This window comes from Electrophorus electricus, chromosome 12, assembly GCF_041902795.1.
Source record: "Electrophorus electricus isolate QZ-2024a chromosome 12, ASM4190279v1, whole genome shotgun sequence".
NCBI lineage: Eukaryota > Metazoa > Chordata > Actinopteri > Gymnotiformes > Gymnotidae > Electrophorus > Electrophorus electricus.
This window is the reverse complement of record NC_137508.1, coordinates 10,405,917-10,470,000: the sequence shown is the minus strand read 5'-3', so window position 1 is coordinate 10,470,000 and position 64,084 is coordinate 10,405,917. Positions and strand designations below refer to the sequence as shown.

General features: G+C 39.1%; 6 protein-coding genes across 26 annotated transcripts in view; 3 read left to right on the top strand and 3 right to left on the bottom strand.

The window, feature by feature from the left end:
• rab11fip5a (RAB11 family interacting protein 5a (class I)) overlaps positions 1 to 11,885 on the bottom strand; it is a 26,297-nt gene extending 14,412 nt beyond the window's left edge. Inside the window, exons 1-2 of one of the 5 annotated variants that reach the window (XM_081724929.1) lie at positions 10,570 to 10,705; positions 8,355 to 9,748 (exon numbers count right to left, since the gene is read on the bottom strand). Coding sequence is in view for 3 of the 5 variants with exons in the window: in XM_081724928.1 (XP_081581054.1) it covers positions 10,570 to 10,946 (377 nt within the window). In the remaining 2 variants the exon portion in view is untranslated. Of the gene's footprint in view, positions 1 to 8,354; positions 9,749 to 10,565 lie in introns of all 5 variants that reach the window. The other 4 variants (XM_081724928.1, XM_027013068.3, XM_027013070.3 and 1 more) reach the window with 4 other exon arrangements.
• Positions 11,886 to 30,630: 18,745 nt separating this feature from the next.
• On the top strand, positions 30,631 to 36,746 carry mavs (mitochondrial antiviral signaling protein). 9 transcript variants are annotated; one of them, XM_081725052.1, is made up of 6 exons: positions 30,631 to 30,904; positions 32,905 to 32,991; positions 33,083 to 33,212; positions 33,366 to 33,546; positions 33,740 to 34,419; positions 34,536 to 36,746. In XM_081725052.1, exons 3-6 carry the CDS (start codon positions 33,090 to 33,092, stop codon positions 35,415 to 35,417), a joined length of 1,866 nt encoding a protein of 621 aa, XP_081581178.1. In that variant the 5' UTR covers positions 30,631 to 30,904; positions 32,905 to 32,991; positions 33,083 to 33,089; the 3' UTR covers positions 35,418 to 36,746. The 9 variants fall into 9 exon arrangements, with proteins under 9 accessions (XP_081581178.1, XP_081581174.1, XP_026879336.2 ...); XM_081725048.1 differs by lacking the exon at positions 32,905 to 32,991 and adding an exon at positions 31,168 to 31,249; XM_081725051.1 differs by lacking the exon at positions 30,631 to 30,904 and adding an exon at positions 30,911 to 31,249.
• A 694-nt stretch (positions 36,747 to 37,440) lies between these two features.
• Positions 37,441 to 42,835, top strand: pank2 (pantothenate kinase 2). Of its 2 annotated transcripts, XM_027023495.3 has the most exons (7): positions 37,449 to 38,262; positions 38,868 to 39,220; positions 39,321 to 39,574; positions 39,758 to 39,934; positions 40,237 to 40,360; positions 41,200 to 41,325; positions 41,419 to 42,835. In XM_027023495.3, the coding sequence occupies exons 1-7, from the start codon at positions 38,040 to 38,042 to the stop codon at positions 41,467 to 41,469; spliced, it is 1,308 nt and encodes a 435-aa protein (XP_026879296.2). In that variant the 5' UTR covers positions 37,449 to 38,039; the 3' UTR covers positions 41,470 to 42,835. The 2 variants fall into 2 exon arrangements, with proteins under 2 accessions (XP_081580485.1, XP_026879296.2); XM_081724359.1 differs by lacking the exon at positions 39,758 to 39,934 and having other exon boundaries at positions 37,441 to 38,262.
• On the top strand, positions 41,203 to 55,653 carry loxl3b (lysyl oxidase-like 3b). Of its 7 annotated transcripts, XM_027023493.3 has the most exons (17): positions 42,984 to 43,229; positions 45,373 to 45,693; positions 45,854 to 46,017; positions 46,616 to 46,833; positions 48,380 to 48,436; positions 49,959 to 50,033; positions 50,354 to 50,561; positions 50,714 to 50,894; positions 51,027 to 51,181; positions 51,939 to 52,109; positions 52,362 to 52,517; positions 52,971 to 53,130; positions 53,702 to 53,945; positions 54,117 to 54,232; positions 54,329 to 54,465; positions 54,562 to 54,673; positions 54,828 to 55,653. In XM_027023493.3, the coding sequence occupies exons 2-17, from the start codon at positions 45,375 to 45,377 to the stop codon at positions 54,899 to 54,901; spliced, it is 2,547 nt and encodes an 848-aa protein (XP_026879294.2). In that variant the 5' UTR covers positions 42,984 to 43,229; positions 45,373 to 45,374; the 3' UTR covers positions 54,902 to 55,653. The 7 variants fall into 7 exon arrangements, with proteins under 7 accessions (XP_081580481.1, XP_026879294.2, XP_081580480.1 ...); XM_081724355.1 differs by lacking the exons at positions 42,984 to 43,229; positions 52,362 to 52,517 and adding an exon at positions 41,203 to 41,325; XM_081724354.1 differs by lacking the exon at positions 52,362 to 52,517.
• A 188-nt stretch (positions 55,654 to 55,841) lies between these two features.
• Positions 55,842 to 59,330, bottom strand: LOC113585783 (serine protease HTRA2, mitochondrial). 2 transcript variants are annotated; one of them, XM_081724358.1, is made up of 9 exons: positions 58,670 to 58,808; positions 58,550 to 58,567; positions 58,111 to 58,315; positions 57,782 to 57,976; positions 57,525 to 57,557; positions 57,286 to 57,394; positions 57,128 to 57,197; positions 56,929 to 57,024; positions 55,842 to 56,547 (listed from the first exon to the last, which is right to left on the bottom strand). In XM_081724358.1, the coding sequence occupies exons 4-9, from the start codon at positions 57,908 to 57,910 to the stop codon at positions 56,382 to 56,384; spliced, it is 603 nt and encodes a 200-aa protein (XP_081580484.1). In that variant the 5' UTR covers positions 57,911 to 57,976; positions 58,111 to 58,315; positions 58,550 to 58,567; positions 58,670 to 58,808; the 3' UTR covers positions 55,842 to 56,381. The 2 variants fall into 2 exon arrangements, with proteins under 2 accessions (XP_081580484.1, XP_026879295.2); XM_027023494.3 differs by lacking the exon at positions 58,550 to 58,567 and having other exon boundaries at positions 58,670 to 59,330.
• A 2,271-nt stretch (positions 59,331 to 61,601) lies between these two features.
• mrps26 (mitochondrial ribosomal protein S26) lies at positions 61,602 to 63,651 on the bottom strand. The gene is made up of 4 exons (XM_027023524.3): positions 63,284 to 63,651; positions 62,579 to 62,725; positions 62,359 to 62,482; positions 61,602 to 61,885 (listed from the first exon to the last, which is right to left on the bottom strand). Exons 1-4 carry the CDS (start codon positions 63,499 to 63,501, stop codon positions 61,754 to 61,756), a joined length of 621 nt encoding a protein of 206 aa, XP_026879325.1. The 5' UTR covers positions 63,502 to 63,651; the 3' UTR covers positions 61,602 to 61,753.
• Positions 63,652 to 64,084: the final 433 nt, after the last annotated feature.

Below are 64,084 nucleotides of genomic sequence, written 5' to 3'. Positions count from 1 at the left end.
AATAACATCTCTAAATACACAAATGTTCATTAAAACACTGACAGATGAATTTACACTTCTACTTAGAAGTGTGAACTTTGGTTCACATGCATGCGTTTCACACCAGTGTAGTGCTAGTGTTGCTTCTATGGGTCATTATGGGTCATTATGGAAAGTAAAACCTACCTGAAAGAAAACAGGTATTTCGGCATAACTTTTAAGTAAATACACAATATTGGAAATGGCCCATTGAAAAAAGTTGTTTTTGAATTTCGATAGCATGTGTTTGTGTTTGATTATTGCTTTTTTGGCTATATTACTCACCTTTGTAGGGTAAAAGTTAAACCTGCTCTAAACTTGGGCACATGGCAAACTCAACAAGACTGCATCAAGGAAAGCTGGTTACCAAAGGTGTTAATGTCTATGAGCCCAGTAACAATGAGCTCTACAGTGATGGCCAGATGTATTGCAGATTTAACAAGGTAATGAGTGGAGATGGTGGATTGAATTCAACTGGTTGAGTGCACACCCAAATAGTTGAGGTAGTTAATTTCACCTGGACTCCTCTCTAATTCTTGGATGTGCTCAACATCTCATTTTTCAAAATTTCACTGCCAACTAAGCAATTCTGGATTTAGCTTTAGTCAGTCAAGTCCTACAAATACAACATCAATAACTGACCCAAAGCTTCAAACCTGTGTAAATACAAAAATTGAATATCCCCGATGTGCTTTCTAGTAAATGATGATATCGGTATGCAGGTGAATGTGATTTCTTCAAGTAGAACATGCTCTTGAATTAACATTCTTTTTGTTGTTCCTGGATCAACATTTTTTACCAAATCACTGCCATGTGACATCATGAAACTGTGCAACTCCTACTCCTCCAACTCCCTAGCGAGATGAAAACCCTCCAAAAATCAAAAGTTGATTTAATTTCAAAAAAGTTTTTTTTAAATACTTTTATTTATTGTAGTTGAGTATTTATATAATTCATCCAATTAAGTACTCTTGATCCCAAAGTAGTTTACTTAGTAGCTACTTTTATGTATAGCTAACTAACCTTTTCCAGAGTCAAAGCAATGTGGCTTCACTAGTCACTAAAAGCATATTAAGCAAAATACAATTTCACTGAAAATATTGAATCTATTTATCATTTATTTAATTTAACTCCCAGTGGTGGCATATCTTTCTAGCCTGCTTAGCTAAATAATTTAGCTAACTAGCTAGAGCAATTCCTATTTAAGATAGCATTAGCTAGCTAATGTCATCAAGTTGGCTGGGGATCATTAGACCAATGAATTAGTTTTATAACAGTATACACACTACTTGGTAGTTTTTAAGATATATAGTTGGCTGAGCTGGGTAGTGTAGTGCCTGTTTTCGGTAATGTTAATTTGCTGGCTAAAGACCATATATTTCTGCTAGTTAGCTTGCTCATATCACTTGCTAAACTAGAGCAGGACAGGTTGTTATGAATAGGTCCCTCTACAGTTCTGGACAGGGCCAGAGTCCACAGTCTACAGTCCTGTTATTCCAGAATCATTGTAACTAGACTCATAAATGGAACATTCCCACCCCTGTTCCTTGTTATTTTGTTTCTTCAACCACTGAATAATAAAAAATGTTGGAACTTAAATTGGTAGAGGCAGTTTTGCAGGTATGTACCTGCAAAACATCATTGCTGAATTTTGAAAATGTATTACCAAGAAGAGGTAAATACTAATCATACATCTTGCATATCCTGACAATGACTTCAAGCATTGTGGTATTATACTTCTGCTACATCTCCCTCCTGGATTACTTCCTGTATCACTTTGTTTTAGTGATGTGGCCAGGCAGATGATCTTTTAACCAATCTCACAACATCATGCTCCTTCCATCTTTTACAAAACATTTATTTGTTAGTTACTGGACAAACATCTAGACATACACACTCCATCCATTTTTCTCAGGCAACTTCTTTACCAATATTTCTTGTATAAAATTTCACGGTGAAAGTACAGGATTGTCTTTTTTCAGCTATGTACATATATGCACATATGTATGCATGAGCATGCAGAACACACAGGCACACAAACTCAAATACATACAAACTATTAAAGCTTTCTGTCCATCAGTAATATCAATATACAATCATGCATGTGTCATCTTAAGTTTTATATATATATATATATATATATATATATATATATATATATATATATATATATATATATTATATATTATATATATATATATATATATATATATATATATATATATATATATATATATTCTATAACAACAAAAAATGTTTGTGTGTCACCTTTTTATATAAACTCTTACACACAGCCACAGGGGTGTGTGTGTAGGACGAATGTCCTAGATCTTTATTCCCACATTGTCATATTGCTATGGTAACAGAGCTGTTGCACCAAATGAAGAGCACACTGGGAATTGTAGTTTAACTACATATGAATTCATGTTTGCTCATGTCTAACAGTTACAATGGGGGGGGGGATGCAACTGAATCTATGAGTATTCATAAACCCTTTGGAAATATTAATTTAATTTATCTAAAAATGGCTACTAAAATGTGATCATCATTTGTCACAGTCACAAATAAAACCAATCTTATTTAACAAAAATCACACATTTTACAGTGCCTTATCTATAATGACTATTGTTAAAGTTTTCCCTATTGTGTTCAAATCTGACCTATTTCTAATGCCATCAACTATTTGGAGCCCATTAGCACCTGTAGCTCCTTGTCCTAGATGCAGTTCACACCTTCTGTCACAGTTTAGTCTATCAAAGTTGGATGTCAGTGGTTAGTGAGGAGAAGATAGATGACCTCATGCCTAACATATATGAGCTGTGCTCTTCATTGGGTTGTCACATCAGCAAATAAAATATTTAATGCATGAATCTGTTTATGTTTACTGTGATGTTCCTATGCAACCTATGAGAGTTGTGTTTTAATAGGTTGGCAAGCCAGCAGCAGTAAGAATATCACTCTTTGGAACAAGGAGTGAAGTCAGATTAAAGATTGAGTACATTCTGAGTTTGCACCACCCATCTTTCGAGGTAAGGGTTAGACATAGACTTCACATCAATTTTTAAAAACTTTTTTTTTTTTGGATAAATATTTGAATTTTGAAGTCAGACATTTTCCAGCCAAAACTGACCAATAGCTAGTTAGACAAAGTGACACAGGTGGTTTTGACTCCCTTGTAAATGCAGTAATAGCTCATCTTGGATTACCAGTTATGCTGGGGTTTTTGCTGTATGAATGACAGAGAAGTTTGGTTAATTTTAAAGGTTTGCAATTTCTGCAGTGACTATTCTGCGGTTAAATTATTAACAGTGTAGTTAGAATTAACTTCCAACTACAGTTGTATTTGGTCACATGGGTTGTCTATGAGAGTACAGCCATGGTTGCAATGTGGTAAGACCTTTAAAAGTATGTGAGGTCAGGGCCTCGAGTGCAGGACTTTGTGAGGTCAAGAATTATAGTACCAGATTTGCAGAATAGAAAGGATAGCAGAACAAACTGCAGGTTGGGTAATACCTGTAGATATGGGTTGTTATAATGTCTTTGCTTATGGCCCATGTATAGTGAGAATCTGTGGTGGAGGATGACTTTATACAGAGTAATGATGTGAAATAATAATATACATTAATATACATATACAATATGACAATATACAATGCATTGCATAAACCTTCAAATAACTGTGACAACACTTTGGTTCACTTCCCAAGTGTATCCTAGAGTGGTTATGGCTGAATAGACTGAAGTTGGTGCCTGTTGAGGACAGGATACCATTTTGCAAATTTATAGCTTCAGCTCTAAAGTTCACAGTTCTGATCCACTGGATTGTAGTGTTGAACATGTCTTACATTTAAATTCTAGTTAATACATAAATACTTCAGTTGTATGCCAATTTGTTACAAGTCTATTGCATTAAATACAGACTTAGAAAACACATGGCATGACATAGCTACATACAAGCCTACATCTAGACTACTGAAGTTGCAGCTGTCATATCAATAAATGACACACAGACTCACAAAGAGGGAGCATGTTACCGTTTCATTTTTTTTTGTAAATGGGAGCAGATTCGCAAGTTGTGTGATGGAAACACAAGACGGTGAGCTTGCTAGAGGTGGCCATTTAGTTGGTCACTAAAGGCTCATGCATATAATCCAAACCAGTTGGATTATATGCAATAGCTCAGTCTTGAAAAATTAGGGCAGACTATGGTACCAATAGTTACACTGACTCATTATACCTCTTGAGTGGTGTTTCACACTGTCTAAATTTATAGGCAAGCAGAGGTTTCCTGTCTACAATACAAAAGGAATGGTGCACAATTCACACCACGCAATTCATCTACTAAAATAAATGGTATAAAGTCCATAACAAAGGCATGGACCCCCTCACAGTAGATACAAGGTGGGTGACTCAGGGAATGTTAATTTGGAGAGACAGTAATTATGTGGAGCCAGGAGAGACAGTAATACTGTAAACAGACAGTAATACTGTAAAGTTTATTAATGGGTACTATGTATAACTCTATGTATAACTCTATAGATCATGATGGACCAAGATAAATGGTCGGACAGACATGGTAACGATGGTAAGGGAAATTCTATTTATATGGCACACTTGGAACCAATATGCTTTACAATTGATGGTAAGAAAAAATTCCAACGATGAAGTCATGAGACTCCATGAAATCAGTCTCATTTACACATAAAACTGCATACCATACCAATTAATTCAACATTTAATAAAAGCCAATTGGGAAAAATGTGCTTTGAGCTTGGATTTAAAAATTCACTAAGGATGCCTGTCGGACATCTATTGGCTATTGGCTGTTCTAGTTGGCTGTTTCAAAACCTTGGCCTAGCAAGAGCAAAAGCATGATCTCATTTTAGTCTAAGCACAGACCACGAGAGTCATGCATAATTGAGAAGACGACCTTAACAATCTTGAAGAAGAGCATACCAAGAGAGCATGTCCATATGCTCTCTTGTCCATTCAGGAGCAAGGCCATGTACTGCTTTAAAAACAAAAATCACTTTTATACTTAAGTCTGTAATGAACCGAGAGCCAATTAAAATATGCTTCAACTGGAGTAATGTGATCTCTTTTTACTGTATTTAGTTAATAATCAGGATGCAGCATTTGGACCTAGCTGTAAATGAACAAGAGATATTTAATTGACCGCAAGATATAGCAAATTACAGCAATCCAGTCAAGATGCAACAAATGCATTAATTATTTTTTCCATATAAGAACCTACCTCCTCAATGCCTAACTGATGAGCAGAAGTTATACTGAGATTTGGAAAGCATTTCTATAAACAGCTGCAAACTGGGTGGATGAAGAGGTGCTAAGAGACTGAGTGAAGTGTTCTGACATTTTAATAGGCACATATTGCGTAGCTAGAAATAAACTAAAGATAACAGATTGATCTAGAAATGTTGTTTATTTGATTTCAGCATTGTTTACTATAAATCCAACCAAAAAGAGACTCCAATAATTGGTTAAACTCACTGACCACAGGCTTATCAAGACTACAAATGTGAATATTAAAAATCAGATAGAATCGAAATTCTATCAACAATTACAGATATAGATTACAAAGTCAGAAATTTCTTTAATAATATGGTTTGATTTATGCGTAGATAAGGACACAGGACCAAATACACAGATTCCAGTTTTAAAATAATCCAAAGCCAAAAAACCTTTCAACAGCAAGAGCAAAGCATTTGTATTAATTCCAAAAATGACTGCAACCCCTCAACCTTGTCTGGGAGTCTGCTGAGAGTAAAGAAGCTACAGCGAATAGAACATAATCCTGAGATTGTACTTGTACTATCAACATGCAACCACGTTTCTGTTAGAAATACAAAATCCAGCTTGTGAGCCATAAAGTGTCATTTAAAAGAAAAGACTTCATATAGATTGATGTCACATTAGAGAGGACCAAAAAACTGAAACTCCAGCACTGTGTTCTAGTATCCAAAGAATACACTGTAAGAGCAAACTAGCAAAAACACAAATACACGAGACAGGTAACCTAACCCTAAAATACCCACAAATCCACAAGACAGGGAGCAGTTGAGCAGATAAGACCCAACGGCATGCCAACAAACACACTGGCACCATCTTGGCGGCACCTGAAGCTAAAGACTAACGACTGATTATGCTTACAGTGGAGTTCTCTAGGTAACAGGAGTCAGCACCGAGGTTCCAAATAGAATGCAATTGCTTACAGAATGAAAAAGCTTATATTTGGTAATTAGTGTTACATAATACTTTCTGCAGAAGCTAGTCTGTCCTGCCTAATGCTTGGGAGGTATTTTGGCCCATTGTTCTACACAAAACTGTTTCTGATCATGCTTGTTTTTGTGATGATTTGCATGAATATCATGGAATTATCTGCTTCAGCTCACACCATAACATTGTAATGTGACCGCAGTCGGGAAATACCCATTCTAAAATACATCTGAGCCAATTTATTGTTGTCTTAGCCCCATATTCTGTTGCAAACAGGGTAAGTCTTTTATCCTGACATGTCCCTCTCCTGAGGCAGAAATGTTTTTCTTGTAGTAAACTCATACAGATGTTATTAAGTACAAGTGAGGGTTGCAGATCCTCCCCTACATTCTCTGTCATTTGTTTAAGGGTTCTAAGGTATGCCCTTGTGCTGATCTTTGTAGAAATCCCACTTTTAAGAATAGTATTTAGCCAGATTTCCTTCATTTGTAAACTATCTGCCTGGGGCCCCAATTCTTTTAATAAATCATTTTATCCCAGAGATTATTATCATAGACGTTCACACACAATGACTGTTTACATAATTTTTTCAGTAATGATATAGCAATATAAAATCTGTGATGTTTCTTAAGCCTGTCATTATTATGACTTGAAGGAAGCCCATGACTGTACATAAAAAGTAATTAGCAAGTGTATTATTACCTACTAGTGTACCTTCTACTTCCTGAAGAATAGTGTGGCTTTTTCTCTTTGCTCTTCAGTTGTCCTCACTGACTCATTTATCTCATGTCAGATTTAGCAGTCAAGTGATGTTACTCCAGCTTTTTTTCTGTAATTTCCTTCACTGACACAATGTGCACACACAAAGGACAAAGGTTTTGGTCGTCAAAGGTAAAGACTTAAAATACACACCCATTCACCCCACCACACCTGTGAGGATATCAAAGACCTCCAAACATTACCCACCCAAAGACCTATAGGCATAAATAGGGTTGGGGGTACATATTTGGCAGATATACATGTTCTCCGTTCGGTATTAAAACAGGCTCAGAATAGAGGAAAAATTCCATTGTAACACGTCAACAGAAGCTAACAAAACAAAGCAAGATATCATGGTTTTCTTTTCAGCCTTAAAGGCAAAATATAAGCCCATGAAAAGACAAATATAGTTACTTGCTTGACGGGATTGTGCACCCTTTGTCCTATATATGTTTAAAACATGCTAAGATTTTGTAAGGGTAATACATAAGATTTTAATGTTATTTTTAATGATGGTCCTTGAAGGCATCAATACAATTTCTCAGCCAGTGGATGAGATATCCTTTACCCCTGAGAAGTGAGCTGAAACACCAAAGCAAGCCGAATCATTGCAAAGGCAACGATGAGTGTCACTGCACAAAATATTTATGTTGTCTTGTCTATAGGGATTAAACTTAAATATGAACTTATAGAGATAAGTATTAGGATAACATGAGTGGGGTCAGCATATGCATTTTTTTCTGGTTAATTATGATGAGGGAAAGAAGTCCAAATTTTACATACAGATAAAAATGTGCTGCAGACAATTCATAGCACAAGAACATTAGCAGCCAATGCAAGGAAAGGCCCAACAAGCATTGAAGAACGGCAATCTTAGTGATGCACAGGACTGGCAGGATTTCACATATACTTGAAGTAAATGCTGAACAACACACAGAGTAGCAGATAAAAATGAAAGGGTGAGACAGGGGCTCTCACTGTGATTGCCTCTCCATCCCCCATGTCTGTTTCTGATTTACTGTGTGCTGCTGTGTGTTTAATAATATTCACTTTATTTCCACTTCAAAGTTAAGCCACACCATTCCATGCAGTGTGGTTAGACCTTTTGACCTTTTTTCTAAGAAACAACATGGCTATGACTCACTAAAATAGGCCTGCCTTCTGAAACAAGTGTGAACGCGAGAAAGACGACAAATACTGTCCTCCACCCCCACAACAGCCTGGACAACAACAAAAAAATAATAAAAAAAAAAAAAACAAACAATCCAAGATATTCATATTAGTGCAAATAGTTAGTTGCTACTCTACCTATTTAAGATGCCAGAATAAAATGTCTTGCATACCGTCAGAAATAGTCATCTGTGGCCTCTGGACCCCATCTACATCTTCACAAGAAGAAGAAATGCCAATACAATTCAAAAATTAAGCAATCTCTAACAGTGAGTCATGCAGAGTGAAAACAGGGCAACAAAAATAAATAACATGATAAAACAAATTACCATATACAGCTGACAAGTGAGCAGACCTGCTCCCACCTTCATCTGCTCCAATCACGGAGCTATTGTGACTAAAAGGTTGACCATGACCTATTGTATTTTCTCCTTGGCTACTGCATAAATCCAGACTGAGAAGCATTCAACTCTAGAACATTGCAACATCACATTTCTGAGTCCTGATGTTCTACAAGGTTGTATTTTTGCCCTTTCAAAAGTAATAAGGTCAGCAATTAGGTTTTAAAAGTCAGCATCAATACAAAAATATGTTTACACAGCTGTGACAGTCACCAACCAAACTGATTTCCTGTTTCCTGGATATACAAAGGAAGTGGGCAGGATGAACATTTGTCTCAGTAATTATACTCATCCCTGCCACATAGGCAGTCATATTCATGCACAAACGCACACACATTTAATGTGTGTATTTAATTCAGCTCTGTACAACTCACTAACTGAAAATTATTTTTAACTGGGATGTAAATGCCAAGGAGAATTTACCTGATCTATTCTGAGCTAGCAAGACACTCACCAAACACACCTGTGTTTGACCACTGGCTGCAAACACATCTGCTCACACAATATGACAGTAGCCAACAGGTACCAAATATTACACGAACATAAAATATTACATTGCAATATCACATTTCCATATTCTGTGTTTGTGAAAACATTGTTATTACATAATGCTTATGCTGTGAGTGTTAAAGAATGGTTACATGATTTTAGTCTATTTGACAAGTTTATGATTCATCAGAACATTTGAGAACATCTGTAATGGACAGTTTGTTCACAGAGCAAACAATGGAAACATCTGTCATTTGATATAAAGTTGATCTGGTGGATATAGTTCACTGCTAACCAGGTTTTTAAAAAAAAATTACAGTTTACTGTTTTAGCACATGTTGTGGTCTAAAGTGTTACAGGTTCAATTCAATGGAAATCAAACAAAGAAACCATAACACCCTTTGCTCTTATGCTGCTAAAATAAAGCTTATAGCAAAACTATTCATCATAACATAAGAAAAAACTTTGAGAACTCTTGTTAGAGATATTGTTCTTTTCCAGGCTAGATACAACAAAAGCAGGCTTTCACTGGAGATGTTCACATACAAACATTCATTATTAGCTAAATGACAGGCTGAAACAGTTGAACAAGAACAAATATGACTCAGAAGCACCAGATTCAAGCATTCTGTCAACCAAGTTGCTGCCATCTTTTGCAAAAGCCAACACTGCAGTATCTATATAAAAAAATAAAAAATAAAAAAACAAGATGTATATGAAATGTTCAGTACAACCAATCAGCAAATTAGCCAAACCCTGTACGTGTTCTCGGTAGGTTGTTAACACTGCACATCATGCAGGTCAGTGAATATGAAGAGACATCAAAAATGTTAAAAGGGTCAAACTTAATCACACACAGAACTAAATTAGGATTTATAAGCAGCCCAACACTACTTATTTAAAGCTGTTTATCAACAGAGCTGAAGGCCTGTGATTTAGAAAGCAAGTATGATTGTGGACTGAGCTGAATACAGCAGCATTATGAAGATTATGAAGAAGCCAGATGAGAATTGTTTTATCCCTGCATATACATTATTATATAATCCAAAATCAGAACCCGTGGAAAATAAGATCTGGAAAAATAGGTTGCCTGTCATCTTCACAGCTGCAACGAGAAATTTTGGCGTCACTCCACACTCTGCTATTTACGCTATGACCTTGAGGCAGATTTGTATTCACTTGAAAGCAAATGGTTATATACATATATACACCACGCACTCAGTGTCAGTGTCCTCCTTTAACAATTCTCTATAGCAAGCTGAAACGAGGAGGGCGTGACTGCGGAAGAGTGGATTGCAGCACTCCCAGCAAGCGCTAAGAGATCCCACACGAAGAGTGCTCACAGATCAGAAACCCAGCGAACGCGATGGCTAGATTGCTAATCATGACTTGCTCTTACGACAACCCTTCACGATTCCTGTGATTCTGTGCAAGAGCTCGGGGCATTGACACTACCGTTAATAAGCAAAGCAAATAACTAATGAAATGACAAACCTACTCGTTTTTCATGCATGTCCTGTCGTTGAATGCCTTATCCAACGGTATAACGGCCTGGCCCAGGAACACATCTAGCCCGATAAGAGCTCGATGCATCACGGTGAGGGTCAAATCACAGTTCCCTGGAGGACATACATCGCGGCCTCCTTCCTCCAGGATTCCCGGCAACAGCTCGAACGAGCATTCCTCTCCCCATTCCGGCTCTGTGGTTTTCTCCATAACGCACGTGGAGTATTTCTCCTTGCCCACTTGGATAAGGGTGTATACATCGCTCGTGCCATGTTTGCCTTTGGCGCGTAACCCACGAGCCCGTACTACTAATACCTGCACGTGAGTTGGCACCCATCTCTGCTCCTCATTCTTGTTCACCGAGGACATGGCCACGCACGCTTGAAACTCGGAGACATAGACGGCGAATGGACAGCGGCGGGGATAGTCTGTCGGAGCTATGTGAACCCCCTAGTGCGGCGCTGCAGAGTTTATCACCAGCCTAAACCTGTGATTCCTAGCAAAGCATTTTCATCAATCGTCACTGGCTGTTGTCGCTATTTTAGCCTGCTACAACGCAGTATCAAGTGAATGAACTGTGCTCTCCCGGCGTCTCCGCGTTCGTTCTTCAGGTCGGTCGAAGGTTTCCTTCGTGGCGCTGTTACCACCAAACCAATCCGCCGACGTCACGATTTCATCCTCTCCACAGGACAAGGAAGTGCCTAAAAGCGTGTTGCATCGGATTGTAGTTTTCTAGCGATAATCTAAAATATTTAGAATACTTTAAATCACTTGTCTACAGTTCAACTCAAACCTTTTCCTTATCACGGAGCATTAAAACTTTTATTTTGTTGTCCTTTTATCCTTATTATACCTGGCATTTCCTAAATTCTTAGAAGACCCGTAACTAGTGGCGACGTCTTATACGAGAATTCTTCTGCCGGGTGATGACATAATGTTGCAGACGCGTTCACTGCCTCTAAATACATACATTAATATTTTACATAGATGATTTTTCCAGTCTGCAGCTCAGCTGAAACATATGACAAGGCAATATCACGTACAATAACTTAATTACTTAGAAGTAAATAAACTATAATTCACTCTAAATAATTCTAGAAAATTTCTTCTTTATCTCGAGCAGAGTATATCATGTATTGAATATGCATCATTATCATACAGATGTTGAGTTTGCCCTTATCTTCATCAATATCAGTAAAAGATATAGAGCCCTTTAAGTGATAATAGGATTTCTTTCTTACTTACATAGCGTGTTTTGGATACAAAGCTTTTGAAGTGTTCATGGAAGAAGTGACAGAGAAATTACTGGAACTCACAGACGAAACTGAAATTTTACAAGAGTGTTTTTTTTTTTAGCATACAGCCGAATTTGCATGGAAGAAAAATAAAAATGTAACAATTTTGAAAATAAAGAAATTTATTTTAAAGTTTTGATATGGCACATCCTGCAGTATTATAGCAAGTAGAAGGGTCAGAAAATATATACAGAGGCAACAGCAATGTCCTTAGGTTAATCTCAGTCACTCTTTTTGACTCTATAATGGTCTTAAATTAAGAAAAAGAAAATGAATTGGGTCCCCAATGAATCTCCAATGAGTCCCCTTAATTTCATCCCAATTAACAGAAGCTATTCTTAGAGAGTAGATGTCTGTCTTTTCTCATCAGCCACTCATTATCTCTGATCCATATCAGGAGCTGAGGACAATGGCTACAGCTGATACATAATCATCTCTATTTAAATCCTGAGTGAAGCACATACTCTCTCTCTCTCTCTCTCTCTCTCTCTTACTTACTTACTTACTTATCCATCCGTCATTCAATAACCCATGCAGTCACATGTCCATTACTTGTTTTATACTCATGTTTCATCAGGAAATATACTTGCAGTGCAGTCCTTCATGTGCATTCTACTCAAAACCATCCAATGTACTCTGTAAATTCCAAAGGACAGGCAGCAGGTGGAAGCTGTCATTTATAAGCACATTATTTGAACTAAGAGAAATATAGACAACCCGGGCAGATTGCACTACACAGAACATTCATTCACTCATATACATACTCTAATCCAGGCAGGATTCAGTTCCAGCATCAAAGTGGAACTAGACCACTTACAGTCTAAACTGGGTAATTAGATCCCTAATCAGGGATCAGAACCATAGTGCAGCACTACTTAATGAAATTTCACACTCTTGCTCTTGCACAAAAACTCATACACATAACCTGACCTAATCAGTTCTTATTCACTCATCTTTGAACAGCTGTCACTAATATGATTCCTGTCATTCAAGCACACACACATAAAGGGATAGGACAAAATAAGGGAAGCATTGAATACATTTCAAATAAAGAATATATTCAGCTTCATAACAGCTTCAATGATTCTTGAAATGCTTTTCATACAAGTCCCAAACTGTGCAGTATGATACTGGACCATTCTTTAAGGAAAATGTGTTCTTGTTTTGGTTTGTTTGTTTATTTGTTTGTTTTGGTTTGTTTGGGGGTTGTGTGTGCCCCAAAATGTTAAATATAGGTTTTCTGGATCTGATTACTGAAGAGGCCATGTATGTCATTCCTCCTGGTGTTCATGAAACCACTCTTGGATTTGCTTAGCACTGTGTACATCATCAGCATTGTCCTGGGATATGGGAAGAGTGTTTGTCATATGATGCCCCTGGTTCTGTATAATGGCTATTATACAGCCATGCAGCACATTGAGTCCTACAAGATGGCTGACCATACCATTATGGATCCACCACTGTGTTTAAGAGCTAGCAAAAGATATAGGTTGAAGGCCTCCTTTGGCATAAACATGGATTGCACACAAACACAGACATATCTGTACACAGATACAGACACGTCTGTACACAAACACGTTTGTACACAAACATGCCTGTTCACAAACACGTCTGTACACAAACATGCCTGTGCACAAACATGCCTGTACACAAACATGCCTGTATACAAACATGTCTGTACACAAACATGCCTGTACACAGCCATTCCTGTACACAAACACGTCTGTACACAAACACGTCTGTACACAGACACGCCTGTACACAAACATGCCTGTACACAGACACGCCTGTACACAAACATGCCTGTACACAACACGCCTGTACACAAACATGCCTGTGCACAGACACAGACGTGTTTGGATGAAAGAAGAAAAGAAAATGACCAAATCATGCAATTTTATTCTATTCAGGTGTCCAGGTTGTGTGCTCCAGGTTTTGTTCTTTTTGTATATTTGTCTTAGTTACAAACAGTTTATTAACAGCAGCTTCGGCTTTGTAATGCTTTTGTTTATGCTTATATAAATGCATTTCATTATTTTATTGATCCTCCCTCACAGATGTGCTGGTTGGGTTCTGTGATGATTTTGCCTTTTGTTTTTTTTGAGGGGGTGGCTGTAGGTTTTGGTGAAGCTCAAACATATGTGATTGAATGTGACCACTTGTCCAACACCACTAATGTGGTCAGTCTATCTTTGGCATTAAGCTTTTAAAGTTTAAAAAAAACCCACTACCTTATTAAATATTGTGACTGATGCTTCTCCATCTTGAGCGTTGAGTTTGACTTCTAAAGAACTCTGTTGGTTGCCTCGTGTTACTTTGAAAACTCACATATCAAAGTGCTGATTGTAAGCACTTCTGATATAGCTGATACTGGTAATGGCATTCAGTCCAGTGTAACTGTGTCTGTAATAGTAGCCTCAAATTCTTTATGTTTTTTAGTTACTTTAACGTTAAATATTTAAAGGTTTCATTACACTGCCTGTAGGCTATATGCTAAGTAACTTCCAGTGTTGAATGAGAATGGGAGAATACTGCTTTTCAATGAGTTTTCAACAAATTCCTCAGCAATACATATTTTATTAAAACTGGAAGGTGAACCACTTGCACATAATTCAGTTCAATTCAAGACTCAGAAGGGTTATTCAGAAAGGAAGCAGTCCTCCTCTGGACAGCCCCACATAAAACCAATTTACTTCTATAATTTCTTGGAATCATGTTTTAAAATGGTCAGGTCAATGATTAGTTTGTAAAAATGTGACAACACACCAAGCCTACAGCACAGCACCTACTTCTTCATTCATGAATTCATTAATTCATTCGTTTGTTTATTCTGATTATTGGTTGGTTGGTTGTTCTTCCTTAGGCTATTTCCAAAGTGACCTGCGTTTGTGTACATTAAGGTATGTCTGTGAATTTGGGGTTTTACTGTGGTGTATAAATGGTGTTTGTCACATAAAGAGTCTTAAATAGCCAGTCCATTTATAACGTATGTAGAATACAAATTCAGGTAGGCTACTTTGCTATAGGTTACACTACGCACATATATTACGGGAATACAGGTTTTTTTGTCCTCTCACTGACTGGTGAGAGGAAAACCTAAATTAAGACGCCTGATATCGTGCTGCGCTTTCCCTTTGTTAGTAGACGGATTTTACCTTGTAAAAACAGCTCCCAGATTACAGACACGCCTCACGGCCGCGCCCTACTGAATCCTAGCTTCGCGAGCCGTATCGCAAGGGCCATAATTGCTCTGTGCCAGCGCACATTTGTTTGACGCAGCTGACCACATGCTGCGCGTCTCTCTGTTTCAGGGCTTATTGGTGGTGTCGATTTACGTGCTTGGGCCCGCGAAATTCTCTTTGAACGGTTTAACTCGATTTAGATTTTAATTATCCGCTAAACTGCGCGCGGAAGCCATTTGTGGGAACAAGCAGTGGCCTGGCAACCTCTCACGTCAATCACCCGATAAAATAGGCCCCCCCATCAAAACCCACACCACCCCCTTAAGCTTTCAATAACGGACTTTATGGAGCATCTCATTATCCCTATGAATGACAAACAAAGAGGTATTAAGTTAATTTTTGATTTAAAATTTCAATGTGAATTCCGATTAAAATAATGTCGAGTGGATTCAGTTAAAATTATTATCTAAGGCTTTTTAAGCAGCCTATTACAATCTATGGTGTGACATGAAACTGGCAAATAAACATTGTTTTATTATATTATATTATATTATATTATATTATATTATATTATATTATATTATATTATATTATATTATATTATATTATATTATATTATATTATATTACATAGCCTAGTATTGTTGGGCCCTTTTGAGAGGAGCAGGTACTATGTAGGACATCATGTGCTAAAGGCATTATTTTCCTTCTCTAGTCGCAAACGTCTGAGAGAGGGAAGTGAGAAGGAAGTATGCTACAGCTCATTCAGTTACAGTCATTTGTTTCATTGCTTATGAGTGCATATTCATTGCTTCCTTACATTAGGTTATGCATTTTGGTTTTCTCTTTTTTAGCAAGGTCACACATACACACACACACACACACACAGAGAGAGAGAGAGAGAGACATATATATATATATATATATATATATATATATATATATATATATATATATATATATATATATAAAAATCATCCTAATCATAATTAGCATCAAATTTACTTTTATCCTTAAATCTCGATGAAGGTTTTTTCTGGACCTCTTTTGTAAAACATATGTTATCACTTTTCTGTATTTGGCAGATTCAAATGGCAGTACTCAAACTGTATACAGCATACGGACTGAAACTCGTTACTATGTCGCGAATTCAGCAAACTGTAACAGACAGTTTCACTGACATAGCTCATTTGTCAGAAAGGTCTGTAGGCAGTTTGTAGTGCCAAATATTATAATAGGTGCGTGTCGCCCCCCTCAGGCTGACTCTCACACTGTGAGAGAGATTTGAGGACTCCAACAAAAAAGGGATTGTTTGCGATTCAGGCTTCTTGAGTGTATAATAACACTGTTAAAAATGTATAACCTTCTCCTATTTGTAACACAATTCAATTTAATAATTTATTTTGATGGATTTTAAAACTGCTACAGTCTCATTTTATTTTAGCTATTATTTTATTAATTGGCATATCATTTTGCCCTGTGATGCTTAAACTTAAACCCACACAACATATGCTCAGATACAACAAATGTTAATTGTTTCATTTTATGCTAGAAAACATCATGTGACACAGTAGTCATGCGGTACCTTTGCCGTTGACATACCCCTGTGTAGCCTCATCCTCCAGCCAGCCTAGTGACTGGTTATACTGAAACGAGTAGTGATATGGTTTTCAATTGTAACTACTTCCTTCACTCCCTTCACTCTTTTGTGACTACATGCTCAAAAACTGCAAACAGATGTATCATTAATATAGTCTTACATAGTTGCCATGAAACAATCACCTCATGAATAACAGACAATAAAACCTACAGATTACATTTACTTTGGTTGTTCTTGTTTGATTTTGACTGAAGGAAAGATGAGGCTATACAATGCGTCTCCAGTGTTAGAATGATAATGGTCCAATCTGCCAGTGAGGATGCACTGTTTATCCACCAGCTTAGACATAGCAGACAGACTCCTGCGCTTGATCCTAAAATCCATTATGATTGGCTCTGGCTAGAGCAGACCTATTTGGTAAGGTGAAAGGTCAGAGTGTGGCGATCACAGGGTCTGTGGTCATGATCGGGGGGAGGAATTCTGTCTCCTGTTAACATCACAAGACCAAATACTTGTCTTTTTAAAAGATTTGTGTGTGTGTATGTTTGCACAAATGTATGTGCTTTGTTAGCAATATTATGTTTAATGCATGCACACACACGCACACACACATGCACACGCACACACACACACACACACACACACACACACGTACACCTTTACCCTCTTCAGTGCTTCTAGTTAGAGGTTTAATGCCATGGTCACTACCAGGTCAAGGGGACTGAGCTCAGACAGAACCTTTTTCTGCCCTTGAAGTTATGGGTTTTGTTAACACCTATACAAAAGGAAGGTAGCTACAACTAAACAAAGGTGTGTTGATGCATGTAAAAATTATGAAAATATCATTAAGATTTTAGATCTAGAGCTTAATGATTTCAACTAAACTGTTAGAATCCATGGACACTCATGAACACTTTAGAGGGGTTCAGGAAAAATATTCCATTAGAATCATAAGTCAACTCTCCCTCACAGGTCCATAACTGAGGTTGAAACAGAATCCAATCACATCTTTAATTTAGTTCCAAGCCTTTCAGTAAAAACAATTATGAGCCCAAAGTCAGTTTCAACATTAACAAAAGACCAATTTTTGATGCAAGGTCATGATGAGCTTGAATATCGCTACTTCCAGTCATATTGTTTGAGCATTCTCTATAATAACAGTATTAAATTGTCTTTCTGCTTAGCATGTTAAATGTTGTGCTGAGGCCTGATTGACTCACCTGGCTTTGGCCCCAGGGCAAGCATAATTAGATTGAGAAACAACTAAATAAATTGATAAGGTAAATTAAAGACCTCCAGTTAATTTGTTATTTTCACCTTCATTTGTCTGAATGGGAAAGTTTTTCCCATGCTCTTCTTCCTGTCTTTCATTGTCTGTGCTCTTTGTCAAGTTATAGAGATAGTTTTACTGAATAATATCCTCAAATTAAAGATGATGAAAAAATATCAAGACAATTTTGCAATTACTAGAGTAATATGTACATGCCTTACAGTGTGTTGTAACTTAATGACTGACTATTTAATAAGCAATAGTCATTTGAATTACAAAGATATAAAATGTTAAGAAAAATGCTTAAGATGAGTGTGGTGTGTGTGTGTGTGTGTGTGTGTGTGTGTGTGTGTGTGTGTGTGTGTGTTTACTGAGAGAAATGAACATCCACCGGGTTTTGATATGGATTCTTCTAGCAATGTTATATTTTCACAGTTACCAGGCTTAAGTCATTAGACCAATAAGACTGCAGTTGCCTATGTCAGTGATAGGTTACCCCACCCTTTTTCTATTATACCTGGCATTTAAAAGTTCATAGTATCCAACATATGTGACATTGCTCTTTGACCTTGCACCAGCGACAAAACGAGTATCTCATGTGTTATGGCTGATCAAACAACGTCTGCAGAAGTAGCAACATTTGTTTAGTGAAAGCTCATTATGACCAACAACCTGCCAAGATCTACACACAGAGTCAAAGGCAACCCTCAGTGTGCATTAATCATCGGGATTTTAGAAGATCGTTTATAAAGACGTGCACTCAGGCCTAACGTTTCAACACAGAGCCGTTCTAATCTGTCTTGACCACTCTCTCAGCCACCACCCTTCATTTCTAATTGATTTGTGTTCAAACAAGTCTTGCCTTAACCCTGAGTGCTCTTTGAATGTCAAACGTGTCAAAATCCTCCAAACATCGTTCGATTTTTAACAGCACATTATCCTATGATGTTAGGCATATAGGAATACACAATGTCATGACAGTGACAGTTTACGTAAGAAAAATTGTTTTATATAATTTTATCACAGGAAACCTCCATGTTCTAATATTTATACCCTCAAAACCCCTCAATCTACATCAGAGAGATTAGAAAAGGTATGAATGGCCCTTTTTAACAAAAGACCTAAGTGAGAACAAGGTCCATCTTCATCTGAGAGTAGACAAAAGATTTTGCCTGGATGTTTTGCCTGGAATTGCTTAAGCAACACTTGCATTTATTGTAACTGACTGACTATTGTGTATAAATACATAGCTTTGTTTCTATAACCACAACAGGGTCATAGAAAAGGTGGATGTTAGCCATTGTGGGCTGAAATTTAGCACAGGTAAAAGTGAGATCAGAGAACGTTTAAGAATTTCCAGTGAATGTTTATAGAACGCTTAGGGGTTGAAAACATCAGTGAGGGATTAACAGAGCAGAGCACACGAAATGACATTTAACTTGTTAATATTTTCTATCGTAAAATCAATGATAAGTTGTCCATTATTTTTTTCTTAAAAGCAATAGATAAGACACAGGTTTGGCCCAGGGGGCGGGCTCCACTATATGCAAAGTGACAACCAATTATAAAGACAGAATTATGGTAACGATGTCGTGGCTTTCAGCGCCCAGTTTAGCGTAATGACTTTTCAGTGAATCTACTGATTGAAATGTAACTTGCTTGGCCGCAGGCTTAGAGCAAGAAATGGATATAACATTCTCGAAGACAATCAGTAGCTATAAAACCAAGTATTTCCCCTTCACCCCTAGCATTCTATCCATGCTGCCATTCTGTCTATAGAGGTGGTAACCTATGATGTAAACCGCTGAGGTGGAAATATATGCATATACTGATGAAAAAATTATTAAACCAGGAACCGCTTCCAGCAAATACATATTAGCATATTCAGAGTAAATATGCAGACCATTTGTGATAATAAGGGGTGGATTATTCAATTCAATGAATGTTAAATAGATGAGGAAATTGTGTGCGTTATCTGCAGTGGCTTCTATTTATTTTCATCTCTTCTCACTTAGACCCCTCATCCGTTTCTCTTTTTTTTTTGTCGTTCCATTTCCGCTCTCCTTTGGAGGCTTCCTGGTGTCGGGAACCAGGGCTACGCGACACGTGCGTTGAGTTGCTTTTCACCTATTCTGGCAGCAATCTACTGTCTGGAGCTATACGTGGCGCGCCCTGCGGCCAACGTGCGGGATAAGCGCTTTTCATTATATACCACCAGAGATAACGGCCGAGATTAGCATGCAGTCAGTATGCATAAAAGTGAAAAAGTGGATAACTTAAGATGGCATTCGCGCTTATGCATTTTCACTGTACCGCCATATTCTCCTTCTTCTCCTTCTCCTAACTTTTCCACTTTCAAGTTTCACTTCACAATATGTTGTTTTCCCCAATTTTGACTTTTGATTAAGTATTTTAATGGCAAATTTAATTCAGCTTCCCATATCTTAAACTGGGCAAGCATCTCAAACTTTGCCTTATGCAACAAAACAACATTAACCAGCAACATTAAATACTTAACTAATGTTCTGCTTAGTCATGATTCTTATAGACGTTATGGAGTTGCCTCAACTTAGTGTATATTCTCTGCCAAATGTACAGTTGTTTTATTCAAAAAGCTTTGGCTTATCATAGTGTAACTGCACCTCTGCACTTACACCTCTGCACCTCGATAACTCATTTAAAATACTTTTTTTCTATTAAAATACAGCAACTTATTCCATAACTGTGGACTGTGCTGCCCTCTCGTGGATAAATCACACAGTGTTCTTACAGACTTCGGAGACCCTCATAATTAATGAATACAACAAAAAACACAAAATTTAATATTGTCTTATTGGGTTTTTTTGTGTGCGTGTGTTTGTAAGTTCCTGATCCTGCCTCGAAAAGAAAAAGGTATTTATTAGCCTCATAACCTTGCCTTATACACATTAAGGTAGTTTGTGGCACCAAGTAGAAGTCTTGTCCTCTAGAGCAGTGAATAAACCCCTTTTTTAACAGGTGAAATAAATTTCACAGCCATGCTGCATTATTAAACATACACTTAATATGTTTCCTGTTCAGAATAGCATTGCTAGTTACACCATTCGTAATTATTGCATAAAATCAGTCAGTGTCAGTTATGAGATGGGGGATAGAGTGGTGCAGGTAAATATTCATAATATTGTATTAATCTCATAATGAATTATTAAAGCTCCAACAAATGCCAGTTGTACCTCTTTAACCAGGAACCCATAGTGACTGCCGGTTAATGTGTGTTAATATCCATTGTTGGCTAAAGGAGTTATGCCCCAGAAAAAGGTTTGAAGCAGAAAGAAAGAAAGAAAGAAAGAAAGAAAGAAAGAAAGAAAGAAAGAAAGAAAGAAAGAAAGAAAGAAAGAAATATATAAACAATAGCATTAATGACAACTTTGTATATATGACACCTTTGACCCATTTAAAATGCAGTTCAGTCTCAGAACACTTTCTGGAACAAAGTATGGTTCTCTCATAAAAGAAATCAAATTGATATGAAATAATTAAGAGAAAGCATAAGAAAGTGCTAGAAATATAAAGTTGTAAAAATCAAGCAAGTTAAAATAAATAACGACAAGAAGAAAAGTATTTTATGGTTTTAATACTTGTAACAAAATACTGAGTGGAAAATGTTAAACTGTAGTTTGACATAATTGTAATATACAAATATTACTTCTGTAAATGATTACTCCTCACTGATTTCTCTCTCTCTTGCACAGTCTTCCACAGGAGGTACCTGGTCCACTGCTCCTCACGAGTATGGTAGAAGGAGGCGCAGATTTTGTGGCGGAAGCGACGGGCAAACACCTCCCCCATCAGCATGAAGAAACTAATGATCAGGGAGACACAGACAGAGATCACAGTGGAGCTTTCTGGTGCAGAGATTGTGTGAACACACTCCTGTGGCAGCATTGGCACAGTATATGGATAATGTTGAGTTACTTTTTTTATTGTTATTAAATACCAGTGATTGTAGTTTTTGTCTGCAAATAAGATGAACAAAAATTACATTTATAAACATTCTTAACAATCTTGCAATTATCAGCAGGGAATTTTCACTGAAAACTGTATAAGAATTAGACTTCCTCTTTCTGGAAAACTGAACATAAATGGGTTCATTTTGAGACATATGAGACATTGTGAGAAAAAAAAAATATTGTTTTTTTTTAATTTGAGATATGCTAATGAAAGTCAGGTCTAGGCTTCAGTTGTCAGGGTGAGGATGTGCATCTAGGTGTGCACTACTACAACAGCAGAGATCATAGTTCCTCTCTTCTCAAGTCATCTCCCACAGGGTGAATGCTATGTGTTTGCAACCTAGTAATGCACTGGTTGTTTTACAGAAGTTTCCTTCTCAGCTCAAACCTGTTCTATGTCACTACAATTGGCCGTGTGAAGTAAGAGGGTTGTTTTGCCCACCGTTATGTTCAAGTTTACAGCAAAGTCCACAGCAGACATGTCTAAGGTCTGTGAAAGCATCATCTGCAGTGTGCTATATACAAAATAGTCCAGACACAGCACCATCCCACACATGAGTGTGTAAAACAGTTTGACCAGCAACCCCCAGAGGCTGCACTGCATTTCGTGCCTGTTCATGCACACCCCCAATGTCTTCATCAGCTTCTTGCAGTAGGTATCTGGCAGCGTGTCATCTCCACTCACCCTTTTCAGAGCCTCCAGCAGCTGCAGTGAGAAGTAAATGTTATCGTGCATGATGTGCGTCAGATAGCCATTCACATACACCATGGAGCTGCCGGTTAGTAACAGGACGGACAAGAAGGCAAACAGTTTCTTGGAAACCAGGCATGTAAGACCTATACTGTGGTGCAGCATGGTCATCTTTGCTCTCATACTCTCAGCTACCTTAGAAAGGTTACTCTTGAAGCTCAGCATGTCCACTTTGCTGTCCAGCTTCAGTGTAGTGCTGATATGATAAATGGAGGCCAGATTGTACAGATAATTGTTAATGTCTACCATGGCTGTGTAGCGCACACTGCTGGATCCAGCACACTCAGGGTGGCATTGCCCATGCCGCATTCAAGCATATGGAGGATGCTGACGACATTGCTGGTCATGTTGGGTACGCACGCAGACAGAGATGGCACAGAACAGCGCCGCAGACAGGAAGATCTTGCGGCCCTCCTTGGTACCCAGTGATGGCACAGTCACAGTCACCACACAGCGCACGGGAAGAACCAGGATGAGCAGTGCCGACACGACACACGCGCACACGCCAGCAATGGCCACCACCACAGAGGACCTTTAATGTAATTTCACTTCTGCTTACAGCCCCAGAATCTGATATCATGTATCAAACTTAGGCTCTTTTATGTTATATATGGCAGAACAAGACTGAAATCACAGATACACACAGACCCAGGCACACGCACACACACACGCACACACACACGCTTATTCACATACACACACACATGCTCACTCGTGCACACACACACACACACACACACACACACACACACACACACACACACACACACATGCAGAGCCTCATTCAGATTGCAGGATCCGCTGCAACAGAGAGGCTTGAATTACTCCTCTTTGGCCGGTACAACAGACAATAAGGACTTCAAAGGATAAACAATGCAGCAAGTCTTTCTTGCATTTCAGTGATAATGAATGCAATATTTTTTTAATTCACAATTAGTAAACATGGAACCTTATTTAACTGTACAGAAATAAAATCCATATGGATGATATTCCAGTTATTTTTATCTTTAATTTTCTGAAACTAGTTGAGTATAAAGCTAATTTAGTGCCAAGCATATTCTTAACATATTTTGTGAATTCTTGCTATTTGCATACACACACAGTACAGTGTAAAAATACAAAACATAACTATATTATACACATTGACCTGTGCAAATACAAAACATAACTATATAATGTATACAGTGTGCTGTGCAAATACAAAATGCCATTATTGACAATACAAATGTGACTTTCAAATACAGAGCTGCTTTTTAATACATTAAACTTAGGCTAACAAACATATATACCATTTTACAAATATAACAAAATGTTAGCTAAGAAAAAAAGCATGGTCTTCAAATAGTCCCATGTCATGATTTGCAAACAAATAGAACCTGTTCTACAAATGATGATCTCATTTTAAACGAGACGTTGCACACTGCTCCAATTGTGAGTCACATGACATTTGGCACAATTTGTTCAAAAATTGGCTCACAAATACGTTGGCTGTGTTAGAAATAGCCATACTATTCATGGACTCATTGGGCCCCAAATTGCTCTGCATAGTCTGTATGCAGTATGTGACAAATATGAATTTTTCCAGTACGGAAAAGATACTTGGATGTCATACTACTCTGGTCAAATATTCCAGTATGCAAACAGAGATATCTTCATCGTGTACTACAGCCTGTCATGCAAATGTGACAAAAAATATTGCACAAGTGGGCGGAACCTTCATACATTCATGTGACACCATAATATAGTTTGCGTATGTCACATACTGAATGTTTATTTTATAGAGCTAGCATCTCCATTTGAGGATGCAGTGGATGAAGCTTTTGAAAGGAAAAAGCTGAAGTACGCAGACTTGGTGACTGAGGTGAGAGAACGCGGGTGGAAGGCACATATAAGACCAGTAGAGATAGTTGTTAGGGGATTAGTAGCAAAGTCATTGCTTGTGCACTTCGGCATTAGAGGCCATAATTTAAGAGTAGCTGTGAAGGAGTTATCAGAGGTGACTGAAAGGGCTAGCCAGTGGTTGTGGATTAGGAGGGCCAAGACTGGTTAGGGTAAATCACAATAAAGGTGGAGTGGTTAAGGTTCTGTCATTGGGTAAAGTAATAGGTCCAGATAGAACCAGTGGCATGGAGCAGGCATTAATGGTGCCGGCTTTAGTCACTCGGGAGGCCAGGATGGTTCTGATATAATTGGGTAAATCCATGTGGAACTGGTGGCACTGAGGACACATTAATGGTGCCAGTGGGGCTGGGTACAGCCTTATTCGCTGGAAACGCCATCATGAATATTATTTGGGTTTGTTAGTTTAGCAATTGGAGGGGGGTGATGCTGGGACATCAGACCTCACTGTTGAGCCTCCTGGAGGAGTTGTGGCCTTAATTCAAAGATACAGGTGAAACGGGGAGGTGCCTATCTGATGACCCCTGAGAAGAACTTTTGATGTTGCGGTTGCTGGAGTGAAGAGCATAAGCAGGTTCCGATGTGAAGCTCTAATGGTGTTCTAATGGCAAAGGAACCCTGCAGTATACAGTATATACTGAGTACAGTATACAATATGTAGTAACTCCAGAAATCCTTGATATGAATATACTATAACTTAAAGTTAACCTAACCTAACGCCATAACTTAAAGTTAACCTAAGATAGCCGTTAGCTAACTAACCATTAATAAATAACTATATTTATAAATAACTATAGTTTAGGCTAAACTAGTTTTCGGCTAAAGTTGATTCAGAGGTACATTCTAACTCATAACCTATCTAATTGTAACTTATCTAATAGACTATGTAACGTTCAGTTTCTACAAAGAGTGCACCGCAAAGTAGGATGTTGTTAGCCGGGTGCAGGAAAAAAAACTGCTACAGTTGAAAAAACAAGAAGATGTGAAGAATATTTGAAGAAGTTCATGTCAGATCAAAACTGTGTGCTGTAAACTTTATTTGCCAAAATGTGGCAATTGATAGTGTGAATATATACTTACAATACAAGTTTTTAAATAGTTAAATAGGGCTGGAGCTTGTGGGAAAGAGGTTATAACACTGAGTTATCAGAGCTTCTTCCTAATGGTTGGTTTGTAGTAACTGTCTGTAGCCTATTGTTTCCCAATCCTCAAGATTCAACACAAGTATAAAATGTGCTAAGCATGGGGCACCAGGGACTGATTTTGGGAGCAACTACTGTAGCCTATCTGCTTCTGCACAATTTATCCACCTGCCCATCCCATTCATCAGTGGTAAGGGACCACCATAGAACCATCACTGATCAAATATTATTTGGTTAGTGGGCCATTCGCAGCATATACATAGTGTGTAATGCATTGCTGAGTGTAGGAGGCACAGCAGCGTTATTGTGCCCATGAATGTGGTAGAGCAGGGCTAATACACTATACAGTCACATATGGGCTATAGTCTCCCAACTGTAAACATGCAAAATGAACTTTTAGGTGCCATTACCAGATAAAATGGCCAATAATTGTAGGTTAAAAATGTATGTGTATTCTTAAATGTGTTATATACCTTCTTGCAATTAATACAGAAGTATAGCGAATGTTACTGTCTTTTTTATTACCTTTACATCAGTTGCTCTTTTTGTCCCAGGAAAGGCTAAAATGCACCATGTTGAATTGGCTTCATGCATGCATCGTGATGTTCTCAGTCAAAAGCCCATGGACATGGATTATCTAGAAGTGAGACTGTTCTCTTTGGAGCATTCTCTGATCAAATTAGTGTCTCAAAGCCTATTGTTGATGTTCTCACAGAGTTACACAAGATAGTAAAGGCAAGGAAAGGAAAGGCAAAATGAACTCATAAGTATTCGTTCATGCCCACTGTGCACCAAGTATATGCTGCCAGCATTCGCTTCTGACTGAATCAGTTCTCAGCCCAATGTTACTTATACACATACATGCCAACCACAAACTAATCTGTTAAGTGCAGTGTGATGTATTAAAATATTCTGTAATGATCTGTGCTCTAAAATGGCTGACAAACTACATAATTGCAGCTTCCTAAGTATTAATTAAGTTAATGAACAGTATTAACGAACAGTATTAATATAGTAACATATTTGTCACGTGATATATGATAACCGTATGTATGCATGCACACTGATGAGCCAAAACATTATGATCAGCTGCCTTAATATGCTGTGGGTTCTCCATATATCACCAAAAAAGATCCTTCCACAAGTCCTTTGAAGGTAGTAAGGCAATATAAAGAGTGTTTACAGGGAAAAGAGGCTTAACATTGCATTAGACATATTAATAGCATATGGGTATTCTCCGGAGGGTGCCTCAATAATGTTTGTTAATGTTAACCTGCAATAAAGGACGTGACAAGCTATTCTCTTCTAGTAATTCTGAAGTCTGCATCTTTATTTTATATTTGAATGTTTAACTAGTTGACTGGGGATTTAGGAATGACAGTAGTGTCTGTGGTACCTGGTACCAAGCCATTCCAACAGACCCTTAAGTCATGTAAGTTGTGAGCCCAAGCCAGTGTGGGTTTTTTGAGCTGTTATAGAACCTCATAAACTGCACCCATAAACTGCACCCAACTGTACCCAGCTATCCATGTGATATAAAAACAAACAGGACTCATCTGACCAGGCCACCTTCTTCCATTGCTCTGAGGTCCAGTCACTGATGGCCACATATCCATTAAAGGTGCTTTTGATGGTAGACTGGGGCCAGCACGGGCACTATGAGTGGTCTGTGTAATCAAGCATCAGGACACAGGTAAGTGTGGATCCAAATACAAGAGCTTATTTTTAATATGGGCAGGAAGGAGTTGTGAGGAGAATTAGAAGGGTCGTCATAAACGGGAGGGGAATGACAAAGAGGAGAGTAGAGAGCACAGTCCAATGTAAAAACCAGTAGGCAGAATCCAAGGTCATCCGAAGGGCTAAGAATAATGCATTGGCAATGAGGAAAGCAGAGGTCAAAATCCAGGAAACACGACAGGAACAAGGAACGCTCGGTATGCATGAGAATACAATACTTCGCGAGTACGCTATGGGACCTGGGAGGTTATAAAACAAACTGAAATGAGAGACAGGTGTAAACAATCAGTATTCAGGTGAGGGTGATATATGTCTGGGCAGAGAAAGGCTAGTGGGCAGGACTGACGCTGTTACTGTCTGTCTGTGGCTATGCATCCCCATATGCAGCAAGTGGTGTTGCACTGTGCACATTGCACAGCATATGTTGTTTTGACATAGATTTCTACAGAACAGTACCTTCTCCTAGCTAAACTGCTCATGATACTGATGGTAGCAACTTAGATAAACAGATACACAGCAACTTTTATAGCTAAAGTTTAACCTAGTACTCAATGAATAAAAAATGTTTTTTCTTACCTTATTTATTTAGGTAGATAAATGCACCGAAGGAAATGGAATTCAGTACAAAATGTTCAAAATGTTCTGTCTGTTTCATGTATATTTCCACCAGAGAAGTTGCCAGTTCCCCAAAACTACATAGTGCAGCTTTAAAATGTGTTTAACATTTGTACAAGAGATTTGTATTTGCTTGTGAATCATGACACAGGAATATTTGAAGACCATACTTTATTTCCTTGTTAAGATTTTGTTGGATTTGTTAAACAAGTTACATTTGTTAAGTGTGATGTATTAACACATTTGTATTGGCAGTAATTGCATTTTATACATAGCATACAGCATACAGTGTGCATTATATAGTCCTATTTTGTGCATTATATAATCATGTTTTGCATTTCCACAGCACACTGTATGTATTATATAATCACGTTTTGTATTTTCACAGCACACTGTGTGCATTATATAATCATGTTTTGTATTTGTATACCATGTTGTGTGTGTTGGCAAATAGGGCATTCACAAAATATGTTCTGTTTGATTCTAAGATTTGGTACTAAATTAACTCAGAGTGAATGCATAGACAACGGGTCAGCTGAGCAATGTAGTCCTGTCTAGTTCAACAATGACATCTACTGGTCATAACAAGAAGAAATATATTCATAACTTTTGTATTTTCCAAATAATAGTCCATGAGGAAATTAACAGGCTTTTTAAATGTATATTTATGTTAGCACAAATATAATATAATAATAATGATAATAATGTTACGACCTAAGTTAAGGCACATGCACTGGTCTAGGGAAAGGCCAAAGACCACAATATAAACACAAGTGAGACCAAACCGAGTAACTTTTCTCTTTTTTAATAGAGCTCATTTAAACATACAATGCATTAACTCACAAACAATTTAAAACAAATAAGGTGGCACTATATGTTGGAGTGGGCAATCCCGCCAACACAACAAAGGAACCCCAAACTCCACGCTAAGCACTAACTTCTCTAGTCATAAAAATAAAATACACTAACCTAAGTACTTAATGGAGCAATAAGCAATTTTTCCAACGATTCTTTTTCACTTTATGAATCAGCCATTATACTGACACATAGTAGCCTGTATAATGTTTGTTTAATTGTTTGTGTGAGTTAATTTATTGTATGTTTAAATGAGATCTTGTTTTATTCTCACTTGTGTTTATATTTTGGTGTTTGGCCTTTCCCTAGACCAGTGCATTTGGTTTAACTTACACAAGATGTAGCATTTTTATCATTATTATTATATTACACTGCCTGGCCAAAAAAAAAAAAAGGTCACACACTCTAATATTTCATTGGACTGCCTTTATCTTTGATTACGGCACGCATTCGTTTCCACAAGCTTCTGCAGTGCCACAACATTTATTTCTGTCCAGAGTTGCAATAAATTTTCCCCAAGATCTTATATTCATGATGGGAGATTTGCACCACTGTTGCAGAGTCTTCTCCAGCACATTCCAAAGATTCTCAATGGGGTTCAGGTCTGGAATCTGTGGTGGCCAATCCATGTGTGAAAATGATGTCTCATGATCCCTGAACCACTCTTTCACAATTTGAGCCCAATGAATCCTGGCATTGTCATCTTGGAATATGCCCGTGCCATCAGGGAAGAAAAAATCCATTGATGGAATAACCTGGTCGTTCAGTATATTCAGGTAGTCAGGTGACCTCATTCTTTGGGCACATAACATTGCTGAGCCTAGACCTGACCAACTGCAGCAACCCCAGATCATAGTACATAGTACTCTTACCTATTTGCTTAGTTAAATCCAGGTGGTGACGGGGTTTTTGTGTGCGTTTTTTTTTTTTGGCCAGGCAGTGTATATTTGAGCTAACATAAATACAAATAGCCTGCTATAAACCATGGTCCAAAGGTCTATTGTAACAGTTAGTAGTAGAGGTTAGATGATTCATAGATTATGTAAACTATTTTAAACATGGCCACTTCCTCTCTATGGAGCATAAACTAGTTAATTTGAAACTGCTTCATACATTTGTTTCTTCGTTTCATGTGAGCTGTACTTTTTAGAAAATAAATTCTAAAAATAAATAATCTCAAAAATCTAAAAAGCATCACTTTCATAAATATTGTATTTTTTGGTGGTAAAGATGACCTATGCGCATTTAAACAACAGAAACAGAAAATATGAACTACACTACTACAAGCCTCCAACAAAAAAAGAAAGGTAAGAAACTACACACAATAAAGTTTCAAACTGCATGTTATCAGAGTAGCTCCACAGTCTCAACATACACAGGAGAAGTAGCTCTCAGTAAACTCTTTAACAATTATGCAACTGATAATAACAAAATTCATATTTGAATCTGTTATCTGAATTGCGGAAAGCATCATTCGGGTGTACTTTTATAGAGTGTCTCCCTCACCGTTGTGCTCTGTTGGTACTTCAGCCAGACTGGTTTAATGGCTTGCCATCGAAAAATGACTATGATATCGAAAAATGACTGTAACACGTCATGTGAAGGTGCTATGCATGAGGTAGGCTGTTTTGAACATAGTCCTCCTCTCTACAAATTCTCTGAGACCATCTTACTCAGGAGCCAATCCAGAAGTGGAACGTCCTCTAGTTACGTCGTTGCATAGCTACTATGGAGTATCCGATTATCGAGACAGACTTACACAGAATCAGAGCAATCATACATTAGGAATATATATATATATATTGTTTGTTTTTTTATTAAACAAATACAGTCCCAGACTGTATATGATCTATAACTCTGACCTCCAATGAAAATTACCAAGAATGAAACGACGAAAGCAGTGGGAGGGTTTTAAAGACGCAGCAGCGGAACACCGCCTAGCGAAAGTAAACGTTTTGGACGAGACTTGTCTTGCCTGATTTGCTTTTTGAAGGTACGTTAAAAACTGACTTTATTTGCAGCAGACCAGCTTTACTTTTTATTGCCATCAGCATATTGCCATCTGCTATTCTAGTTTTCTTGGTTTAGTCTCAGCGCGAAAACCACCAGCACTGGCTTTTTGTGGCAGACGTAATAACATTAAGTTTAACCGTGACAAACAACTGTTCACTTTTAGATATAGAGAAGACCTTATTTAAATACGTTAGCGTGCGCAAATTTAATAATTATGTGTTTTGTATGTTCTCTGGGTTGCAGCCAACAGGTTCAGCAGCTTCCATTTTCTTCCTGCTTTAGAAATCCTCGACACATTTGACAATATGGCCATGCAGGTTCTTCTGTACGCAACCTTTACAGTTTCTGTCGCAAAGTTTATAGGAAAATCCGTTTCTGCCCATATTTCGACTTTTGTGTCTTAAGGTATTTTGTGAATACAGAAAGTGATCTATGTTACGACCTATGTTACGTTTAGAGGACATGAGTTTGGCAGCTCTGTCCTTGCCTGTTTCCTTGAGCTCCAAATTACATACGCAGCCTGTCTGACATTGAACTGGTAAGTTTCTTATAACCATTTGCCAACGACTTAAGGTCTGTGATCACTCAAAGTTTGGACGTGCTAAAAAGATGGTCTTGGGAGACGAGTATCGGTGTGGTACTTTCCCAGGATTGTGTGAGTTCAAGAAGAAAGAATGAATGTGCCTGCATTTCTTCTACAAGATGGGTGTGATAAGTATTTATGTTTACTGGAGGCTGCACTTTGTTGTCTAACCTCAGAGTGACCTTTATGAAGTCCTATTTAGTGTGAGTGGTGATGAAGGGCAGTGAGGTCAAAAGGCCCAAGCAACCTGTTTCAGAGGGTGAGAGCTATTCCATCTGACAGTCACAACAGATTACAGTAGCTGAGCTGTTAGTGTAGATAGTAGGTTGTAGGTGTGTTAGACATTTATTAGTTGTGCAGACTGTATTTCAGTTTGGTTACCAGCTGGTTAATGACCACGTTCTTACAGCTCAGGTCATGAGTGGATGAAAATATTGAAATATACCAAAATATTAAAATATACCAAAGCTGGCTGCTCACTTTCAAAGGTGCTAAATATCACTGTTTTGTTGATGTATGCTTATACTATAAACATTATTTTATTGGATGCTCATAACATATATTCAGTAGTTATTTGAAATATTCTGAATCTCCTGAAGATGTAAAAGAAAATAATGTAGCAGTTTAAAAAAACATGGGCTGAATGTCAAAATAAGGATAGTTTAAACAGTACATAAAGGTGTATAGATAGTAGATATAAGTGTGTTACGATACAGTAGGATAAAGAAAGGCATACATGTAGCCAGTAACTATATTTATTGTTAACAGAGAGAAGCTTATAGGCCTTCACCATTTTATGAAAAGTTCTTAAAGCAAATTAATTTTCAGAGGAATGAAGGAATTTGTTCATGTGATAAACGCGACTAGGTTATTACAAAAAGACTTCCTTTACTTCTTGAAGGAAGTTGTTTTTTTTTATCAGTTTCATTTTTGAGAACATAGGGTGAGTAGCATTGTGCAATAATCAGATGGATTTCAGTTTTTTAATATAATGGTCATAATATTATCTCACAGTAAATCAATAACATAAACTAGTGTACCAGATTTTCCAAGAGTCCCCCAGCAGGAAGATTCTCCTAGCAAGACTGATGCTGAAGAAGCAGACATCCTAGTGCAAGGCTATGGTTCCATTATATCTTACTAAAAAGCTGCTTATAGGATATTATTGTAGTATTAACATAGGCCAGGAGCTGCCACTCTTGCTACTGAAATGTGAAGCTTTAAGCTCACAATAAGAACAGGAATGAATGCATAAGATTTCACTAGTTAATACTGCAGTAATTTTCTGTGAGCAGTATTTCCATAGGCCATGAACAGCCACTCTTGAAATCTGGAGCATTATTAAAGATTTTTTGCATTCACATTTCGTGTTAATTTTCTTTTGCTTTTCTTTCCAGTGCTTATTTTGATCTTAAACCTCAGGAATAAAACAGTAAAAGCCTTTCAAAAAGTTTGAAATAAAGACATCTGACAAGTTCAAGAAGGTTTTGATTGCAAATACACAATTGAGTGAAAATGCTTATGTTTACATCACTACCTCAATGCATGGACTATATCTGTCTCTCTGTCCGTTAGTGTGAAGATGGCATATGTTAGTGACAGGCTGTATAGAGACGTCATAGTGAAAATGATGGCTCGCTTGGCCTCAATCGTCAAAGTGAGAGAAATCATGCCTCACTTGACATGCCTCACATTTACAGATAAGGTAATGGTCCTTTTCCAACACTACAGTACATTAGAGAGATTTGGGTTGCAGCTATCCTTATAAGAGAAGTCTTTTTGGTGAAAAGTAGAGCTTTTTTATACAGGTTGTAATAGTATATAACACTGCTGAACAATGTCCTAATTGTCTATGCAGGAAGAGATAGAGGCTAAAAGAGAAACAGCAGGAAACTACAATGCCATGGTGCTGCTGTTGGATTACCTCCGTAGGCGAGAGAATTGGCCTGAGGAGTTCATCCATGCACTGCACGCTTGTGAATACTGGGCTCTGGCTGATGAAATCAGTAATGCTTATGAGCAAATAAGGGGAATCAACAGTAAGTTATTCACCTCTCTATCTACTTACGGTAGGAACAATTACTACATTTATTGTATTGCAGAACATGGCTATGTTATAGCTATAAAGTGTATGCTTAGTGATCTGCTAGAGGGGCTGCAACAATCTTCACACACCTACTTTCCCCAACTTTGGTTCACTATTATATTTAATGTAAATGTTTTTATCTTCAGGCCGGGCTTCTGCCGCTTCAGGAACTGATCCACCTGCATACACTCTCACCCAGATGCCTTCAACTGTCCCTGCCCCCTGCACCACAGCTACTGCTCCAGTTCCAGTGGCAACCTCAACAACAGTAACCACAGCAACAACCCATAATGTACCACAATCCTCTCCTTTGCCACCTCCAAAGGGACCCCCTACACCCATAGCCCAGGCCACACCCTATGGCTCAGTGCTAGCCCCTGAGACTCCAGAAACCCTTCCTACAGGACTAGCCCACACCGCTGACCCTCAAATGCCAATCTCAGATCCTCAGGAAAGGACCTCTTCTCCTGTATTAGCTTCTGAGGAGGTTCACTCTCTGGAGCCAAGCGAGGCCTCAGTGAGTCCTGGAGCAACACCTGCTTTAGGGAACCTTTCTGGACCACCCTCAGATGCTGCTCCTTGCCTTTCTACTAAGCTATTAACCACTCCCTTAGGTCTATCCAACATTCCTTCCACCACTTTGCAGCCCTTAGGTCTATCCAACATTCCTTCCACCACTTTGCAGCCTTCTGCTGGACCTGAGATGAGTCAAGAGCCAGTGGTAGCCACAGGCAGCCCCAGTTCATTAAAACACCCCATCCAAGACAGCAACCCTCCTGGGAAAGTCCCGAAATCAAAGACCCAGAACAGTTCAAATGTTAATCAGGTAATGCACTTACATACCCATAACCTGAAGTTTGTTTTTTTTTCATGTGGATTCATTGTTGGCAAATAAGGATTTATACTCTGCATTTAATAGCATTTTGCATTTTTTCTGTGCAGCTTCTGGATAGGGCATTATCCCTCGGAACAGCACGAGTCTCAACTTCAGCATCTATTGTTAGCCAGTTGGACCACACTGCTGAAGAAGATGAGAACTTAAGCAAGCCTGGTGTTCTAGCAGAGGAGCCCCCCTCAGTCAGCTCAGATGATTTGGAGATCAGTCATGCCACCACAGGGACAGACATCTCACCAGAGCAACCAGCACCTGTGTCCAGTTTCCCACAGTCTGTGGAACATTTACAGGAGCTCTGTTCAACAACTTCTGCAGATCTTATGATCAGCAGCACAACAGAGACCATAGACTCTTCACCAGTGCATAGAGAGGACCTTCCTGTTGAAACTAGTTTCCATGAAGTAGTCTGTGCCATGCAAACAGAGACAGTCCCTGTCTTTAATCCTGTAGCTTCTGTACATTTAATTTCAAACTCTAATCATGAGGCATACACCCACCTGGAAAATGGCAATCCAGTAGTTCCTTCCTCTAATCAGCCAGTGGAGGATCATTATGAGTCACAGCCTGCAACAGTGGTAAATACTCTCCATTTCTCTGAGAATCCCTCCATCCTAAATCTTGATGGTTGTTCTTCAAGGATGCAAGATAATCTAATTGACACAAATGACAAGATAGTACATCCAAACCACAATACCCACATTGGGAGTGTCATTCCACCTGTCATCTGTGAACATAAGTCTGCTCTAAACAACCAGGGCAGTTCAGGACCAAATGCTGCAACAGTAATTAATACCCCTATGTCAGAGCAGAGAGAAGATGGTTTGCTGGCTCAACTTCAGTCTGACCCACGAATTATTGCAGCTGCAGCTGCAGCTGTCATTGGTGTGACTGCTGTATTTTTGGCCTGGAAGCTCAAGTACAAATACTAGAGCAAGAACTATAACCATTAACCAGCACTGATGCCTTGAAAGATCACCAAAGTATCTTAACATAAAAACCCATACACATAACAGTCTTGATTGTTTTATTACCCATGATCAATTTTGTGATAGGTCATTCATTTTCTGAAAATCTGTGCCTGTGAAAATCTGGTGATGATGCTTATTAACAAATAACCCGGCCCACCTAGCATTTAGAATTCCAGATTCAGGCTCAGTAAGAGCTGGCTGGCCACATCAGCATCACAGTCTGTTAAAATAATGGTAGTAATCTTGGCCACAACTTCTTAAAGTTTATTTAAGAATCAGTAATGCTTACTACCTACTGCTTCACAAAACGTTCACTTGCTGTGCCTCCTGCACTAGACAGAACTTTCCTGACTATCTGAAATGCTGCTGGGCTTAGAGTATGAAGATGTATAGTAGATTCATGGGGTTAATATATCATGCAGCCCTTTCGCACATAACTGAATTTCACTGAGGACATTTGGACTTTTCTCAACACTGTGATTCTGCATTGAGGAATCTAACTACTGCAACCTTCTGTGTGATGTTCTGGAATTCTTTAAATATTATAGTTACTCTGACTTAATGGTTTTAATGGTATTCCACATCACATATGATGCCAAGTATAATTTGGCAACCTTTCTCCAAAACAGCATGGTTTTAATTAACATGTAATGGGTCATTTGGTTTATATTTGTGTTTTCACCAAAAACATAAACTTGGATCTAAGGATACATATTGCAATATATGCCTTGCACCAACTTAAAGACATTGGTGAACTTTGTTCTGATATAATTACATTTGTTATGGTTAAATTATGTTATCTGTCATACCTGTGATTAGCTATGATATTCTGTGCACTAAAAAGTATTGTCATTTGTTAGAGAGCTAATTTGCAATATAACCGTACATCATTTTTGCAAAGGCATACACTGGAATAAAGATTAACCAACAATATGTTTTATACTCCAATTTACACCACAAGCCTCAATGATAAAAACCTTTAATAATTAGTGAGGATGTCATGAAGTGATTCTTTTAGAAACCGTTAACTAGCACTGTTGAATGCACACAGTGGTTGTGTATATATTTCTTTTTACCCCAGATCATTGTCACAATCTGATTATTTCTTATGTAAATATATTCACATGAGCACTTTAAAGTGGGAATCTTAACTTTTTCTTTAGATAAAGTCATGGCTGAGCTTATGTTTTATTCTTGTCAAAAAGCTGTGTGATATGTATGGCCTACTCTTTCTGAAGCACTTGTAAGCAAAGGAAAAGGTTTGAATTAAATAAAATTGTATTTTGTAAATTATCGTATGTGAGTAAATAAATAAATAAACACAAAACATTGTGTACCATTTATAGATCTAAAACATTCCAACGGTATGGCGTATGGGCATACTTATTTATGTTGTCCATAAACTACTGGCTTGAGTGGGTTTTTTTAACTGGCATAGGAATATGATAGCCTAGCGTTAAATCTACGGGTTTTGCAGGGTTGAACATTTTCACCTTGATTTCTTTTACTTTTTAAGTCTGTTAAATGTATTTGTGTGATTGTTTTGGTCATTTTAAAAACGCAGCTTATGGCTACCTGCACACTGTTCAATTACAATTTTTTGCTCAGCTCGGATTTACCTATTTTTAAGGTTCACGTTCATAACTGCAAGCGGCATCTGTCTTGTTAACGCCTATGTCCTCCGAAACGGCACGCATGCGCACATTAATGCATTTTTGCAAACGTTACCCACGTCACCAACAAAAAAGTCAAATTTGTGAAATGACTCGTGGTATTTAAACCGCAAAATTGATGCGCTAGTAGTTCATGTTGGCATCGTATTTGGCTCTGGAGGATGGCAAACCTTTAGTCAGCTGCAGCCTACATGATCAGCTCTAGAAGGCGAGGAAAAAGCCAGACAACTAGCTTTTGTTTCCGCCATTGTTTTGATGACGACACTGCTAAGCGCGTACTATACCAAAATAGCTACGTTAGTTCCATCGGACTGTTCTCATTTAGGTCGTATGGCAACCAATCGGCTACGAATCCAATATAGGATCCGATGTAAAACCGCATATGAAATTGATTCAAACCTGATTTGAAAAGTTCGGATTAGTCTGTCCACATATCCCTGAGGGGAAAAATGGATTTGCGTCACTTTTTTTTGGTAATGTAAACGTAGTCTATTTAAATTTAAGTAGGCATACCCTAAAAGTATAGGCTATACAAGTCTTAAGATTGGCAGATTCTACTGCGCTTTTATTTGTTAGAATTGTTGTGGGGTTAAGTTTTTAATCAAGTTATTTTTTATGAAAGGTCTGTAGGCTGAAATAACTAGTTTTAACAATGATTCTGAATTTGGGAACTGAATGGCTAGGAAGCTAATTGGTCCAGGCAAATAAATTTGGCATGACTGACAGCTCGAACAGCAAATCAGGTTCCTGATGTTTTCGTTGTAAATACGGAGTCGTAAACATATCCAGTGACGCGCTTTGTTAATGATTATGACCAACATTCAGGTAAAATATGTTCGGTTTTGTCAGCATTTAGCTAGTACACTGATTGTAATTATAAAACCTCGAAAAAGCACTGCGGACATCTGTTATGGAGCTGAATGGCTACCACTGTGACGGTGAGGCTTGTCCGGAAACCGAAGATGAGGATACGACTGTGTCAAAGCAATGCTGGGTCGATGCGCCATGTAGCAATATTGAGAGCGCGAATATGGAGAATACCACGACCAGTGGAACAGTCCACCGAGAGCGGCGAGTGTCTAACTCGACCTCGTCGAGACAAAGGATCGATTCGCTGAAGAAAAACAGGCCGCGTAGGTGTTCCATTTTACGGCGCCAACGTTACTGAGCTACCTTACGAACTGGCTGTTAAATCTCGCATCTAAGCTACAGGAACATGTTGGCCAGCTAATTATTTGACACCTCATGTATAGAGAACTAAAATTAGTTACGTTTTTTATTTTTATAATAAGCGAAAATTGTATTTTCGTAATGTCTAGCTGATTTATTGCATTGGTAATCTATCTTGATTGATAGCTATTTAACGAACACGCATATGCATCCGATAGCTAGTTGGCTAACTAGCTGTACTAACTAGTTATGTTAAATAATCAGCTATGTCTTGCTTTGAAGGTTTGATTAATTAGTCAATAAAATAAGGACAATTTGAGATCCTAGCTAGGTTAAATAAATTAAAGATAGTTCGTTTGATTTCTACCGCCGTTCAGCAACGTTTTTGTTGTTGTTTAACGTGAATGTTAATTGCCAAGCCATTTAATCTGTCTGCAGATAATCACTTTGTTAGTCGTCGTAACTAACATAAAATTGCATTTTAAAATGTAAGATAATCATGAGGTCCACCTTTTACACAACATACCCAATACTCAATACACCATTTTTTATGGTGTTGGCTCCACAGCTTTCCCATGGTTTGGCATGGATATTGGTGGTACATTGGTGAAGCTGGTCTACTTTGAGCCCAAAGATATCACTGCAGAGGAGGAGCAGGAGGAGGTCGAAAGTCTGAAAAGTATCCGTCATTACCTCACCTCCCACACAGCTTATGGCAAAACGGGTATCAGAGACGTGCACCTGGAACTTCCAGACCTTATGCTGTGGGGCCGCAAGGGCAGCCTGCACTTTATTCGTTTCCCCACACAGGAGCTCCCGGCATTTCTGCAGATGGGTCGGGAAAAACACTTCTCCAGTCTTCACACCACACTATGTGCCACCGGTGGTGGTGCGTACAAGTTTGAGGCCGACTTCCGCACGGTGTGTACGCACATGCAGATTTGCACTGCTGTCCAGATTGTAGCTGAGCGAAGAAGCTTGCTTTATTAAATGGCAACTTGCCCTGCTTCTTCTTTCTAAGATGGCGGACCTGCAGCTTCTGAAGCTGGATGAGTTGGACTGTCTGATTAAGGGTGTCCTTTACATTGATTCGGTGGTCTCAAGTGGGCCTTCTGAGTGCTACTACTATGAAAACCCCACAGATACAGAGCACTGCCAACAGAAAGCCTATAACCTTGAGAATCCTTACCCTCTGCTACTGGTCAACATTGGCTCAGGGGTCAGTATACTGGCTGTCTACTCCAAAGACGACTACAAACGTGTTACCGGCACCAGGTCAGTCAGGGCATGCAGACGAGGTACACAATTTAGTTAATTACATAGTAATGAGAACATAGTGTTATCCAATCACTGGGCACAATGTAATCAATGAGTTACCAAAGCTACAGGTTGTAAGACACTGGTACTCTGAGCAGAAGCTGTCAAAGCAGCATGTTGGATTGATTGCTGTCTTTGTAGCTTGGGTGGTGGTACCTTCCTGGGACTCTGTTGCTTGCTGACTGGCTGCTCTACCTTTGAAGAGGCACTGGAGATGGCTGCAAGGGGGGAAAGCGCTCGTGTGGATAAACTGGTCCGTGATATCTATGGGGGTGACTATGAGAGATTTGGTTTGCCAGGGTGGGCTGTTGCCTCCAGGTATGCACCTAGGTTCTCATGAATGTACAAACTCACAACACAATGTCTGTGACCGTTCCTTATATCAGGCCTTAAAAATATGTTACAAAACTATGGTTTTGGCTTTATGTCATGCTGTATCTCACATTTAGCTTTAAATGAAAAAAAGGAGTCCAAAATCCCTTCATTTAAGAACTAAGCCACAATAGGTTAATCAGTGATTCAAGTGTTGTTGTATTGCAGTGAACCCAATGTGTTCATCTATATCAGACATGTTCTTTACATGCACTGTATGGGTAATGTGAATTTTTGTGTGTTTCCAGTTTTGGGAACATGATGTGCAAAGAGAAGAGAGATTCTGTCTCAAAAGAGGACTTAGCTAGATCTACACTCATCACCATCACAAACAACATTGGTTCTATCACACGCATGTGTGCACTCAACGAGGTACAGCATACACCACCACACTAACAGCTTTTGTGCTTTGCACGTGTGCATTTGCCATTGCCCTTGTCTCTCAGCCTCTATACGGTGCTGCCTTGTAAAATCTGGATCAAGCAGCATTGTACAGGGCTATGAGCAACCAGGGACTAAGCAGCTGGGACCATAGACCAACAGTTCTACCATGCTGAAACTGGATCAGTACTGCTTTATGTAGATGATAACTCTTTGTCCTATATGTAGGGCCCTATTAATGGGAAAAATTGTTAATTTTACTTACCTAGTTCATCAAAAATGACTAGTTACATTTTGTCACATTTTTTAAAATCATCTAGAAGTCATAGCTAGCTAGGATAATAACTTGGCTATGTCATGCTAGTCTGCCAGGAGACAGTGTTAGGCTTCATTCTCTCATACTGAGATGAAAGTACTTGTGTTTTGACACAGTTGTTTCTTGTCAGTAGCCAACACCATGTTGCTAATATGCTGGAGCTTCACACAACTTCAAAAACATAACAGCAATGTTTGTAAAGTCAGTGAAATTTTTTTGTCAGAACCAGATATATCGGTGTTAAGTTTAAATCCACATCGGAAATCAAAAGGTGTTCTTGCATCTACTTTAAGTCGGCACTGTTTTTCTGATTAAAAAAAAAAACTTTGTATATTTTTTTTGTTTTTTTGTTTTTCCTGTATTTCACAAAAAGTCAGATTTTTCATGGGAAAAAATTATTTCACATTCTGTCAGGCAATTTTAATTCTTGTGACTTTGCCTATGTCATGTATAATCTGTATTATTAATGGAACATTGTTCAGAAACAGTTTTTTAATTAGTGTTTCATATTTAGAACATTGAGAGAGTGGTGTTTGTTGGGAACTTCTTGCGGGTAAACACGCTGTCCATGAAGTTGCTGGCTTATGCTTTGGACTACTGGAGTAAAGGACAGCTCAAAGCCCTATTTCTCAGACACGAGGTAGGTGTGTGTGTGTATGTGTAGTAAGGATAACCCTATTAGCAAAGATTATAGACACCTAAGGTATGCGTGACATTTCTGTATATGTTTCAGGGTTATTTTTGTGCTGTTGGGGCGTTATTGGAACTGTTGAACTCATCCTGATCATCTCTGATCATCATTTAATACCTAAGGTCATGACTGCCAGTAGCTTTGGAGATTTAACACTTGCCTGATCTGATACGGACATTAAATCTCTGCCATTGTCATCCATTCTGCTTGCTCCAGTTACTAGTAAAAGTCAGATTTACCTTATAGCCTTTGCCCGAGTCTGGACAAGTGCGATCATCTACCTACATTGTGTAGGTAAAGATTTACTTAACAGCCTTTAGCCTTTTATCCATGAACAGCATGTAATGGCATTCATCATGACATTTGAATTATTCTGACTTGTTTGTAAAGCTATAAGCTACAATTTGTGTAAGATCTCACATACCTTAAGGAACAAATGCTGACTTTCAGTAGTCACTTGTTAGAGTGGGTGATATTCATTACACAGTTATAACACATTATCTTTGTGTGTCGGATCAACATTATTATGGTATGTAGATTTGTGATGCACCAAGCTGGTCAGTACTTATGTAATTTTTTATAAGATGAAATGGCATTCATATGGACCCTTTAGTATTTTCTCCTCTTTAACTTTTGTTATAATTTATATTATGAGTTTGAGAACTTAGTAGATTACTTGTAATGTTATTGACGCAACTGTTTACACATGCTGTTTTCACTGAAATATCACAATTTCACCGTTATATCCACAGTATACAGCCACTGTATATTTGTTATTTTTGCTTGAACAGGGCATGTTATACAGTAATCACATTGTACACAGTAGGCAGGAAATGGATTTATGTTGAAATTTATTTCCAGAGCCTATAATTGGTAGCAAGTCCTGAACTCTTAGTGGAGCACATTTCACATTTTTTTCTCACTAGGTGTGTGTGATCATTTGAATTTAACTGGTTTTTTGGGGGGTTTTTTGGGGTTTTTTGTTTGTTTGTTTTAAAACTAATGATTGATTTTCCTCATATCTGCTTTAAGTTGTTTTCTCAGTCTTAAACTGTTCTGTCAACACACTCCCAAAATAGTAGAATTTTGAGGGATTGCATTTCTGTTTGGTTCAACTTTCCACATTTACCTCTGTGCTAACCAACCTACTGTTGGCAGTACTTATTTTCTTCCCATATCTTTTAAAAGGTTACTTTTTGTTGAATTTTATGCTGGAAGAGATCATGAACTGCAATACACAGACTATATAATTGCATACCAGTGATTATTAGGTAGTAATTTAATATGAAAAGTGCCTAAGTAAAAGTGCCTTGCCAATGGGTGGCTTTTGTTACAGTGGGTGTATTGTTTAAACCAGAAACCAGACTTTTTACTTTGTTTCTGAATATAGTTTTTTTTTTATGTAAATATGCAAAAGACTCATATTTGCACATTATTAAAGACATGTACACGTGACTGACTCAATGTTCGTGCATATCTTATTCCATACATTTCATAATATACTATATACCATATGTCGCAGATTTAAAGGTACCCTGGTACTTACTTTTATAACTCGGATTAAACAGTTTGAAGAGCTATTTAAGAATGTGAGTTCTGTCACGCAAATGGAACTACGGGGAAAAAAAGTTTTTCCTAACGGTGAAAGAGCTAGTGTGTGTGTTCTCGAAAGAAAATCCTGCCCCTTTCCAGTTGTGCAAAGTCGGCTCCGAGTCGCTCCTCCTCCGAATCTCTCCATCGTTCTCACAGCTCTGCTCTGCCTCTGGCAAGGCTTGCCTTTAAGGTCAGAGTACTTATTGGGCGTTATTGGGAGACTCACCCTTCGTCATAAATAACCCTAGGTTTTGCAACAGGTATGTCTGGGCCGTATCTTTTCGTGTTTCGTGTCTGTTAAAAAGAAAACGCCTATGCGTCAAGGAATTTGACCAAAACTGGAAAAAAAGGTCGATGAGTTTAAACTTCTGAGGTAGGACGCAATTGTTAGCTATGATTTGTTCTATTTAGATTTTTTTTGGGGGGGGGGGGTTCGCTCGTTAATGTGCTACTCTTCTCATTTGCAAAAACGGAGTCTGAATATTTTGGAGTAACGGTTTCGTTATATCGTGATCACGTAAGCTGTGATAACCGGGGGTGGGCGACACGTAGACTTCAATACGAATGATGTATTTGCCATTAAATATACCTTGTCTAGTGTAGCATAGCCTATGTGGTTGTTAAAGTCATGTACTGAGTTTACTGAGATGATGTGAATGAAAACCACGCTTTCACCTGAGTTTTTTTTTCTTCTTCTTTTTTATTGTATTGGATTCAATTTGGCAAAGCTGACCTTAATAACCTGAAGAAATGTCGTCTTATAGGTTGTGTATTTGGACTAGCCTGTTGTCATTATACTTAAAATGTTAATGGTTACACTTTTTATGACAGTTACAAGTCAGACAAATGACTCCATGCGCCTGCTGGATGATCTCTGTCTCTTAAATATGGCTACCTGAAAATAATCAGTTTTATGAATCATTTTATATATCAGGATGCGATAATTTTCCTGTCTAGTACCATACCACAATTGTCATAAAGCAAAGTACAAGAATAGTATTAAGGGACGTTATTAGAAAGCCCAGGTAGATTTTCCAGAATTTTGCATAGTCCAAACCAACCAAGCTCTTGTAAGTACGCTATCTAGGTAGTCTGGGTTTGACTTCCTTTTCTACGCCGTAGGGGCTGTAATGCCTTTTCAGTCTAACGTAGCGTTGCTTCATATGGAAATTCCGTTATGCATTAGAAAGATCTTCTGACAGCTATCTTTAATGCCCGCTGCTGAAGTTCAGAATTTTGTACGTACTTCTTTGCAGACATGGTTTAAAGTATTTTAAGTTCAACTTTACCAGATGTTACAATACTGAGGCTGGTGGTAAGGGTCTTGAAATAGTATACCAGGTGCAGCTAGATCCTCTAGAGTTTTACTCATGCTTATGCAATTAATAATAAGTTAATTTAACTCAGGCTTCTTAGTCCTGCTTGTTAAAATCAGCCACACATGAATTCTGCATACATCCAGATTTACACATTCAACACCCAATGTACTCACTGTATGCACACTGAGTGCATTTGTAATCCTGAAATAGGCAATATGTTAAACTTGGCTGTTGGTACACTCATATCCCCCAAAGCACAAAGACTGCTGCCATATACTTATGTATAAGAGCACATGAAGATATATTGCAGTCTATAAATATTTATTCTCCAACATATTCAGTATGACGTTAACCAATGATTTTGAAGTGTAGAATGGTTAACACTGATTTGAAATTAGTCACATCTATATTTACAGATACACTGGCTGAATTATATATGAATCTGTGAAGCCTTATTTATATTATAGGCTAAACTAAAGGTTTAGAATTCACTTGAGTTGTGGAATTTGCATCTGGAGATTGCTGTTTCAGCATGAGAACCAAAGTTAATTAAAACCAGTATATAAATACTATAGGTGTGTGTAAAAGAGATAGTAAAAGAGAAAGCATGAGAGACACCTATGTCTGTATAACTATAAAGGTGTACTTACAGAAGAAAAGATAGTCATTTCATGAGTGAATGTGGAACTTTGGGCACATTGTTTCCTCATGTTTCCTCAAGTGGTGAAAAATACCCCTTTGTTCTTATACTGTGTCCAAAACTTACTTGGTCACACAGGTGAAAGGTCAAGGAAATGCCTGAGAAAATGGGACTTCAATGTGATGCATAATTTTGCATAATTTGCTCATCTAAATGGATGGTCATGAAAGCACACTCACATGGTACACATCGTGCATTTTTTGTTAGTTCCATAGTGCCAGTAGTTCATCCCTTTATGTTTCCAAACGCAATCTGTTTGCTTTTCTAAACTCTAGACAGCTGGTTCACATCAGGCGTCCACAAAGACACAGATTCACACACATAGACAGGTATACTCTGCTTCTGTTCAGGACTCTATCAAAGGATTTCTCTCTGCAAACCTAGATATGGACCAGTCTCGGTGGTGCAGACATATAGTCTTCCTCTTCCTGGCTGTTTGCCTTCCATCTTGCCTCGCCCAGACAATACCCTCTGTACACCCAAGTCCCACAGCAACACCCCACACACCTGAGCGTCTGAAGTTCCGCCTGGCTGGTCACCCACGGAAACACAATGAGGGACGAATTGAAGTGTTTTATAAAGGCGAATGGGGAACTATATGTGATGATGACTTCTCTTTGGCCAATGCCCAAGTGCTCTGTCATCAGCTGGGATTCGTCTCTGCCACAGGCTGGGCGCACAGCGCTAAATACGGCAAAGGAACAGGTACCATCCACAGCACACACCAAAATCATTTCACCACTTAAAAGGTTAGAATATCATTTTACCAGTCAAAGCCCATTTCATTTGTCGATGTCTCTGTGATTTTGGAAATAGACAACCCCCCAAGTGCATTCTGCACTGCTTGTGTGGTTGTGTGTTTCAGGGAAGATCTGGCTGGATAATGTGCAGTGTAGTGGCAGTGAGAGAAGTATATCAGTGTGTAAGTCGCGCGGATGGGGCAACAGTGACTGCACTCACGATGAAGACGCTGGGGTGATCTGTAAGGATGAGAAGCTTCCAGGATATGTTGATGCCAACATTATAGAGGTACAAAGTGTCCTATATGCATGGGGCATTTCCCATGAACAGAACCTCTTTCACAGTTTATTGACAGCATAAATCAAATGAAATGCATGTTAGTGCTATCTTTCACATATTGTGCCATCTAAACAGGACCAGAACCTGAGATATAGTAGTCAATGTATATAAACCAAAAATAGAGCATACACAAGTTAAAAACAGAAATCTGTGACAAATTGTCTGTGAAAAGGGAGCTCTTATTCTACACAGCAGTGAAATTTCTACAAGTTAACCACACTCAAAAACCAACATGGTATGGGAGGCCTTTCTAGTTCCACTTCTGAACTCACATTAAGTTTTTCTTATTAGCTGATGTCTGCTACAGACTTTTTCCCTTGACCCCTTGCTGATCCACAGCTGAGAAAGATTAGCTTGAAGGGATCTTTATCTCTCTGCCTTTTCTGTGCTCTCACTAGCTCTCTTTCTCTCTCTCTCTCTCTCTCTCTCTCTCTCTGTTTCTGTCTCTGTCTCTCTTGCTCTATGTCCATCTCTCTCTATGTCTCTCTCTGTCCCCCTTTCACTCACTCTCTCTATCTGTGGTGGCCTGTTTGTGCATGTCCCCCAGGTACAGGTGGATGAAAGTAAAGTGGAGGAGGTGCGTCTGCGGCCAGTGGTGTCCATGGCAAGCAAGCGGCTACCTGTGATTGAGGGGGTGGTGGAGGTGAGGTATAAGGACGGTTGGGCTCAGATCTGCGATAACGGCTGGACGGCCAAAAATTCACGGGTCATCTGTGGCATGATGGGCTTCCCACATGAGAGGAAGGTCAACAAGAACTTTTACAAGTGAGTATGCACTTGTGTTACATGTACCTGTTTTCTGTGACAACCTTTAAGAGATTTTTAGGGTAAATGTGCCTTTTATTCAGATTCACAAATAACAGTCTTTGCCCATGCACATGCAGAGTGCTGGAAATGCAGGATCACCTGTAACATTTTGTGGGTGTGTGGTTAGTTGGTTGGCCAGAGATTCCTACTGTCCTGTGGCAGATATTTTTCCAGTATGGCAGGAAGTGCAATGTAGTTTCACAGTTGTACATGAAATAAGGCCCATCTAAAACACACACACACACACACACACACACACACACACACACACACACACACACACACACACACACACACACATACAAACAAATACCAACACAGAGAAGTAAACTGTCAAACAAACATAATGCAGACATATCTTACATTCATGCAGTACTTGGACTTACTCACATGCAGTTGGTTCCTTGATGCCTGCCCTGAAACACTGGGAACTGTATGTTAGTGCACTGGTTTAACACTGAAATGACCGCTGTATCAATAGTCTACTGTGGTGGCTGTGGAAAAAATCTCGGCTTAAGCGTGTACATTGACATAACATCATGATTATACAACTAGGCATAAACACTATGCTGATCTGTTTGCCTACATGGTTAATTAGGTTCTGGTTCATAAGGAGAATTCTCTGCATTCCGTTTTTCATTTTCTACAGTCTGCATTAGTTCCTCATGTTTGTGTCAAAAGATATGAAGCCTGCAGTGGATGGGAGGAAGAAGAGATGGATGTGTTAGGAAAGAAGGGAAGCAGTGTAGGAGGGGGGTCTTTCCCGAAAACCCACAGAATGTCAGAGGAATGTCACACTTTAAACAATCAGCATCTCACAAAAGCTTGAGCTTCCAACCACTAGAACCCACCTCAGCACAACACACACGCACACACACACACACGCACAGGCGCGCACACACACACATACCAGTGATGCTTAAATAGCATAGTGTGATTTAGTCTGTGGTCTGATGAGGCTTGGTAAAGGAAATCTGTCTGTTTGCATTACTTTCCTGTTGGGCTGACCTCAAGACCACTCCACATAACTTAAACCCTGATAAATGGTGTCTGATAATGTTTCCACTGCCCCACTTTTTGGACTATTTTACCAGAACCAGTAAATGTAACACTTTGTTGAGGCTCTGTTATGTCTCATATTAGAAAATCATGTGAGCATATGAATAAAACTCATTATTTTATATTTTAATTTGTGCAATAAAAGAAATCAGACCATTTTGTACATTAATAACGTTAGAACAAATCATAGTTAAACTTTATAGCACTGCACCACACGTGCCCCTTTCTTAGGTATTCAAGGGCATTGGGTATTAAAGTAACATTACCTGGCCTTGCCCCTGTTCAGAACTATGTGTGTACATGTTTGTCTGTGTTTAACTGTGTCAGTGCATATTTGTGTTAGCCTGCATTTAAATGTCTGTGTGTATATCTGTTTCTGCCCATGACAATCTAAGTCTGTGTGCATAAGCTCACATGTGTAACAAAATGTCCTCATCTCCCGTAGGCATCTCAAAAAAAGGTCCACGGAGCAAAAAGTCAAAGTTAGAGTTACAGCAGACAGGTACCATCTGAGAGGGAGAGACAAGCAGTGCTCTTCCCCTAGAGTTCTGCAGTATATCTTGTAGAGGCTTTTATGTAGTTACAGCAATGATGTCTATAGTTGTAATAGTGCCAACTAACACCTAACTTCTCTTCAGGGCAAGCATAGATTTCTATGCATTGCTCAATTATCCTTCAGATAATTGAGGCACTCTTATTTATTAACTGTCCTTCACCTTAGCCAGTTTTAATGTAGAATTACTATTTCTATTTATGCATTTTGTTATTTTATATGCTGTAAGAAAAGAATGAGCCTCTTCCCTGACTCTTCACAGAAGTTAGAGGGAGGGAGACTCTCCACTGTGAGAATGTTGACAATGATGAGTCAGAAGACTGCATGATATTCAGATTCTCAGTGTTTAGTTGCACATGTAGAGTCATGTCAGATCAGTTTTCCAGAATGATGGAGTTCGTCTAACATCAGGCAGTCAGTCTAACTACACAGGAGAGATCCTTAGGCAGAAGGAGAGGTGAGGGGGTATAGATACAGAAGGGGTGGATAAGACCTTGGAGGCCTCAGCTTGGAGCATGTGCTGACCTTCTGACCTTGGGGCCTGCTTTCACAGAGGCACATTGTGCACATCGCACCATGGCACAGAAGACAGCCACAGCAACATTCAGAAGAAATATAGAAGCACTTAGTATTTAGTACTAACACCAAAGTGCTTAATTCTTAAGTGTTAATATGTCAAACATAATATAAAACAATAATAAATCATCACAAATGCAACAAGCATGTAAGATATATAAAGTGGAAATATGAATTCCTTCAGCTGACTGGAGCTCAAGCCAGAGGGCATGGATGAGGCCCGGGGGTAGACCAGGAGCGGCAGTGGTCGGATGACAGGGAGATAGAGGAGGAAAGGTGGGAACGACATAGGGAATGCTGTACCACGTGGAACACTGGCCACATGAAACCCATTGCCATCTGTTGGTCTTATTACCATAGTTTAGAGTGAACTGCAATTGAACAGAGTAATATTGGAGAGAGAGAGAAAGGAGGAGATGGGAGAGAACATTTTCAGATATTCCTGACAATCCTATTTCAGTCATGTTATACTAACACATACTTCTAATACCCATTCACAGCATGTTTTACCACTGTGACTGACCATTTATAATAATTTTAAATCATGAATAATATAATTAGTGCATTTATATATTAATATAAATATATTATATATTAATTATATATTAATATAATTAATATAATATAATTGGTGCAATAACTGTGGCAAGCATGGGAAAGTTGAAAGCTTTCTCATTTTTGTCTGTCTACATATTTTTTACATTTACATATTTTCCAAGTGCCTACATTCCTAAATCTTAATAGTTTCTGCACAGATACTGAGATAGTGACCATGTAGTTATCATTTACCACCTTCCCCATGTAACCATTACCTGCTTTTGTGACTGCATGTGCGTGCTGGATTTGTGGTGGAAATGTGATTGTTTGTCAGACTTAATGAGTGTTTGCATTGCAGGCAGGATGGCAAAGCTAAAGCTATCACTAAAGCTAGCTCTAAGTCTAAACCTGGCCACGCAGCTGCAGCCAAAAGGTAACCTGGGTAAAAGTGGGACAATCTGACTATAGTCAGCCCTGCCCAGAAATAGGAAATGTGTGCATTTGTTTGGATTTTGGTTTCTATCACATATTATAATAGTGTGTGCGTGCTATTATACGGGGGGGGGGCTCTAAAAATAATGACATAAGCACATTGTCATTTAAACTGTACGGTATTCTCACTCAGACACACCCTGTTCTTCATTTATAGGGTTCTGTTTGTTTCATACTTAATAAAGGAAAAGTCCTCATTTGAATAAGTTTGTAAACAGTACTTGCACTCTGTCCATCTCTCTTTGTCCATCTGTCTCTTAGATTGTATGCAGAACGGCAGAAGAATCACTTCCTGGTTCACTCTGTGGCATGTTTAGGCACAGAGGTGCACCTGGCTGCCTGTCCTTTGGACTTTAACAAGGACAACGCCACAGAGACCTGTCCTGGGGGCATGCCCGCTGTGGTCAGCTGTGTGCCTGGACTGGAATATGCTCACAAGCAGGCCATGAAGAAACAACTCAAGCCATTGGTAATATGTATGTTGGTGTATGACTAAGGACTGTTATGTTTTATTTGCAGGGGTGTTCTGATTGGTTGTCGTGTTTCTCCGTCTGTCTGTGTCTTTTTGCCTGACTGCTCCCTCTGCTCCCCTCCCTGGCTTTGTCCTCTTGCCTGCTGAAGAGTGTAGTGCGTCTGAAAGGTGGCGCGAGGCCAGGGGAGGGCCGTGTGGAGGTGCTGAAGGGCACCGAGTGGGGCGCGGTGTGCGATGACCGCTGGAACTTGCAGTCTGCTAGTGTGGTGTGCAGAGAGCTGGGATATGGCTCTGCTAAAGAAGCCCTCACTGGAGCCCGCATGGGCCAAGGTGAGGCAGAGGGTTAGACAGAGAGAATGAGCAGGGAATACCTCCCTCAAAATGTAGTTGATTTTGTTGAATTTAAGCCTGTCCTATACATATATTTGCAGCATGTATATGTGTGTGTGTCTGATGTCACAGGCATGGGACCAATCTATATGAACGAGGTCCAGTGCACAGGCTTTGAACGTTCTCTGTGGAACTGTCACTTTAAGAACATCACTGCTGAAGACTGCAAGCACACAGAGGATGCTGCAGTCCGCTGTAACGTCCCCTATATGGGCTTTGAGAAAACGGTCCGAGCAACCCCTGTTCTTCACCCATTAACACATTTCTGAAAGCATATTAAGCCCAACGTTTTTCCCATTACATTTGCTATTAGATGCCTATAGGATTCACCGTTTTAATTTCATCAACTGATTTTTACAAGAATCATTGACTTTTTACTCTCCCTCACAGGAACTTTATTTGGCAGTGGCAGTGCAGCTCATTTGTGGTTACTACACCTTTTTTTCTGAGGCTACTTTTAAATGTTATATGAATGTAGAGGGATTCTATTTGCAAGTCACTTAGTGATACTTTAATACAGTAAATAGTTTTAATGTGGTCAGAGAGGTATTCCATGATGAGAGAGGTATTCCATAATGTTGTAACAAAAAGAAAATTTCTTTACTAACTACACAGCACAACTATGTTCTTAAGTTTAACTTGAAACAAAGTGAACTTAAGATATTATCTGGGTGAGTTGCAAATGTGCAGCGGAAGCATTGCAGAGCGACAATGTTTCAGGCAAAGTAGACTGAGAGAATGTTCAAAAGGATACTCACTTGACTGTGTTTTGATTAATGACAGAAAATGCTTGAGTACATAGTCTGCTTTAATAGAGAACCAAATGCTTTGTATTCAGTTTTCTATCTTTTGGCATGCATTACCCGAATTGCACCCCTGCATTTCAAAAATGCTTTCCTAACCTTCCTTCCTGTATGGCCATGTGGGTATAGAGGAAGTTGATCCCTACTGCCTTGCTTCCCTCACGGCCTGTGCCCTGCTCAGGTGCGTATCACAGGTGGACGTTCGCCCTTTGAGGGCCGCGTGGAAGTGCTGCGAGCCGATGCCAACGGAAACCAGCACTGGGGGCTGATCTGTGGAGAAGGCTGGGGCACCAAAGAGGCCATGGTGGCCTGCAGACAGCTGGGTCTTGGATACGCCAACCACGGTCTGCAAGTAGGACACTAACGCTATCGGCAGCACCAGCGTTTGCTTTGCCTAAAGCCTTCTTCACGTCTGTCAGTTGCTGCATGCTTCACACGTTACAATATTACACTCATGCTCATGCATGGAAAATCTCTTAGTGCAGCAGTGGAGGACAGAAGGACAGTCCATAAGAGTAGAGCAGGGGGGTCGGCGGAGAGGTTGCACGACAGTGTGATCTAGGTGAGAGTGTGTGTACTGATGTGCAGCAGGCTGTGTGTACAGGTGCGACTGGTGGGCGGGCGGTCGGAGTACGAGGGGCGAGTGGAGATTCAGGTGAGGCAGCGTTGGGGCAGTGTTTGCAGTGAGGGCTGGACCACCAAAGAGGCCATGGTAGTCTGCAGACAGCTAGGGCTCGGTTACAGCATGCATGCTATTACTGTGAGTATACACAAACACAATTACAAACAGTAGATACATGTTCATGAATTGAATAATAGAACATAATAGAAGTATATGTAGGAGGCTGCTTTGATACCAGAATTAACTAACCAGATCAAGCATTTCATGAGCTGTGTCAGGTGTGCGGGAGTTAGAAAAATATGTAGATGTGCAGTAGATTGGATCAGGAGTACTGAAACTAAAAACCAGTGTTCTATGGTCTTCCATGCTACTGTAACCACAGTCAGCAGAGTTTAATGATGCAAGAGAGAGGGAGAGGGGAGTATAACAACATTCCCGTGGGAGAGGGGAGTACAACATTCCTATGCAAACTGATGTTCTTCCTCATTGTTTTCTAACAACTGCCTCTGAGCACAAACATCAAAATGGAATTTTACAAAACATTCAAGCAATCAGAAGTGCAGTCTTTGTGTTTGTGTGGTGGTTACTAAGGAAACGTGGTACTGGGACAGCAGCAATGTGACGGAGATGGTGATGAGCGGGGTGAAGTGTACTGGAGACGAGCTGTCTCTCGGCCATTGCCAGCACCACAAAACGGTCAGCTGCCAGAAAGTAGCCGCACGATTCGCCGCCGGCGTCATCTGCTCAGAGAGTGAGTGGGCCGCACAGATACACACGCGGCACTCTGAGACACATGCACACGAGCACAAGACCAGGTTTGGCTGAGTTATAGAGATACCTTGGGACTCGAGAGCTCCATCCCAAGCTAGCAAAAGCAGTGGAGTCCTTACATTCTGTCCAAAAGCAGCAGTCAAAGCTCAGCAAATGAAGAGAAGACCTGGCCTTTTTTTCTGGCCTCTGCAGACCTGAAATTTGCAGCCCTTACATTAAAAAAGTAGGACATGACACAGGCTGGCTTACAGAAGCAAAACTGACAGATTATGTCTAAAACTGCAGAAAAATTAAAGCTACATACATCAAACTTCACCAATATATCAATATACTGCACACAGCTCAGAATGCATCAGTCCCATTCTAATGATGTAATTTTGTACTCCCCAGTACCTGTAGCTATATTTTATACATGCAAAACTCTTTGCTTTGTATGAGTGAACAAAACAATGTGTCAAGTTTTAGTTACTATGGTAACTAAATATTTTGACATGACAGTTCATCAGTCAGGATTTTGTATGTGCAGCTGTGTGTCTGTTCTCTTTTCCCAGCTACATCTGATCTAGTGCTGAATGCTGCCCTGGTGCAGCAGACCGTGTACATCGAGGATCGCCCACTGCACATGCTCTACTGCGCCGCTGAGGAGAACTGCCTGGCCAAAAGTGCCGCCAAGGCCAACTGGCCCTACGGCCACCGTCGCCTGCTGCGTTTCTCCTCCGAGATCCTCAACATCGGCCGTGCCGACTTCAGGCCCAAAGCGGGACGCCACTCCTGGGTGTGGCATGCATGCCATGGGTAATAGCGGTGTCCCTTGGCATTATAGGATTAGGGTGATGTGATACAATGATTGTGTTTGCTGTGATGAGGTGTATAAATGAAACAGTTAATGTCCCCCAAGGGACATGAGTATAGATGTGCAGCATAGAGGAAAAAATAAATAATGTGTGATTTTGTGCTGCTTTGTAGGCATTATCACAGTATGGATATCTTCACACACTATGACCTGCTGTCTCTCAATGGTACCAAGGTAGCAGATGGACATAAAGCCAGTTTCTGTTTGGAGGACAGCCAGTGTCAGGAGGGTAAGAGAGGCAGACAGACTCCCACAAGCACATTGTCACTGCTTGAATGAGCATAAAATAAATATTATGTTTGACTGTTTCATGTTTGTGTCGAAGGTGTCGCCAAGAGATACGAATGTGCAAATTTTGGAGAGCAGGGCATCACAGTGGGATGTGTGGACCTGTACCGGCATGACATTGACTGCCAGTGGATTGACATCACAGATGTTAAACCTGGAAACTACATCCTACAGGTCATTTGTCCTATAGAAGTACAGATTCTAATACAGTGTTTATAGTTCAAGTGAAAAAGTGAGTGAAGTTCATTTCATGTTTTGTGGTTATTTCAGATCATTATCAACCCTAACTATGAAGTATCTGAGAGTGACTTTACAAATAATGCTATGAAATGCAACTGCAAATATGACGGGCACAGGATCTGGCTTCACAACTGCCATATTGGTAAGAACACCTTGCCTGCATATGTCTGTGTACACACATTCCAGTTCTGAATGTGATGTAAATCTGTTATATACTGAAATTACCTGGAAGCAGATGTTTTTAATGATTGAGAAATAGTGTTCAGTCTGCATGCTCTGTATCTGTTCTTTTCCAGGTGATGCCTTTAGTGAGGAGGCAGAGAAGAAGTTTGAGAAATACCCAGGACAGCTCAACAACCAGATCTCCTAATCCACCAAATTGCTGTTATGTTTTACATATTAATACAGTAGGGCCATATACAATATATAATCCAGATTACATGTCTTCATCCAAAAACATAATCCAGGTATCATACATGTACCTCATTGCCAACCACAACACAGGAATCAAAAATCCTCTGTGGACACTGAAAGGCAATCAGTACAACATGGGCATTAGTCTACTGTCTGCAATCCATCAATGCACTTTCAGTGTTTAACATGGACATGTCCTTTATTCTGTCCAGTCATTTATGTTTATGGTGTAATTTGTTACCTGCAAAAAAAGTGAAACTTCAAAAAAAAAAAAAAAAGACCATTATCATATGGGACACTATGGCAGTTGCCTTCTACTTGAATGACATTTTTAGAACACAGGGCCATTAACTTAACTACATCAGTGTGCATGAATGTTTGTTTTCCATGCATCATAGCATTGTATCAGTGAATAGGATTTTATAAAACATATGGCATGATAGGTATTTCTGAAGCACTGGTGATAGATATTCTTAAAAGAACTGTTAACTTTTCTTACCTTTGACCTGGTTTTGTTAATGTTTTCAGGGCATTTTTCTGAGTCTACGTCTTGCCTACTCTTCTCTGGACATTATTCAAATGAACCATTTTTTAAGCTAAACTAAATAAACATTTATTTATACTTCAAACTATATGAACCACAAAAAAAAAAACAGTCAAACCTTTTGAGTTATTGCCATAGCTAAATAAAATTACTTTTTAAACTGTCATGCCTTGCTGATGCCAATAGAGCAATCACATTATTTGGTCTTGTGTATAAGGACCAGGCCTGTAAGGATACTTCACTGTATAGGGAACAGGCCAATGCTGGATAGGGAAACAGGCTTGTGAGGATACTATGCTGTACAGGGATCATGTATGGAAAAGTATTTGCTACAAAACAGATGTTAAGGCACTTTAGTTGTCACAAGACCAGAAGTGATTTTTTTTTTAATGAAAAAATGGTCTCAAATGTAATGGTTTCAGCTGAAATATTGTGAATAATCAAGCTATTGGAGATGCCCAACACTAAAAGCAGAGGGCAGCAGTAAAATACTTGTTCACGTATACAGAGGTAGACAAAATTGAAATGCCACTACCTTCAGTGTTATACATATTGTAACTGGAGGTTGGACCATTGAACAAACAATGTCAAACAAGAAGACCACATGGGTTGAATCCTTGCTTCGGTTTTCTTATGCTCCTCCTTTTCCACTGGTACAGTACTTTGATTTTGTGAGCATCACAGCACGTTTTATGCCATCAGTGACTTTACATACAAGTAGTCTCTTAACAGAAGGCCCTCCATAGATATCAGCTTTGTTAATATATTCAGCTTTGCGGAAGCAACAAACTATTTCTATAATCAAATGCCACAATCCCTATCTTTGGCCACTTAATTTTTCCCTTTTGTAAATTTCTCTCCTGCAACTACCCAATGCTGAGTCATCTTGATGTTACTCTGTGAACTCAGGGATCATATGCAGCATCAGAAGATCTTGACCCCTGCGGACCACCATGTTGATGCTGTCACTTGTCCGAACAGCATTGTAGATCTCTTCAGATGTGTTTACCTTCACCCCGTTGACCTCTACAACAATGTCCCCAGGCTTTAGACCTGCCCTGAAATGCACAAAAGCACGTCAGTGAGCCACATTTAGGAGCCACTTCCCAATTGTGATTTTGGACAAAAAGTTGTTTTTTCTAATGAATACTTGTATTTTGGGGGGTTTTCTGCTGAGAAAAGCAGTGCACACATATCTGTTATCAGAATCCACTGAACCAGACAGTGTGCAGTCAAACTACTCTGGATTCTGTATGATATTCATAAGATCGTGGATCATAAAGGTATCCGCAGGATATTCATTGTTCAGAAAACTGCAACAATTCTGATTGAGTATATTCAAGATTACTAGATTACAGAAGAATGTAAATTGCAGTAAATCTCTAACTATTTGCTTATGGTGTAAAATGTCTTCAGTGCACCATCTTGCTCCTGCTCACCTTTTAGCTGGGGAGCCGGTGATCACACGATGAATGAGGATTCCGTGAGTTACATCCGGGAACAAGGGGTCCCGCATCTTCAGCTCAGTGATTATACTGAAGGAGCATAAGAAACAGGGTACACTCTGCTTGGTTCCTGTCTCTTTTTCACTCACTGGTGCATTGGTATTTAGCAACACTCAATATACTATTTTGGCACCTGGGTGTGAGAGTCAACATCATCACTCCTATGTAGCGCCGTTTGGTGTCAGATTCACTGAACCAGGACTCTGAAAGCAAAATTAAAGCAAGAGCAATGAGAGCTCTGAAGTCAATATCACTAATGAAACAGGCAATAAGGACCAGAATCTCTCTCACTCTTTTTATCTGCTGCATGCTCGAGGAAGAGCCGAAGTCTGTCAGAGGGTATGGCAAAGGAAATCCCAGCAGTCACCTTCATGGTGTTAACGCCAATGACCTCACCATCCTAAAGATCACAAAGGTCAGAAATGTAAGTAAGGAAATGCATTTAATTATTCCATGTCTATGTGTGTGTGTATACTCATGTATAACATCCTTAATGAGTGGTTGTTTATCCTCAAAATGGAAGAACTCACCAAATTAATAAGAGGACCACCCGAGTTCCCAAACTGTGACAAGACAGAAATCATTAGACACATCAGAAAGACCTTTTTCATGACTTTAGGTTACACATAACACATTAAGAGGTCACTACACATATGGCAGACTGTTGCAACAAAACGTCTGCATACACAATGATAATATTACTGGATTCAACTGCTCTGTCTGCAGTTGCATGGTAAAAAAAAAAAAGGGTATCTGTTCTGGAGTAGATGATTCAGTGTATGCTCACATCTATGGCTGCATCAGTCTGTATGTAGTCCATGTTGCCATTGGCCAGGCCCAATTCTTTACTGCCTCTATGAGCAGAACTAACTATGCCAGATGTGATAGTATTCCGCAGGGCAAATGGGCTCCCCATGGCAACCACAAATTCTCCCTGACGGACATCTGATGACCGGCCAAGATGCAATGTCGGTAAAGAATTCTTGAAATGAACACAGAAATACCAAACATGAGTGACAGAAATGCAGAGGGCATAGTCAAGGCAGAAATGGGAGCTGCTATCCAGCACATTTGTTCCCCTTCCAAGCACATCAAGTACAGAATCATCACAGTTACCTTGGCATTTATTTTAATAGTTGCAATATCTGCAGCCTGGTCCACTGCCTGTACAGTGGCATTGTAGGTCTCCCCATTGGCAAGTTTGACACGGACGCCTCTCTTGTTGGCTACTACATGGGCATTGGTCACTATTAGGCCATCACTACTGATGATGAAGCCAGAGCCATTAGAGATGGCAATCTCTCGGCCAGAGTATAGATGCCTGTTGAGGAACAATTCACAATATGGAGCAACATACATGTTAATACTACCTAAAGTTACTTATAGCAGATAATATTCTGAATGCAATATTTGTTATTTCAAAATAATTTAATCAATTGTCTGCTTAATCAAAAACATACATAGGCGATATAAGTTAGCTAGTATAGGCTAACTGCTAGTTTGGCCCACTGTGAGATGTATTCACATGTAGCTTACAGGATAAACAATTACTTACCACAGTCTCTAAAAGGGTCTTTGTGATGAATAAGAAGAAACATCATTAAATCTACAAAAAAAATCTAGCTAATGAAAATCGTGGCTTTGGGATGCAATACTTTTCTTAGTTTCAACGTACCGTCCTATGATTTCGATGTACACTACAGCAGGTGCTGACTTCTCCACGACATCTGCAATAAAGTTGTATTTATACCTTGGACTGTCAGGCTTCAACGGGGACGCACAGTGGGCTGTAGGCACGATGTGATCGAGGAAAGTGTCTCTGACAACACATGCTCTCTGAAAAACGTCATTGTGCTCGTCTTTTATTCCGTACAAGAGTGCTCCAACTCCCAGTCCCAAAGCTATTGTTCCGAGGCAACTAGTCCGAACTGAACTGCCACTAGTATTGCCTCCTGTACTTCCATTTGGCACCGTACCTTGAAGTACATGTGCGTTTACGTTTGTTCGTTTCTCAGAAGTGGCATTGGAAAAATGTCGCACAAGCCTCAGATTCGACAAGTCTGGTTGCTGACCAGTCTCGATGCGATTCCTTGTGAGTATCCGTTTGAGACTACAAGTCAGACGTATTGTTGCCATATTGCATCAGATTCTAGCAAAATAACTCCTTATGAATCTGCATAAGTCTTCATCAACCGCTGTACTTTATATGATCCTAAACTTTCTACAAAGGAAAAATATTCACCCCAACCATAAAATTATAGTCATAAACGACTAAGGTTTTTAAAAGAGCACATATTACTTCACGGAGCGTGGATATTCCGGAAGTGCAGTTTAGATTTTGCAAAGTGCGCATGTCAGGATATGTTCGAACGACGCTGTTTTACAACGTCATTAGATGAAACGGATGACGAGACCGTCCAGCATATATTTTATATATACACACCTCCCTGATTCTGCACATTTTATTGTAGATAATCCTCGCTGTAGCCATTTCTGTCTTCTCCGTAAAATTCATAAGGTCATTAATCCTGGACGTCCTATTGTATCTGCGTGTTCCTGCCCAACCTAAATAAAACCCCAGTTTCTGAATGACATTTTTCAACCAATTGTTCAGTCCTTACCGACATATGTTAACGACTCTTTACACTTTCTACAAATCATTGAATGCCTGAAAGAACAAATGCTACCTGGCCAAGTCCTTGCTTTTTTCTATGGGCATAAAAAGCTTGTACACAATGGTTTGAGAGCCTTAAAACATTTTGTTGATGCAAAATCCTCCTATAGAGATTCTCTTAAGACTATTGGAACTTGTGTTAACTCGGAACTGCTTCACCTTTGACTCCAACTGCTCACAAATAAGAGTTAGTGTGGGTACAAAAACAGGACCATCCTATGCAAACCCCTTTGCTGGATTCATTGAGAAACTTTTTTTTGAGTAATATATTGGACATGTACCCTTACAATTTGAGATACATTGATGACATTTTTGGTATTGCTAAATGCACATTAGTAGACCTCCAACTGTTCATTTCTTCATTCTCCGAGTTCCACCCAGCTCTTGAATATATATATGGAGTATAGCACATCCTGGCATGAAGATGGCCTTTTTGGATGTTTCAGTGAAGTTTGCCAATTCTTGTGTAAATACCACCATCTATTATAAACACATTGACTCTCATTCCTAGTTGCAGTACAACTCTTCACCTCCCAAGGCCTGTAAAAACTCCATCTCTTACTCCCAGATACTTAGACTTAAATGCATTTGCAGTGAGATTGAAGACTTCCACCAAAAATGCATGGAAATTTGTGAATCTCTTCAAACTGTGGGTTTCTCAAGGAAGTCATGGATTGTACCTTTGCTCATATTTTACCTGTTCAGTGAGTGGACACACTGACCTATAAACAGTCTGCTGTTAAGACTACATAAGTTCCCTTGGTGCTGACTTATCATACAAGTAAAACAGTGGCTGATATGCCTAAACACTTCAGAATCGTCCAAGACGATGCAGAGACCAGATCCCCTTTTAAGGATCCTCCACTAATCTCCTACAGATAAGAAAAAAAAAATATCAAAAACATTCTCAAGAGAGAGATAAATAATCATTCAAATAATACCTGTGGTACAGTAGCCTGCAAACTCTGGATGTGATACATGTAAATATATTAACACAGCCACTAAAATAACTGGCAAAGGATCACTTATCAACAACCATTCCTCCTCATACATCACTGCGGGAGCTGTCCACTGTATTACTTGTAACCAGCTTTACACTGGAGAAACCAAGAGAAGGCTTGGACCATCAGAATTAAGGATTTGTCGTTTCCAGTGGCACGGCATTAATGCCAAATCTGTTTGGGACATACCCTCAAAGGTTTGGGAAAATGACCATGCCAAGATCCTGTCTGACTTTCAGATAAAGACAAGATAGCCATCCAACCAGACATAGTAGTGGTGGGCAAACAGCAGAAGAGGGCTGTAGTGATAGATGTGGCGATCCCAAGTGATGGCAACATCAGCAAAAAGGAACATGAGAATCTCGAGAAATGGCAAGGGCGGAAGGAAGAGCTAGAAAAGCTGTGGATGGTGAAGGCAATTGTGCACTAGGGGCTGTGACCCCTCCTTTAACAGAGGCTGTAAACTGGGAGAGTGGCGCTAGCAGATCCCAGCAACATCATACAAGATCTCTGTCCTAAAGAGTGCTATGAGTGCTATGTCCAGCTATGGTACTGCACAGGACCGTCAAGCTCCCAGATCTTTGGTAGAGTGCCCAAGCTTTGAAAAAAAGAAAACGTAGTGACATGTACATCATTCTCATTATGACTAACCCAACATCAGTACTTTTACAGGCCCATCAGTCACTCACATTCATACTCCTAAACCCGACACACCAGGCCAACTGTTAAGCCACATGGCCACCTGGCACCTGTAATTTTTGCAGCATGTCTTTCACCAGTGGCACTAGATTAGCACTAGTTTTTTCAGTGTTTTAGGTACAGACCAGTCTCAATCACTCTAAATCTGCTTTTTAAATATTGTAAGTGACCTTAAGTTTGAAAAAGGCCCTAAATAAATAATAATAATAATAATACAAATTTCAGATCTGACAAATGATACAAATGTTTAATTATATTGACTGGTTCATGTGAAATTAATAAGAAAAAAGAATTATGTCTGTATACTGGATTAATGACAGGAGTCACACAGTCATTCTTTAGCAGCATGCTCAATTTTCAGTCTTTTAAATCCTGGAATGCTGTCTTATTGCATCATGGTCTTTTTGACTACTCGTCCCTCTTTGTCTATAGCAAAGTTGTAGTTTTTCGGGTTATCCAGTGCCTCCTCAATTTGCTGATCCAAATTCTCCAGTGTGATAAAGTTCTTTGCTTCTTCCTGAAAGAGAGAGAGGATATTTTGTTATGTGTCTGCAAATGATACTTCATTTTCAGTAAGAAACCTCTGCCAATTCCAAGTCTGCTCATTACTGCATCATTTATAAGACTAAAATGCATTTGTACTCATCTTCGCTCCTGAGCAGCACTGAGTAATCATAATAAAGTTGTTTCTTCTTTTTTATTATCCAGTTTAGAAGCTTGCATGATCTGCTGTATAGCATACTGCACTTTTTCAGTATACAACAAGTTCTTTCAGTCATTTTCCTTCAAAGTTGTCCTGGGCAATGTTTTAGAAATACCATTTACTGGATCTATGACTGATTATTTTTATAGAATGTTCTTCATTTTCATCACATGGCCAAAAGATGTTAATGAATGCAGCCCCACACAGAGGAAATTATACAGGAGGTTTTCGCAGAGGCTGTTTCCAGTTACATCGTTCATGATTCTGCACTTGTGTGTTGGCCTCACCTGTAGTTGCAGGATCTCTCGTTCCTTTTCTGCAATATGGCTCTCCAACTCCTGCTGACGCAAGACTACAGCTTCCTTCCTCCTTTCCTCTGCTGCATCAGCCTCTTTCTGCACACGCAGCTCTCTAAAAGATACAGAAAAACACACATACATTTGTTCAGTTGTGGAAAAAGTAAACTGCAAGTTCAACAATACATTTCATTGTGTTTATTTGACTCACCGTATTTTACGCAGTCTGAGGTTCTCCGCATCGTTCCAAGCCATTAATGTCCGGTGTTCCTCAGCCTCCTGCTTGGCTCTCTCCTCAGCCAAAGATCCAGTCTCCTCCTCATAACGCTTCCGCAGCATCTCCTCTTTAAACTGCAACCTGTACATAACAGGACAGTGCAGCAGTAAATGGACAGTGACAAGTTTTGTTCTGTACTCCATCAGACTCGATTTGAAATCAAACAAGGGCTATGAGGGTAAATTACAGAATAACAACTTTGAGATTAACCAAACAGGAATCACTGTCCTTTACATTTACATGAAATTTTTTAGAACTGACCAGTAACTTTTGGTAATGGGTATAAAAAATTCCTAACTATATGGTTCTACAACATAGATTAAATAACCTCGAATAAGCTAAACCTTAAAAAGGCGCCAGATAAAAGAAGTAAATGTAAAGTAGTCATTCTGCTTTAAAAAAAAAAAAAAAAAATCATTTCAAATCCAATGTGGCGGACTATACTGTCAATGTACAATTAGTTACGGAATGCCCTTAACTCCACAATATAATAAGGGTTTTAAAATGATAAAGGAGAGTTGGGATAGCTAGTGAACCAGACTCGTAGACCATTGCCATGCCATTCGTCCCTGAAGGGTAGCTATCTTATCTTAGCTTCGATGAGCATCCTGGTATCTCACACTGTGAAGGATGACTTACCTAAGGGCTTTCATGATTAAGGTGTATTTAGTGAACCGCTCTTTTAGTACCACCATCTCAACCGGATCCACTGGAGGTGGAGTCTTGATTCGCCCAGCTTTAGACTTGGCTTTCGGGTCATTACGCGACTTTCTTTCCCGTACTGTCTCAAGGATACTAGTCCGGGGAGAGAGAAGACGAACGACAGGAGTCCGGCTCCTAACTACTGCCTGAAACATTTTATGTTATTATATGTATCCGTTAATGTAATTAATGCGTTCAGTACCCGCTTTTAATACAGCCTAGGCTACTACGAAAAACTGTGAGCTCACTTAACATTGAGCTTCTTACAACACATTGCCATATTCAAGACCTTTCACTGCGGAAGATGTTCCTCTACTTCTACCCTGTGTCAATCTGTGTTAATGCAAACAGTACTGCCACTTAAGGGTCTAAAGCAGAACTGCGGGCTAGCTGTAGAGCGTTTAAAATTGTAGCGCTTTATTAAATGTTATTCCTTGGAAACAAAAATATTCTGAAATCCCCATGGAATAATGTACCAATATATTAAGTCTGTTGAACTTGTTATTTTTCGATGGGTAATATTCTGAATTGAACATTCTTCAGTACTAGGTTAAATAGTTGTCTGACACTCTACATTTGTCTGAATATTTGGAGTAATGTATAAAGGATTTTAGGTTATTACATTTTATCCCTTATTTTGATTCTGCTTAGTTTACACAGATTAGAATCAGAATCAGATTTATTTATTCAAAGAATTTGTCTTGATGAGTGCACATTTATCCTACCAAATATATAGAC

Excerpts from the sequence above, each read along its gene's own strand:
- mavs (XM_081725048.1), top strand. The coding sequence starts at position 31,230 with ATGGCCATGCAGGTTCTTCT. Across the intron at positions 33,213-33,365 it reads GCCTCACATTTACAGATAAG|GAAGAGATAGAGGCTAAAAG; the intron begins GTAATGGTCCTT and ends TTGTCTATGCAG. Across the intron at positions 34,420-34,535 it reads ACAGTTCAAATGTTAATCAG|CTTCTGGATAGGGCATTATC; the intron begins GTAATGCACTTA and ends TTTTCTGTGCAG.
- pank2 (XM_027023495.3), top strand. The coding sequence starts at position 38,040 with ATGGAGCTGAATGGCTACCACTGTGACGGTGAGGCTTGTCCGGAAACC. Across the intron at positions 39,221-39,320 it reads TTGAGGCCGACTTCCGCACG|ATGGCGGACCTGCAGCTTCT; the intron begins GTGTGTACGCAC and ends CTTCTTTCTAAG. Across the intron at positions 40,361-41,199 it reads GCATGTGTGCACTCAACGAG|AACATTGAGAGAGTGGTGTT; the intron begins GTACAGCATACA and ends TTTCATATTTAG.
- loxl3b (XM_027023493.3), top strand. The coding sequence starts at position 45,375 with ATGGACCAGTCTCGGTGGTGCAGACATATAGTCTTCCTCTTCCTGGCT. Across the intron at positions 52,518-52,970 it reads ACAGCATGCATGCTATTACT|GAAACGTGGTACTGGGACAG; the intron begins GTGAGTATACAC and ends GTGGTTACTAAG. Across the intron at positions 54,466-54,561 it reads CTGGAAACTACATCCTACAG|ATCATTATCAACCCTAACTA; the intron begins GTCATTTGTCCT and ends TGGTTATTTCAG.
- LOC113585783 (XM_027023494.3), bottom strand. The coding sequence starts at position 59,130 with ATGGCAACAATACGTCTGACTTGTAGTCTCAAACGGATACTCACAAGG. Across the intron at positions 57,977-58,110 it reads CTATTAAAATAAATGCCAAG|AATTCTTTACCGACATTGCA; the intron begins GTAACTGTGATG and ends GTTCATTTCAAG. Across the intron at positions 57,558-57,781 it reads AGACTGATGCAGCCATAGAT|TTTGGGAACTCGGGTGGTCC; the intron begins GTGAGCATACAC and ends GTCTTGTCACAG.
- mrps26 (XM_027023524.3), bottom strand. The coding sequence starts at position 63,501 with ATGTTTCAGGCAGTAGTTAGGAGCCGGACTCCTGTCGTTCGTCTTCTC. Across the intron at positions 62,483-62,578 it reads CTCAGACTGCGTAAAATACG|AGAGCTGCGTGTGCAGAAAG; the intron begins GTGAGTCAAATA and ends TGTATCTTTTAG. Across the intron at positions 61,886-62,358 it reads GAGAGATCCTGCAACTACAG|GAAGAAGCAAAGAACTTTAT; the intron begins GTGAGGCCAACA and ends TCTCTCTTTCAG.